Source organism: Nicotiana tabacum, chromosome 8 (assembly GCF_000715075.1).
Source record: "Nicotiana tabacum cultivar K326 chromosome 8, ASM71507v2, whole genome shotgun sequence".
Taxonomy (NCBI): Eukaryota; Viridiplantae; Streptophyta; class Magnoliopsida; order Solanales; family Solanaceae; genus Nicotiana; species Nicotiana tabacum.
Genome location: NC_134087.1, coordinates 12,919,536 through 12,991,624, shown reverse-complemented (window position 1 = coordinate 12,991,624; position 72,089 = coordinate 12,919,536). Strand labels below are relative to the sequence as shown.

Genomic DNA, 72,089 nt, shown 5'->3' with positions numbered 1-72,089 from the left:
TCCCATGACTAAGATTTCTCGGATACCCATGTCTGCAGCTAGCCTTAACCCCAAAATGCAAGCTTCATATTCAGCCATATTATTGGTGCAATAAAATCGCAATTGAGCCGTAACAGGATAGTGACGCCCTGTTTCAGAAATGATTACAGCTCCTATTCCGACTCCTTTCATGTTGGCGGCTCCATCAAAGAAAAGTTTCCAGCCAGGTTTTTCGATTTGTTCCACCTCGTCGATATGCATTGTTTCTTCATCAGGAAAATAAGTCTTCAACGGCTCATATTCCTCATCGACCGGGTTTTCGGCTAAATGATCGGCCAGTGCTTGAGCCTTCATTGCAGTTCTAGTCACATAGATGATGTCGAATTCCGTGAGCAATATCTGCCACTTTGCAAGTCTTCCCGTTGGCATAGGCTTTTGAAAAATGTATTTCAAGGGATCCAAACGAGAAATGAGGTAAGTAGTGTAGGATGACAAATAGTGTTTCAATTTTTGAGCTACCCATGTTAGGGCGCAACATGTCTTTTCCAGATGAGTATACTTAACCTCATAAGCTGTGAACTTCTTGCTAAGGTAGTAGATGGCCTGTTCTTTTCTGCCAGTGAGGTCATGCTGCCCCAATACACAACCAAATGAATTTTCCAAAACCGTCAAGTAAAGAATCAAAGGTCTTCCTGGCTCTGGCGGGACCAACACGGGTGGGTTTGATAAGTACCCTTTTATTTTATCGAACGCTTCCTGACACTCATCGGTCCATTTGACTGCAGCATCCTTTTTTAACAATTTGAAAATTGGCTCGCAGGTTGTTGTGAGCTGAGCAATAAACCTGCTGATATAATTTAACCTTCCCAACAAACTCATTACTTCAGTTTTGTTTCTTGGGGGTGGCAGTTCTTGGATGGCTTTGATCTTTGACGGATCTAGCTCAATGCCTCGTCGACTGACTATGAATCCCAGCAACTTTCCGGATGGAACTCCAAATGCGCACTTGGCAGGGTTAAGCTTGAGGTTGTACCTGCGAAGTCTTAAGAAGAACTTCCTCAAATCCTCAACGTGGTCGGCCTGATGCTTTGATTTTATGATCACATCGTCCACGTATACCTCAATCTCCTTGTGTATCATATCATGAAACACTGTGGTCATTGCTCTCATATAGGTTGCTCCGGCGTTTTTTAAACCGAATGGCATTACCCGGTAGCAATAAGTTCCCCATGGTGTGATGAATGCCGTCTTTTCTACATCTTCTTCATCCATTAGAATTTGATGATATCCGGCATAACAATCCACGAAAGACCCTATATCATGCTTGGCACAATTGTCGATCAAAATATGGATATTGGGTAATGGGAAATTATCCTTTGGACTTGCTTTGTTGAGATTGCGATAGTCGACGCATACTCTAATTTTGCCGTCTTTCTTTGGTACAGGAACGATATTAGCCAACCAAACAGGATATCGAGTGACTCGAATGACCTTTGCTTCCAATTGTTTGGTGATTTCTTCCTTAATTCTCATACTCATCTCAGGCTTGAATTTTCTCAGCCTCTGCTTGACAGGAGGCACTGTTGGATCGGTGGGCAATTTGTGGACCACTAAATCAGTGCTCAAGCCCGGCATGTCGTCATACGACCAGGCAAAAACATCTTTGAATTCTATGAGTGCTTTAATTAACTCCTCTCGGATCTTTGGCTCCAGATGGACACTTATTTTAGTTTCTCGGATATTACTCGTGTCCCCTATATTGATGTCCTCGGTATCACTCAAGTTAGGTTTGATTTTTTCCTCAAAGTGAATTAACTCTTTACTAATCTCTTCAAAAACCGCATCTTCATCATATTCTAATTCATAATCACAATATATTTCTTGAATTATTATTTCGGAACCAGATTGATTTTTAAGACTGGGCTGAGGATTCCTCATGCATGCCATATCACTAGAGCCAGCGTAAAAGGAACTGTATAGGAAAGAAGAAAAAGAAAAGAAAACTATCAGGAACGATAATAAAAAGGAAACTGCTTTTTATTGGATGATGAAAAATAACAAGGTTTGCACACTTCAACCAAACTGTAAGATAAACTTTGGGATTACAACCTTGAAATAACCCAAACAAACTGAAAGAAAATCAAAATAAACTACCAAGACTCCTTTCGAATTGGGAGAGGAGTGGCTTTCCAATTATTGAGCTTTGTTTCTGGTCCAACGAATTGAACTTCTGCGTTGCTACACCCTTCTCCGCCTTCCAACATATTCACATCACTAAACAATTTCTCGAACCTTTCAATTAATTCTTCCTCAGGATTGACCTGGGATTTAGGAATTGTTGTTATCGGGCGATTTTTAGCACCGGTCTTGACAAAAGACTTCGACAGCTGTGGTACTGGTTTTGGAAGAAACCATGCTTGGTGTTTCAACTTCCTGGCCCTTATCACGTCATTGGCGGTAGGTGTGAACCCTAAACCGAATGTTCCCCAGTTCTCGGGGAGAGATACTGGTTGTACAATTCCTTGCAGAGATAAGCCCAGACCTTTGCCGGGTATAAAGCCATTCTTCAGCATTTCATAAGCTACCATGACTGATGCAGAGGATATCTTTGGATTCGAAAGGTGTTTCCCCTCTGGAATTTTCTCTACCGACACCGTGTCGGACACTTGGTATACCCATGGTCCTTGGTCAATTTCTGTTCTCTCGACCGGTACAATGGTGTTGTTGTGAGCATTTAAACTTTCTTCTCCATACACGACTACTTCTTGATGATCCCATTCAAACTTGACAGCCTGATGTAGTGTTGATGGGACTGCTTTAGCAGCATGGATCCATGGTCGACCCAACAACAAGTTGTAAGAAACAGTCATGTCCAACACTTGAAATTCCATGGTGAATTCAACTGGCCCTATAGTTAGTTCCAATACTATGTCGCCAAATGAATCTCTGCTTCCACCGTCAAATCCTCGTACGCAGATACTATTCTTTTGGATCCTCTCCTCTTTAATTTTAATTTGTTTAAAGTGGAGAGAGGGCATATGTTTGCACTGGACCCATTGTCAACCAATACCCGGGTTACTACGGAGTTTTCACATTTCACGGTGAGGTAAAGAGCTCTATTATGCTCGGTACCTTCCGCAGGCAATTCATCATCGGCAAATGTAATTCTGTTTGTCTCAAAGATTCTGTTGGCTATTTTTCCCAAATGATTTACAGAGATCTTTTCAGGAACATGAGCTTCATTCAGGATTTTCATCAACGCCAGACGGTGTTCCTCTGAATGGATCAGTAAGGACAATAATGAAATTTGAGCGGGGGTCTTCTTTAATTGATCCACCACAGAATAATCATGGAGTTTCATTTTTCTTAAAAACTCCTCCGCCTCTTCTTCCGTCACAGCTCTCTTTGTTGGCATTGGTTTGTTTTTAGTTTTTCTCAGCTCTTCGGGAGTAAAACATCTTCCCGAACGAGTCAAGCCTTGTACCTCACACACTTCTTCCTTGATTTCTTTGCCTTTGTACATTATGGTCACCCGTTCATAGTTCCATGGGATGGCTTTGTTGTTGATGATTGGCAGCTGAATTACAGGTGCAATAATAACTCGATATGTACGTGCTCCTTCCACAATTACGACGGGTTTGTTAGCAACCCCTGGTACTATCACCTTTGTCCTCTCTTGTTTTGCGGCAACTTTGTTCGATGATCCCTCATCGACTATCATAGACGGTTCACCACCATTCTTGTTATGCTTAGACACCGGCTTTTCCTCCATTAACTGCTTATCTGGCTTGGTTTCATGAGACTTGATCATCATGACAGTTTGTGACGGCTTCTTTGTCTCCCCATTAGCTTGTATGATTTCTATCATGTTAGCCTCTTGATGGGCTGGCATTGGATTTCTATTGATATTTGGAGCTTCGGGGTTTTGAACCTCGATTTTATTAGTATCAATCAGCTCTTGTATTGCATTTTTCAAATGCCAACATTTCTCTGTATCATGGCCTGGTGCACCGGAGCAATATTCACAGCTAATGGTGTAATCCAGATTCTTTGGAGGAGGATTGGGTAGTTTGGATTGTATTGGTCTCAGCATGTCTAGCTGTCTCAGCCTGTGGAACAGACTAGTGTAAGACTCTCCCAATGGAGTGTAAGTTTTCTTTTTCTGTTCCCTTTCTCCCCTGAATGCTGGCCTAGGCCTGAAACCTGGTCCGGGATAGGCTCGTGGGTAAGTATTTGGTGTGACAGGAGCACGCCAATTGGTGTGAACAGGTGGCTGATTGTATGCTTGAGCATGGTTAATGGCAAAATGAGGCTCTGAAGAGTGATAGTAGTGTTGGGATGAATCATGGTGGTAAGCTGATTGGCGAGGTCGTTGTTGATTATAGTAAAGCGGTGAACCTCTGGGTCCCGGCCAAATTCCTGAATCAACTACGGTTGCCTCCTCCCTCTTCTTTCTTCCGATTCCTCCTACCCCGCCTTGAATAGCTTGAGTAGTTGCCTTAATTGCTGAATAGCTCATGATTTTATTTGTCTTGAGGCCTTCTTCCACCATACCTCCTATCTTCACTACCTCGTTGAATGATTTTCCAACTGCTGAAACCAAGTGGGCATAGTAAGTTGGTTCCAAGGCTTGGAGGAAGTAGTCTACCATTTCGCTCTCCTTCATAGGAGGATCTACTCTTGCTGCCTGTTCTCTCCACCGAAAACCATACTCTCTGAAACTTTCATTGTGTTTCTTCTCAAATTTGGTCAAAGATAATCGATCTGGGATGATTTCCAGATTGTATTGGAAATGGTATGCGAATGCCTGTGCCAGGTCATCCCAGGTGTACCATCTTCCATGGTCCTGGCGTGTATACCACTCCAAAGCTGATCCACTTAGACTTTGACTGAAGTAAGCCATCAATAATTCATCCTTTCCCCCAGCTCCTCGCATCTTGCTACAGAAACCCCTTAAGTGGGCTACTGGGTCGCCGTGCCCGCTGTATAGGTCAAATTTGGGCATCTTGAAGCCAACTGGCAATTGTACATTAGGGAATAAGCATAAATCTTTGTATGCTACACTGACTTGCCCACCTAATCCCCGCATGTCTCGGAACGACTGTTCTAGACTTTTGACCTTCCTGAACATCTCTTCTTGTTCAGCATTTTTGGCTGGCTTGTCAATTTCGGTTGGGAGATCAAATCGAGGAGCAGTTGAATTGATTTCGGAGGCTTTGAAGGTGGGCTCCGGGGGGTAATATTGGTTGTCTTGGGCCTGAAATGTCGGCTCACTAGGAGATTTGTGAAATGTAGCAGGGGGAGGTGCTACGAAAACAGGAGTCATAGGTGGAGGAAGGTACGGAACTGGTTTTGGAGGTGGAGACTGTGGTGTCTGAGAGGTGGTGCCTCGGTAGTGCTGATAAATGGGGAAACTTGGGGATAATTCAGTGGTGATATTATCCTGAGTTTGGATCATTGATGGAGCAGGGTTATTTGGGTAAGATGGGGGTAACTGTCCTGTAGACCAAGCTTGGTACATTTCAGCCATTTGCTGCTTGAGCTTAAGCATCTCTTCTTTCATTTTCCCGACATCCATCTCTTCTATCTCCATACCTGTGTCAACATCTGGGATAGACATACTTTCGGGTATTGGTCCTTTTGATCTTGTGTGATAGTGATAATATGCCAGTATACTCTTTAGAAAAACTAACTGGTTGAATTCTGAAAATGAACAAACTTGTTAGTTTCGAGAGTTTAACACATATATAATCACACGTTGAGATGCAATGCTCCTAGACAAATAATCCCTTTCTATTATGCATTCGCTCGGTTGCTTGTATCGTCCCAGCTTTTGAAATTTTTTTTATTGTTATTCACTTTTATTTATTACAGATATCTTTATCGTGGTGGTCGACTCTTAGAGATTGCCTATGTATTATGTCAAACATAAATCAGACCTTGCGTAGTTCGGACCAAAGTTAATCATGTTTATTTATTACACAAAGATGGAATTACATTCGAAAACTTTAAGAAAATAGCTTGAAACACACACACTTAAATCAGAATAAAAGATACAATTTATAACATCTCACAAAATGCCCCACTTTCCACTTTTGTTCTCTAATATTGGATTATCTGCTCAATGTGGGGCTTGACCTGGATGGCCTCCCAGCGTACGATACATCCTTTCCAACTCTATTGCTAGATGACGAGCAAAAGTGGGCGCATGCTCTGTAAACCTTTCATAATCCATTCCTTGGCAGTTTACATAACTTTGAGATGTGAAGACTGCCAAGTCGTGGACTTGTGCCCTGAAACCTTGGAGATGTTGGTCTTGGTCCTGCAATTGCTGCTGACGAGTGGTGGCTATGTCTCTGACACGGTTTTCACGATCTAAAGCTGATTCTAATAGAGCTCGGAGTCTGGCCTGCTCTATTCTTGCTTGTGATCTTTCCCTATCGAGGTCTGCTTGTTGGTATTCTCTGTTGCATCTTCTTGCCTCTTCTAGTTGTGCACGAAGCTGGTCTTCTGATCGCATCCAATAGTCTTTTTCCTTCTTGAATTGAGCCTAGTCTTTTTCGGATTGCCTATCCTGGCGTTCCTTGTTAGATCTGGCTTCTTCATTTAATTGTTGGATCCTTTCTTTTGCTTTGCTCAATGCCCTTTCGTTTTCTGCAAGAATAGAGTCAAAATCTTGCATTTTTTCGAAGAGATTGGCGATGGTTTTTTGATCTTTCCAGCTTCTCTTTGGCGTTTCAGAGATTCTTTTCATTTTTTGGAATCGAGCATGAAGATTTTCATTCTCACAAGCTAGACTCTTTTTCTCGCCTTTGGCTTCTTGTTCTTGCAAATCTTTCTCCAAACTGAGGCTTCTTAGATTTTCTTTTAGGGCATGGATAGTGGCTTTGTACCCTTTTTCTTTTTCTCCCCAGATTAACCGTTCTCGGATTTTATTATTGAAATTTTGAACATGGGGTTTTTTTGTTGGCCTTTTTAGCTCAGGTTCCGGTACATCATCCACGCGGGACCGCTTTTCGAACCACCTTGCATATCCAGGATTTATCTCACCCTTGGTAGCGTCTAGGACTTGAGTATCACTTTTCAAGTATCGGCACCCATTCCACATCTGCTGAAGTAGAGCTTCGGGAATAGTGGCTTCTGGGTGTAATTCGATTACTTGCATACTCAAATCTTCCTCATCAGGAACTATTTGATATCTCCCTAGTTGTCTTAGGACTCTTAGTGGTGCATATGGCTGAATGCTTCTCAATCCCAATAGTAGTAGATAACTATTTGAGGTTGACATATGTATTACTTCTCTCATCGGGAGCCATCCCAGAGTCCATTCAATTTGATTTGCCGTTAAAGCCTTTAGATGAGATACCCATGCTTCTATCCCTTCTGGAGCTTGGTAATTTTTTGTTCTTTCCTCATAGCTCTCGATGCAATTAGCTCTGTTCGACCCATACTGTATGATCTTGGGTTGTTGTTGGAGATGTTCAATCACCCACATTTGCAACAAAATTTTGCATCCTTCGAAAACCTTCGCCCCTGATTTGCATAAAGTCAAAGCCCGATAAATATCTGACAGAACGATGGGGACAAGGGTGTGATTTTCTTTAGTGGTGAGGATTTGCACAATTTTTGCGGTGCGAATATCAATTGTTCGCTCTTTATTTGGGAAGACCATGACTCCTAGAAAAGCCACCATGAAAGCAAATCGTCGGTGTATCTGCCAAGTGTCTTTGTTTTGCTTATTAGTAAGGCCTTTCTCATGAATTTCGAACCCATCTGACTTTCCAAATCTGGAATACAAAAAGTTGAAGGAACAACATCCATTGGTGACATTGATTTTCCTGATTTGACTGCTGATGTTCAGAAGACCGAAGAATCGATGTATTGAAGGAGCCTTTGTGAATATCAAACTTTGATTTCTTAAACTTCCGTCAAAACCAACATAGCCAGCTACCTCCTCTAATGTAGGAGTAAGCTCAAAGTCAGAGAAACGAAAAACATTGTGTACAGGGTCCCAGAAAGTTACTAATGCCGTAATCAGATCATCCCGAGGCTTAACTTTCATAATGTCCGTGAGATTTCCCAAATGCTTGACGACCCATTTTTGACCGTCTTCGCCTAAATCATACCACCACATTTGAAGCTGACATAAAAATTCCTCCGTACTTGTGGATGAGGGGCTTTGTGTAGTGCTCATTTTGTATCTGAAATTTAATTTTAATAAAGTCAAGATTTATACTAAAATCATTTTCGAAATTTTTTCTTTTATTTTTTAAAAAAATTAAAACTATATTTTTCGAAAATTTTAAGGCAACTCATTTTATTCCTTGCTTCTTACCATGATTTTATTTAAACTGGTCAACAAGCATGTTCGAGGCAAATGAATGCACAAGTAGCAAGTAGGATGCATCATGATAGTCTTTTAATTTTTGGGTTCGCCTGTCCTAGACAGACCCAACCCCTGTGTTGAGTCTCCAAGGGCAAATGCATATGATGCAAATATTCGTTCCTACTAGGGATCCGGTATATGGCTGAGTTATTCTAAGTGTAAAACCTTAGGTTGATTGTTCTAAACCTGGCTTACCCAAACGGACAGTTTGAGCCGAAGCGGGGGCAACGTACCGGGAGCACGAAAGTCTGCCCGGCCTAGTTACTTGTCCCAACTCCGTCTTATTTGGTATGACTTTAACAGAAAGGTGGGTCACGCGCACGTGTACACCATAAATTCAGAAGACTCAACACATAAAAGAATAATCGACAAAACTGAAAAATTAATATAACAATACTAAACACATAAACAGACACTTAAAACATCTGAAAATAGAATAAAAGAAAAAAAAGGAAAAATACCTTAGATAGAACAAATAACAGACGGACTTGAATCGACTCGAATTTGAACTTCTTTTGAGGTCAAACGGACCTTAATCGAGTGTTCTCAACTGAGAACACTTCGACTAAGGTCAGTTAAACACCCAAAACCTCTTAAAATTCGGACAGAAGCCCGTTTTGGTTTTTCTAGGGTTCTGTTTGTTTCGATTTGGGGTTCGAGTGTTTCTGGCCAGATTCGAACCAAACCAACGGTGATTTGGTGACGAGGGAGGTCATAGACATGTCTGGTATGGATTTGGGATTGGTTGGGGTAGATCTAGTTCCTGCTCGAATCTTCGATTGAAGATTCGAGAAGTTGGAGGTTGATTCGAGACAAGCAGTCAACAGATCCGTAATGAGGGTGGTCAGGGGGTGCCTTGGTGTGGATTTGGGACTGGTTGGGGTGGGTTTCAAGTTTGCTCGAATCTTCGATTGAAGATTCGAGAAGCTGGAGTCTGATTCGAGCAAAACGATTAAGGGATTTGTGGAGAGGATGGTTAGGAGGTTCAGGGGTGTTATTTTGGTGGCCGGCGGCGTCGTTGCCGCCGGGTTTCAGGCGAAGGAATGTCATGGCGGTTAGGGTTTTGGGGAAGGGCTTCGTCTTTGAGAGACGATGATGAACAGGGGTTTGGACTGAGGGGCTGGGTAGGAGGTTTCATTTATATAGTGGGAGGGTGGTTTGATCTTGGCCGTTCGATCAAGAGAGATCGAGGGTCCAGATCAGTTCACTTAACTCAAACGGTGTCGTTTGGAGTAGTACTGGGGCGGTCCGGGTATTGGAGTGACGGGTCGGGTTTGGTCAAAGCTTTGGGACCGTTTGATCGGCTAAGATCAACGGTCCAGATTGAAACGTGTCCAAACGACATCGTTTGGTTCTGGTGGGGGTGGACCAGGTATGGTAGACAGGTCTGGGCTGGTTTGGCGTGGGTTTGGACAGATTTTGTTTGGGCTTGAGTATCTTCTGGCCCAAATTTTGATTTCCTCTTTTTTATTAACTCTTTTTCTTTTCTTTTCTTTTCTTTTCTTTTTTCAAAATTAAACTTAAAGATCCTAAATTAAATTATAGAAGACCTAAGTTAACTTAAAAATATTAATTAACTTTAAATAACACCCATCACAAACAATTAAACACTTAAAAAGAAAATCACACAATTTGACCAAAATACAAATAATATGTTATTTTTTGTGAATTTTTATTTTTGTAAAACAAACTTGCTTAATTAAATCTTAAATTATAAAATTAAATCCTAAATGCACATGCAACACATATGTTTTGCATTTTTTCTCATTTAAAATAGAAAATAGACAAAATACACCTAAATTACAAACAACGCAAAAACCATTTTATTTTGGTTTTTTTTTTGGGAGTAGTTCTCATAGAGCAAAAAAGTCACGTGCTCACACAAATAACCATATCAAATTGTAATGGCGTCTACCCTCTTTTAATATATTTGCTACTTCAGGAGCAAATCGAGGTATGCATGTAATATAGAGAAATTTTCTCTAACTTTTCTTCATTGTAACCATCGCAAGCCTTTATTATTACTTCTAGTGATCATAGGCATACACTACTTCTGATGGTTAACAAAATTTAGTTACAATGAGATATACAAAACATAAACCACTCCTGGTAGTTGTATATTTCTTGCAAACTCAGCTGGAGTTTAAGTGGATCTAACAATATTATCTACTTTGTAATCCTTTATTAAGAGAATTAGGATGAAAACAAATATAAGCAAAAGGCTAAAATTACTTTACACAAATCTGGCCATTACAGACATAAGTGATATCTATGTCACTATTGTCAAGAAGAAAAGTTTACCAACTCAAGGATATAATCTGCCTTATGATGCTCAGAATAAACAAAAGCTAACCACGGACGCAAGAGCGTCACCTTACATCGGAGATGAACATTGAAATAGAAATTAAATTCGAAGTATGTACTCAAAATGGCAGAGTCTTGGGCTGATAACGTGTTATAAAATAAAGACTGTAAAGTAAAGATAAGTATAGAGAGAAACTGATATATTATTCAACTTCAAACTGATGTACATAATGAACTCAAATCTCCTTTATTTATAGAAGAAATGAAGTTGTTGTGTAGGCTGCTACTGTACCATATATAGATAATCTCTTATCGAGGGACAATCGATGATAACTTAAGCAGTTAAATCGTACTGGTTTCTGAGTGTCGCACCTCCTTTTCGCCGCGCCCGCGGGGCGCGTGGGGAGTTTTCTCCAATTGAAGGACAGTCGAAACGGGATTTGTTTATTTGTTTTAGAGTCGCCACCTGGGAATTTTAAGGCGTCCCAAGTCACCAATTATAATCCCTGAATCGAGGAGAATATGACTCTGTTTATTATTCTGCGAACCAGAAATCCTAAGTAAGGAATTCTGTTAATCCGGAAGAAGGTGTTAGGCATTTCCGGATTCCGTGGTTCTAGCACGGTCGCTTAACTGTTTTTATTATTGGCTTAATTACCTTGATTTTATTAAATACATTGATGTTACATGTTTTTACTACCGCTTATTGATGACCCTTCTTTGAATCGAATTACGCGTACGTATATTCGTGTTAAAAAAAATTGCGGACTTGTGTCACGCGTACGTGTACACAATAACTTTTTATAATATATTTATTAAGCAATCATTTTTCGAAATTGTGTTGGATCAAGAATATTTGTTTTTCTTGAATAATGAACCGTACATCTCGGGTTTTTATGAAATTGATTTAACGCCTTTTGGAAAAATCCTTTTATTAAATATTCGTTCGAAATTGCGCGTACGCATAATCCGAATTTTTGCTTTTAAAAATATAATCAGGGTACGCGAACGTATCCCTAATTGTGCAAAATATTCGTAATGATATTAGGAATTTTCCACAAATTGTTTATTATATCTATACATTTTTATGTGAAAATCATGATAAATTCCCATTTAAGGTGCCCTTAAATTCTTTGAAAAGAATTTACAATTTATTAAATGTTGACCGTTGATTATATTTTCCGAATATAAGTTATATTCATTTCAACTATTCAATTTCAAAGGACAGAATACAAATATGATTAATATTATTTAAAAAAAACAAATATGACATATATATATATATATATATATCAAAGAATAAATTGCATATAAAACTGAAAATGAATGATTCATAAAGGAAGGAAATATTTTCCAAATTTGTTTTTTCATGATTTACTTAATGCAAATTCTATTTCTAATTACCATTGATATCAAGTGTTGCAATTGATACTTATACATCTCGTTTCATTCTCATATAATCGCTTTTAATCTAATAAGCCTAATTATTTGATCAATTTGTCTTATGAAGGTATATAGGTATCGAGTTTATAAGAAAGGAATTATTATACAAGTTAATTCAATAAAATTACCTTACATGCAACTTAACTGTATATCGTAAACATTCATAACATTTTAACATTGTAACAAGCTACATCATATCACCTTTCGCCAACGTTTATACACACATCTATTATCTTATAAAAATATACCAACAACACCATCTTAACCTTATTTAACAATAAATATCACTACTGTAATTTTCTTGGCACTTCTACATCACTTCTTGCTTAACTAACAACAAAATTAAATAATGACCAACATTCATGCCATATTCCCTACTTTGACAATTTAATATGATTAAACTAATGAGATAATGAACTAATATTATTACAAATCTTTATACGAACTTTCAAAGTAAGACAATTAGCTCATAGCTATCAAATTGAATTCACTACTAATTAACTAACATAAAACAAAAATGAAATTTAAATTGATGAACTTGGACAAATAGAAAACAGAATTTCAATTCAAACTTCATTGATGAGTCATGTTGAATCTCTTTCCAACTTAAAATTTAAAAGACATGTACCTGGTATTGGAAAACAAGAGAAGATGAAGCTGAGAAGCAGCAACAGTAGTAACAATGTAGCACAACAACGACAGTCCAGCAACACAAGAATAGACCAGTAACAGTAGGAATAGTAGTAAACCAGGAGACTATAAACGACTCCAAGTATAGAGAAGAAGTAAAAGGCAGGAAGGTTCTGACTATTTCAGATCTTAAGCGAGGCAATGAAACAGTAACTATTCTTTTCAACTTCAAAACTCTCCAAAATGAATTCTGTCCCTGTATATTCAGTGTATCCGGAATGTATATCGGGTGTATACTTCTCACTCCGCCCCCTCTTTTTTTTTTTCTTCTCTCTATCTAGTTTTTCCTCTCTTTTTTTTCACCCTTCTTCCTAAATTTTCTCTTCTATTTATAGCAAAATTTTCGAAATTTTCAGATTTATTTTTTTATTATTTTATTATTTTTTTAATTAAAAGAAATCCCACTTACAAATTGCTTTTATTTTTTTAGAAAAAGAAATCCCACCTTTATTTACTTTTATTTTTAAAATTCCAACTTTAATTACTTTATCTTATTTAAAATCCCACTTTTTATTTTTTTTTAAAAGAGAATCTCACTTTATTTAACTTTTCTTTAAAAAACAAACCACTATCTTTTCTTTTTCTTTTAAAAATGCTACTTTCAATTACTTTAAATTTTTTTAAATTTTCAGATACCTTTATATTTATTTTTTAATTCCAACCTTCTTTTACTTTTAATTTTTTTTTAAAACTTTTTATTTTTTTTTTATTTTTTTAAATTTTCTACATTCTTTTACTTTTTTTTTAAAAAAACATTCCCGAAATTATTATATATGTTTTTTTTAAAAAATAAAAATAAAAAAATAAAAAAATAAAATAAAATATTTTCGGATTTTTTTTATATATAAAAAAAACAAAAAATAAAACTATTAATAGTGATAATTCACCTTTTATTTTTTATTTTTTTGGTTTTGTTTTGTGTTGGACAAAAATGAAGATGGGGTGTTGGGTTAATGGAGCGGACCGGGTCGACCCGGTTTGAAACGGACCGGGTCATGGGGAAAGTTGGGCAAATATTTGGGCCTGTGGTTTGAAATTGAAGAAGTGGCCCAATCCGATTTTTCTTTGTATTTTTGTTCTCTTTTCTTCTTTTATTTTTCTAAAACTAAATTATAAAAGTACTTAAATTATTATTAAGAACTAAATTAAGTTATAAAAGCGCAAATTAACTTCCAATAACAATTAACGCACAATTAAGTAATAATTAAGCATAAAATTGTTCATTTGGACATTAAATGCTAAAAATGCAAAAGATGCCTATTTTTGTATTTTTTTATTAATTTAACAAATAAACATGTATAGACAAACATACAAATAGTTACACAAAATATCACAAAAATTGCACACCAAGAAAAATTATTTTATTTTTTGAATTTTTTGGGAGTAATTCTCATATAGGGCAAAAATCACGTGCTTACAACAGGGATAATCTTCTACCGGTGGTAATGTTTGTCTATAATGGAATACCGGAAGGATATGCTTATTGTACTAGGTATGGATAATCTTCTACTGTGGGTAATGTTTATCCATAACGGAGTATCGAAAATATAAGCTTCGTCAGGAGACTTATTTCTAATAGAATTTTAAATAGATAAACATATTTACGGCGGAGTCCCATATGAATAAACTGATGGATTGCGTATAAGTGTTCGTAACACGCAGCGGAAGACAATAACAATCCTAGGCAGATCTTTTCGTGTTTAAAATTTATTTACATGTCAATAGATCAGATCTAAGACGTACCTGGTGAAGAAAGTCTTGTTTCAAATTCTTCGATAGTGTGAAGACTCTATGTGTATCCACACCGAGATTGATCCTTGCTATCAACTCTTTGAACAATGAAACACGCAAACAAATTGAACGAAGAATATTGTGTTGAAATTTTTCTCAAAAATCTCAACTCAAATTAGAAGAACAAGAAACACTTTTATTGTAATTGTATTTTCTCTCTTGGCTTTGTAGTGCACTCTCACTTTCACAAAATGGATTTTCTTCTCAAGAAAAATTATGCGGCAAATTTTCTTCATCACCCTTTATATAGGGTCACCTACAAACTTTTTTCCTATTTGGTTGAGGTAATGATTTACTTAGGATAAAAATTTATTCCAAAATAAACTTCATGAATTTTTTATGAAAAAATCGAAAACCCATTCTCAATAGGTAATGTGGCCGCCGAATCTTAAAGACTTTCCATAAAGTCCAATTTCAATTTCCTATTGAAAATAGGACGATATGAAACCCATGGAATGGGTTTGAAGTTGTCAGACACGTCCTTTATGGACGTTTATGTAAAGTCCATTTCCAAATTGGATTACTCTTCCCACAAGTCCTTTTATGCACTTTTATCTCCAATTCCAAGTTGCTATGAACAAATTAATATTATATATATAACCTTTATACAAATCAATATTAATTGATATTATATATATCACATATATTTCAATCAAGAAAAATGATTTAATTTTCTCTTCCAACTAGAAAACTTTAATTTGTTTACAATATTAATTATATCCTATGTGCTAGCAAAGAATATAATAATATTTCATTTGGACTAATATTTTAATTTATTTGACTAATTAAATTCTTTAATTTAATTATCAAACACCAAAATAATTAATCCTTTAGCAAAGATCAAGACACTCGTTAGTGTGCGACCCCATAGGTTCAATACTAAACGGTAGTAAATTGACCACATCAATATACTAATCAAGGGTGGCGTCTAACAACACTCCTTAACGACCGGATAACATAAAGTATACAATTTACTCTCAAGAACCAGTAGAAGAATAATGTAGTAATTCTTTCTGTCCTTATAGCTCTGGATCACCCTAGGATATGGTTCCACTGTCAAATCCTAATAGGCGACCAACTATGTGTTCATGTCAAATATAATCGACCATTGAATGACCTAAAAACTCTTTTCTTCTTTCATTCAATTGCCCCGACCAAGGTCTTAATTTGGTCGTTTATAATTCATGACAACATGGAGCTTAAACTCATTACCAAGAGTTAACAGATTCCATCTTGATCAATCACTAATTTTACAAGCATTTAATCATGCCCAATATCCTTTCAACTATCGCCCTAGGGCCATAGGTGTCTGGTATCAAAGCACAATAAATAACTTGTCAATTACTATGACGATCTCAGGTCAAAGGAAACTGTTACATCACATTCTTCAAGAGAATATCGTATTGACAGTTTATGATAATTCTAACCATTAGGAATTATCCAATGAGTCTGTTAAATGATCATATCTCTATATGCATCATCTATCTATGTAATTTAGTTAATGAGATCAACTCATCTTTATCTCATAAAGACGATCACATAAATATTGATCTAATCGGATCACTAATGTCCAAGTTAATAATCTTACGATCAAGAACAAATTTAGATTAAATTGTAAGAGACTTTGCTCTCATTATCATGATCTCTATCACGATGACAAATCTCAAAATTTAATCAAGGACCTTATCAAATTAATCAAATAATTAATAATAATGATAAAAGAATATCAAATGCCATATATTTTATATCAAATAACGTTCACAAAAATATGTTCAAATCATCAAATATGATATTGGATCTAGGGCATATCTAATGTACTCCTAACATAAACCTATTCAAAAAACTTATTTACAACGGTGTACTGGATGAACATTCATAATATACATATTTGTAACACTATTAACATTTTTGAGACAAAAGGGATAAAATTGAAGTTGTGGAGCGACAATACATTGTATTTGTCTATGTTTTGTTTTCTTCCTTTGCCGTTAAGACTTGGAAACTGTCACTAGCCCCAGGGCTGTTTGCAACTGACACGTGTCTTCCTATGAACACCTGTGTTGATATCCTAGGAATGTAGTTCTGTTGTTGCGGTCTCTACTCTCCACATCTCCTTAAAAAATCGAAGTTCAAAATTTCTAATTTCGACTTTCGATTGAGAAAAGCTCGTCCGTTTGGGATTCTTTACCCTAAATACCATATCAGGTTAGTTTCTCTTTTTGTATGCTTGGATAAAGAAATATGAGTATCATGCTAAACAAATTTATCTTTCATGTTGTTACGTTTCCCTTTTGATGCGGTTGGTATGGATGAAAAATACTTTTGTGTGGAAAACTTTTACCTTTAGTAGATCATTTTTATTATTACTACTATCATTTTCCAAGTTTTGGGTTGTAGGTGACACATAGTAATTGTATAAGCTAGAGGGTAGGCTACGATGATATTGCTTTGATAGTATTATCTTGAAGTATTAAAAATGGATAATTATGCCTAGCAAGTGATACGGAGTAAGGGTGGAACTATTTGTAAAAGGAAAATGACTACCCTCATGCTCAGGAGATGAAAGTAGCAGAAATGAGGATGCTGAGATGAATCTGTGGGCATACTAGGAAAGAGATGATTAGGAATGAAGACATTTGGGACAAGGTGGAAATGGCCTCCGTGGTGGACAAGATGCGGGAGCGAGGGTGAGATGGTTCATGCATTTGACGAGGAGATGCACACATGCCCTAATGACTAGGTGTGACAGGTTGGCCATGGTGGAGCTGAAGCAGAGATAGAGGTAGATCGAAGAAGTATTGGGGGTGATTAGGAAGGACATGACACATCTTCAGCTTGCCAAAAATATGACCCTTGATAAGAGGGTCGGAGATCGAGGATTAAGGTAGTAGGTTAGTAAGTAGTCGAGCGTAATTCTTTTTCGTAGCTGTATTTTCTATACCTGTAGTACTAGGTATTTTCTATTCTTAGATTTCTAATATTACCGGTTGTTTCTTTTGCTTTGGTTTTTTCTTCTTCTAGCTGTAGTTACTGCTTCTCTTTGCCTGAATTCTCCTTTGTCGTATTTCCTTATCTAAACTGCTGCGATTATGCTTTTTTTTTTCCAGCCGAGTGTCTATCAGAAACAACATCTCTACCTTCACAAGGTAGGGGCAAGGTTTGCGTACACTATCTCCTCAGACCCCGCTTGCGTGAATATTCTGGGTATGTTGTTGTTATTGAAAATGACTATATTGGTGCAGAACATTTTCCTTGTAGAAATATTTCCACAATTCAGAGTATCAAACATTGGACATATCTCATACCAAGACACCCTTTGTCTATCCGTAGCATCACCTGATATCTTTTTGTCTGCGGTAACAATATAACAGACCAACCGTCTGTGAATCGAGTAATCTGCGTAGGAACTACTATTGTTAGATGACAAAGTTAAACTTCTACAACTTAAACCCATGGATTGTTAACATGTTGAAATAGTGCAGTTGTCAGATATCCTAACAAGAACTGAATTGGGAACGAGAAAAAGATGACGCGCAAATTAAAGTGTCAGCTGCTTGTGCTGGCAGTCCTACTGCTAATAGCGATTAGCCCAAGTTTACAGACTCGACTAAGAAATGAAATCAAGGTGAAAACGTCCATTTTCCGATCACCAAAATTTGTGTTGGAACCAGGATCAGTCTGTAACAAATTTTACTACAACATAGCTTTCCCAAAAGGCCATATTGCTATCAAAAGTTTTAATGCTGAAGTAGTTGATGAGGCACTGAATCCTGTCCCTCTTCATGAAACATATCTCCACCACTGGCTTGTTGTAAGATATTATCAACGAAAAGGTGCGAAGGTAACAAAGTACCATGGCGATCTGAGGTTCCAAAAATCGGATTTTATTATAGCGAGTAACTCAGGGATGTGCGAAGGGGATCTGTATCAATATTTTGGCCTCGGGTCTGAAACTCGTAGAACAGAAACATATGTTCCAGACCCTTATGGGATAGAAGTTGGTAACCTAGGAGAAGTACCTCCTGGATATGAGGAGAGATGGTTGCTTAATGTGCATGCGATTGATACACGAGGTTCTGAAGATAGGCTAGGATGCACAGAATGCAGGTGTGATCTTTATAATGTTACAAAGGATGAGTATAACCGGGATATAGGACCAGATTATATTGGAGGCTTGAGATGTTGTTATGATGAAACAAGATGCAGAGTTGAAAAAGGGTTTCAGGGTCATAAGAGAAGCTTGTACCTGAAGTACACGATCAAATATGTTGATTGGGATGCCTCTTTTATTCCTGTTAAAATTTATATACTTGATGTTACTGATACATGGAGAAAGCCAGAATCAACAGGACTTATGTCAAGACATCACTGTCAGGTGATGAACATTTCCGATTTGTGTGTCATTTTCAGTCAATCAATCAACTGTGCCTCAATCCCAAGATAGTTGGGGTCGATGATATGATCATCTTTATAATATCTGTGGAGCATTTCTGGTGGTTTCTGTTAGAAAGTGTCTTCAGCATGAAAGGAAAAACAGAGTTCTATTATTTGAACTTTGGTAGATAAGAATCGAAGGATACCAGGAAAGATTCATGTGGACCTTCGCATTTATGCAATTATGTTCATGTATTATTGAGTTTTCGGGATTATCCAATATGAATGTAGAAATGCTGGTAATCTGAGTTATAAAGTTACATAGTTGCTTTTGTTCCGTGTTCCCCAAGTATTTGCGGCTGATAATTTTGTTGAACTTTTCTGATACAGATTGAGTATGATGTTGAGTCATGTGCTAGTGCTGTTGCTAATGCTGGATGCGTGCATAAGAAAAAGATAAGTGTGACTTTGCCGAATGGTGGAGATGTTATTTATGGAGTTGCTCATCAGCATTTCAGTGGGACTGGTTCAACTCTCCATGGCGAGGTACTTTGAGATGTTAGAATTTGTTTCTTTGGTCCTGTCAGCTTAGGATCTAGTTTCTTGCACGACTCTCCGCATTTCTACTTGATTCACGTTAGATAAATTCTTTCTCAATGATGCATGTAAATTTGATGGACTCTATCTAAGCATGCTTCACAACGTCAACAGTTCCTGCTTCAAATGTATTTAGGTGATAAAAATAATTCAATAACTCTGCTTGTTTATGTTACAGAACAAGTTTGTCAAACTTTTGAGGTGATGATTTTGTTGACTGCAATTGTTATCTAAAACCTCGAGATGGTAAAACCATTGCTTGCTTTCCTCTTAAATGGCTGGGGAAATTGTATGACTATTTTCATTGATCTGTAGTAACTTTTTACGGAAATTATGCAGCACTGTTTCCTCCCTACTTCCGCTAAGTATGGTATATATGCTTACTGATGTTTCACAATATTGTTTTAGTACTACAGTTAGCGAAGAAGGCTAAAGATAATGATGTGTCACATATCTTTTTTGAGTTTGTCTTGATGTTCTTGTGATTGTTTCAGTACTGCAAAGGAAAGCATGTGCGAATGATAACTTCTTTTTTGTTCTCTGCTCAATTTGCTTAGGATGAACGGGTTATATGCTCGTCGCTTCCAATCTACGGGGAAGGAAAGGAACCAGGAAATGAAGCTGGTTATATTGTTGGGATGTCCACTTGTTATCCGAAGCCTGGCTCTGTCAAGATATCTAAGGGAGAAACTCTTACTTTTGTATCAAAGTATAGCAGTGCCCAAAGGCATACAGGAGTTATGGGCCTCTTCTATATTTTGGTTGCTGAACCGCCGCATAAGCCGCGTTCTATTCTGCATTCTACAGACAGTGTAAGATCTTCGTTCATGTTAATTACATCCAAAAGTAACAATTTATTTTTCTGACATTCATTTTATTCTCAAGTTTCATAGATCCTAAACTTACGTTCCTTGCTTCTGCAGACTGGTGAAATTGTAATATTGCATAATGCTGTTCGGGCCATAGCAGGGTTTGGAATTGCAGCAGTCGTTGCTGCAGCTGTAACTTTTCAACGTCAAAGCGGAAGAGAGGAAGGATATGAATCTTATCCTAATGTAAGGTTCTTTCAGTCCGATTTCCAGTGACGGGTATATTATGTCGACTCAAGTTGGTCCTTGGTCCTGATGCAAAACTTTTAGGCAGTTTAACTGAAGGTGTTTTAGGTGTTTTTGTGTCTTAGTTTGCTAGCTACCTGTAGCATAGCATATGTCTTTATATCTGATAGCGAGTTTGTTTCATAATGTATTGAGTTTCAACATTTTCCAAAGCTAATTTAGTCGTATCTGCCTTTGAGAAAAAGCCTGAATCAGGCGTTTGATGGCTGTGTATGATAAGACACTATCCGTGGGAAGGATCTGATCAATAACTAAATGCAGATGGGAGAGTTTCTCGTCTGTTGATACCCTGTAACTCACCTATATGCAGGGGCGGATTTTGGGGGAACCCTTTTCGCCCACGGTACATATAAGGTAAAATTCGGTTTGTACCTCTATGTATTATATTTTGAATTCCCTTGATATAGTCCAAAATCATAGTTTAGTGGTCAAGGGAGTTCAAAATCTTTGTTAGGTTAATGGTTCAGTTTTCATTGGCCACAATCTCTTTTAATTATTTAACTTTTTTTTTTTTTGAATTCCCTTAGCGAAAATCCTGCATCCGATATGGTTGCATGTACATATGCTAATGATTGTTGCAACAAAAAAAGGTGTTTGTTAATTATTTTCTCAACTGTATTTGGACATGATCAACACAAATGAACATGATAATTTGACTCTCATTTGCAGAATATAACAAGCCTCTAGTGAATAATGGAAGTGCACTAGGGAGACCTTCAAGGTGAAAACTCAAATCAGGAATTAATATTGCTGCTCGTATAGTCATACTGATAAAAGATCTTTAATTACTCCAACTACTTTGTGTTGATGATTAAATCTTAGAACCACTTTTTCCTCTATAGGCTAATGCCCATCCGTGTGTGATTTAGTGGTTAGTAAATAAAATATTATAAGTCACTGGGGAGACCGACACTGACAATTTTTAAATGATTCTTGCTTATTGTATTGTATTGTTAGTTTATGCAGTGTTTGTTGGTTTTTACTTAAATTTTATTGTATCGTATTGTTAAATCCGTCGTTATGTAACAATAAAATATGCCAATTTATGGAATATCCGATTTGGTGTGGTCGTTGTATAGGTCAAAATTTGATCAAAGGAATTCTACTTAAGGGAGAGCGACCAAGAGTCAACCAAGCCAAGTCACGTAGAGGAAGTGATATATTAGCGAATGATTCAGCTACGGTCGAGGTCGAGCACTCAGTTCGGCTCGAACGGCTAGTTCGACACTTACACATTTCAGAGGAATACTCTAGAGGATATTCCAAGAATTTGGGTACTCCGGTTAAGGACCGCTGGGTAAGGGAAGTGTGTGAGCACGTGATTTTTGCCTCATACGAATTACTCCAAAATAATTCCCAAAATTTGGTTTTGGCTTTGATTATTTGTTATTTTTAGGAATTGTTGCGTGATTTTTCTGATTGTTTGCATATGTTTGTGTGCATGTTTAGTTTTTATCAATGCATTAAAAATACAAAAAATATAACATTTGCATTTAAGATTTGATTTTTACATTTTTGGAATTAATTAATAATTAGGTGTTTTACAAAAATGAAAATTCGCAAAAAAAAAATATTTTGTATTTTGGTCAAATTGTGTGATTTTCTTTTAATTTAGTATTGCATTGTTTGTAATAATTCAGAACATAGAGATTGTTAAAAACATAAACTTAAGGGTAATATTGGGGATTGTTTAATAAAAAGGGTATTAACCTAATTGAGAAGCTTCTCAATAGTGGTAGGGTTAGAAATACACTAGCTAGTTTAAGTGGACAATTAAGAAATAAAAAGCTGAAAATGATAATGGGAATTGCACTAATTGATTAATTTAGAGAAAATAAGTTAGTGAGAATAATTAAAATAAAGGAAGGGACACTAGTAATGGGGATGACATTAATTGAGTGCCTATAAGAGGGGAATTCTGAAGGAGATAGAGAGGGAGAACATTAAAAGAGGGTAGAAGACTAGGAAATTCGGAGAGAAAAAGAAAAGAGGGGGCGGAGAGAGAGGTATGCACTCGATATACACTTCGGATAAACTGGATATACAGGGGCAGAGAGCTAAGAAAACTTGGAAGAGATTCTGAGAGAGGGAGACAAGAAAACATTCTGAAAATACTAGAAAAAAAAACTGGAATTTACTGTTTCATTGATTTCTATTTTCTGGTTTTCAATTTCGAATTGGCTGAAACCATCTTCCATATATTGTTTCATTGAACTATCTGGGGTTAATAGCTGGATTAAAACTAGGACTGTTTTGTTGCTGCTGGTGATTGCTGTTATTTTTACTTCTGATCTCACCCCCTTTTGACTTTCATTTCCAGGTATTCCTTCATACCCTTTGCTAACAAATGAAGTGCCACAAGTTGGAACTAGATTGAATTTGTATACAGATTTGGTTGTTCGAATTGGAATTTGAATAAGAGTCTTGTTTGAATGTTAAATTCTATTAGCTTCTGCTGTTTATACTTTTGTTTTCTTGTTATGATTCATGTGTTAAGTTGTCCAACTGTGCTCAAGGTATAGATTGTATACAACAATAGCTTCTGCTGAAATTTTGGCTATGTATGTATAGATTGCCTGGTCTTAACTGTAACCAATTGATGTTTCAATAAGTTTATGCCTTAGTTTAAAAGGGGATTATTGTTGATTGATATATATAAAGTTCTTATTCATGCCCCGACTCGTTTTTTTCCCTCCTCAACGGTTAAAAAGATTATGAGAGATCACTGGTAGGTATGGCTTCAGGGATTCGATCCTGAAGTCCTTGCTTGCAGCCGGTGTTGCCAAAATATTCAGGCCCTTCCGCTAATAAAATGGTTTAATAAAGCCTTGTTGTTTGGAAGGGACTTCTCAAGTACTTTAGTGTTAAATAATTAGGGTCTTAAAAAATGGAAATTTGAGGCAAGCCATAGTTAGACACTTAGTAACAAATGGCTCTTGTGTTAATTTCATAATGTAGAGGTAAAATAATAAATATTCCTAGAGAAACCTTTAGGGTCGTTTAAAATATTATCGTGATTGTGGACATGTTCTCGTGACATAATTACGAATTTTCAAAAATAAATTAAGGTTCGCGTCCGCGCGACTTTGACTAAGTTTTTTTTTCTTAAATAAATTAAGTGTTGTGAATTGTGTACACGTACGCGTGACATGACTCTTGACACGCCAAACCACACTAGTATACGTATGCGTAACTCGATAATTCTTTAAGTACGAGTAAATCACGTAATTAAAAGCGGTAAAGGTAAAAATGCATGTAGTTTCTAAACACATAATTAAATAATTTAAGCCAAGTATAAATGGTTAAGCGGTCGTGCTAGAACCACGGAATTCGGGAGTGCCTAACACCTTCTCCCGGGTTAACAGATTTCCTTACCCGAATTTCTGGTTCGCAGGCTACAATACAGAGTCAATCTTTTCCTCGATTTGGGATTCGAACCGGTGACTTGGGACACCATAAATTATCCCAAGTGGCGACTCTGAATCTTTAAATAAACGAATCTCATTTCGAATAATGTCACTTTAATTGGAAAAACTCCCTTATATACCTTCGGGTGTAGGAAAAAGGAGGTGTGAAAAATACTAGAATGTTTAAAAAAAATATTAAAAAGATCAACACTAGAAGCCTGGAAGGGATAAATATTACCTTAGATCCATTTGAAAGAGAAGAGGTTCCATCCTCCCAGGCTCTTCGCCAAAAAAAGGGATAATTCTCAGGTTCCTCACATTTTATTTTGGAGTTCAACTTTATCATATGTATGAAGTTTAATCTTGTTCAAGAATGGTGATTCTTTTTCATTATGTATTCTTCGTCATCATTTGATATTATTGAAGCCATCTTCCTTCGCAACTGTAATCAAATTCTACGTTCAGCTATGCTTGTTTATTTTTGTCTCCTATCTCATATCTAGAATAAATTACCTCTGGCTAGGATTTACCCCATATCTTCTTATTTAATTAATTTGATAAAAAGGCTTGAAACTTTTTGGTCAAAAAATTTGGCGCCATTTGTGGGGATTTTCTAGCCAAAGTTTTAGTTTCCCCTAGATCTAAACTCAGTCCTAGTTCTACTTCCCGTTCGTTGTAACTTCATCCTTTTGCCTGTGTGCTTGTGGTGCGGCCTATGTTTCCGTATCTTCACGCACTCGGGACTGGATCGGATTGGGACTTGAACTTGAAAATCCCAACGGGCGAAGTAAGGCATCAGCCCACAAGGTGCCCAGATTCGACTAACGCGGAAGCTAAGTACGAGGCTGAGATTGGATCTGAAGCTAGCACTCTCAGTTCGTTGCCAATCAGATCGAAAGGACTATCCAGACACAAGTAGCGGAGACGGCAAAAACACTAAGCCAAAGACCCACAAGATGCCATTCGAGTTCGGTGAATATTAGCTCAACCAATGCGAGCAGCTACGAAACATAGCCAAAGAAGGGAACATGGTCGCTCCCTTCCACTCGTTAATCAATCAGTCGAGGGAACAAACGCCATCAAAATAGCACACCAAGAAAACGCTCTGCGCCATATCATTCTGCATGCAACGGTTGAGCGAAACCCCCCTAATAAGGTCGTACTCAACGCCATAAAGGAAAAGTCTGTATAGATTGGGACTGGGTCACCAGCCCGGAAAACATATGAATCTCTCCAACATGCAGACAGAACACAAGTGCATGAAACTCACCCACGTACTCGCCAAAGTCACTGTGCGACGACACAACTAGCCAAAATTCAATCTCGTACATACATTGAGACATCCCGAAGCTTGAGCGAGACATTCATCGTCCGGCCTATCAAATACCTCTCCAAGCCAAGCGATGGACTAGATAGACTTGGGACTCCTCGAGCGTATGTACGGACCGCACAACAACATAGTATTCTCCAATAAATGAGTAAGCAAAGCAACATACGGAATTCTTACGCAACTCCACCAAGTTTACACAAGTCTAAATTCGACCTCGATCGAATTAGCAAGACAAATTCGACCTCGCTCGAATCAATAAGTCTAAATTTGACCTCGCTCGAATTAGCAAGACAAATTCGACCTCGCTTGAATCAACAAGTCTAAATTCGACCTCGCTCGAACAAATTCGACCTAGCTCGAATGAACAAGTCTAAATTCGACCTCGCTCAAATTACCAAGTCTAAATTCGACCTCGCTCGAATTATCAAGCTACATTCAAACCCGCTCGAAGTAACTACCGAAAGTCAGGGACTTATTGCAAGAAGATCCTAGAAATTTGAAAAGAAAAGAGAAGGAAAGGCCAAAGACGTACAACCAAGAACAAATCAACTATTCCATTCAAAGGAAAAATATCATCTTACAAAGGGCCAAAAGGGGGGCCCACCCAACTAACTAAGTACAGAAAAACTAAATACAGGAGGAAAAATTAAGTACAAAAGCTTCACTCAACATTATCCTCATCCACGCCGTCATCTCTCCCCCCACTTGGCTCAGCGGGTTTACCTCCACCGCCACCTTCTCCATCAGAATGTTCATTATCAAAGGTAAGCCCGTCTTCGGCCTCATCTTCTCCACTGGCCTCCGGTGTCGCAGGGTCATAGCCGCAGGCAAGCCGGGCCTCACGCGCTTTAACACGAGCTTCTTCGAAAGCGGCTTCAGGAACACTCCCCACTGCCAACAAGCCCTTATATATATCCTGCTGAGCCTCAGCGTGGATTTATATCTCGTACAAAGGGCGAGGAACGGCAACAGAGGCGGACGCATGAGGAGTCAGAGCCAACAACCGTGCCCTCTCAGCCTCGAGAGCAGCAATTTGATCACCCTGGCTCGAGACATCTCTCTCAAGCCCGCCAATTCGCTCATCAAGCCGCGATTCCCTCAAAGTGGTCGTTTCCATCTCAATTGCATGTTCAGACCTGAGAACGCAGATATAATCTTCCAGTGCTGCAGCCGTCGCCAAGGCCACTACTCGGGCTCCCTCAGCCTTTTCCAACTCGGGCTCCCTCACCCCTTTCCAACTCGGTCACCTTCTCCACCAATTCAACACTTAGACCGGTGACTCTAGTGGCACTCTACTCAAGTTCTGCCCACAGGGCCACCACTTTCATCTGAAGATCATCACACTCAGCCGCAACACCCTTGCCCACCTCGAGCTCTTCTTCTTTATCCCTAAGAAGCCCCTCGAGTTTGTTGCATCTGCCAATAGACCGCATCAGGTCCTCGTCCTTCTGCTCCCACTCCTCCCTAAGGGACTGAAGATTGTCGCCCGCCCTGAGTTGTGTATGCATCTTGCGGCACTTGGCACGATATCGGTGGTATTTTGAAACCATTTTCTAAAAAGCGGTAGCTCGCCTATCCTCGCGGCAGATACTCTCAGTATCCAAAATGAAAGTCTGAAGAAAGAAGAGAGAACAGAAAGAGAAAGTCAGCAAGAGTGGAGGACGTAAAACAAAGAAAGCAATAAACTCACCCTCAAAGCCATTCCGGCTACGCCCCGTGATAGGCCAACATAGCTAATCTCCTAATGAAGGGCCCTGCTTTCAGTAGCAAAACAAAGAAGGGGAATTTGGGCACCAAACTCACTGTGTCCTCCAACAAATCGCAATCTGGAGAAATCTCGATCACGTGGGAGGAATTATCTGTTCTCGCCTCCACCTGAGTGAACCCCGCCTCAAACATGCTTATGTACTCAGGGTCAATATCTGAATCGGATTTATGGTCATCTATAATCACGTCCTTTTCCCTCTTACTGGTCGAAGAAGGAGCACGGGCCTGTTGTGAAGTCGATAGACCACTCAGAATGATCGCAGCGGCCTCCGAGCCACTCCCTTACCACGATAAACTCCCCCACGCCAGAAACAGGCACCACCTCTATGCCCAAGGGGGATACGGTCTCCTCATCTAAACTAGCATCAATAACGGCTCAAACACTGCCAACATGGAATCTCCCCTCGAAGGCCCCTCGATCTTGGGTACCCCATCAGCCTTTATTCTTCGCCTTTTTAATGGGGCTTCTTCGCTATCGCCCTGAGACGATTCGTCTACCAAATGAACTGCGGGAATCAGAGCTTCCGCCTGATGAACAACCTCACGACAGCCGAGTCCGGGAGGGGCAGTAGTCTATAAAGAAGAAGCGGCCTAAACGCTCTCACTTGTAGCCGCAATCGATGCAGGTCCAATCGAAACACTCGACCGACGAAAAGCAGGTATAGGAGCCCTCGCCCTCCTCGTGACCCGCTGACTTTCCAGTGGGAGAAGCTTAAACCAAAGAGGAAATATGGGGGAGGAAAATACAGAACAAATGGCAAAGAGACCAAGGGCAAGACGAGATGACTCACCAACAGAAGGTCTACGCCCGAATCTCTCGTGGAACAACGACCATTCGCGAATCTCCATCGTATGGGGCAAAACCTGGCTCACCCATACGTGAATATCAGTGACTAGCGGAGGAGGTGCCTTCTTGGCTGCAAAATAGAGAAAGGGAAAAAGAAGAACAATCAGATCACTAGAAGGGGACAACGAGAAGCCGTTTTAAAAAAATAAAATAAAATAAAAATTTACGTGCATAATTCCACTCCTCAGGAAATCCGTTAGGATTTGACACTTACGTGCTCCATCCTCACAAAGAAGAAGTTCTCCCAAAAGTGACTATTGGTCTTATCATCCATCTTTACCACCAAGCCCTTGGTCCTGCAGTGAGGAAGATGTATCATAGTACCCTTGTAAAAACTAGGTACGAAGAGGTGAAGCAAATGACGGAGAGAAATCCCCCGGCTGGCCAGTTCCGCATACTTGGTGAGCATGAGGAAGAGCTTGTATATATACGGAAAGAGCTGACCCGGGCATACCCCATAATTGCGACAGAAGTCCTCCGCTAGAGAAGAAAGGGGAAGTGTATAACCAATGACAAACGGGTACGTATAAAACGCGTCGTACCCCGGGCGATGTATCTGCACGATGTTGTTACCCGTAGGAACGAGTTCAACATGGTCAGGAATCCTCCACTTAGCCTTAAGCGCCGCAAGCGCCGCAACATCAATTACAGAAATGATGGGCTCGGGATCTGCGTCAGGTAAGTTCTTGAAATCAATCCTGGCTTTCCCCGAGCGTGGAATTATCTCATCCACAGTGGGAAAATTCTCATCCTCTACAATGGTTGTCCCTTCTTCATGGGAGAGCATATCTATTTCCGACGCAACAGTACCGGTGTCAGAAGGTGCACTAGCCATGTTTTCTTTGGTTATGTAGATGATAAGTGCTAAGGTGGAGGGGGTAACAACGACAAGAAACTTCAAAAAAAAAGAGACGGAGACATAAGAATCTGAATAAGGAAGAAACAAAAGCCTGGAGTTTCTCGAATAATTTATAGGAAACACAGTAACCCAAACGAGAAGTCCTCTTCTCTATTTATAAGAATACAAGCACCTTGAGCGGGAAAACCAAATGCCGCCACATCAACTCCAAAACAGAAGAGGCACAGGAAATGACATAACGCATGGGAACGTGCGCCATAATGACGCATGACAATTTGATGTCATTTCAAACGGACGTAACGGTCAAGTATGGATCTCGAAGCATCACATCATCATCTCGCTATGAAGGGCTCGCCCCTCGACACAGATGTTCAGATTTCTCAACTCGCAAACTGGCGTAGTCCACCCATCAAGCTCGTCCAAAGATGACCCCGACATGCAGAGGGACTAACTGTATAGGTCAAAATCTGATCAAAGGAATTCTACTTCAGGGAGAGCGACCAGGAGTCAACCAAGCCGAAGTCACGTACAGGAAGTGATATATCAGCGAATGATTTAGCTACGATCGAGGTCGAGCACTCAGTTCGGCTCGAACGACTAATCCGACACTTAGACATTTTAGAGAAATACTCTAGAGGATATTTTAAGAACTTGGGTACTCTGGTTAAGGACCGCTAGTTAAGGGAAGTATTTTGTATAAATATCATGAGAGGGAATAACAGAAAAGGGGGCTGAGGGGAACACATACATACACATACATCCCTCTAAAAAAGAAGAGGTTCCATCCTTCCAGGCTCTTCGCCAAAAAGAGGGATAATTCTCAAGTTCCTCACATTTTATTTTGGAGTTCAACTTTATCAGATGTATGAAGGTTAATCTTGTTCAAGAATGGTGATTCATTTCCTTTATGTATTCTTCGTCATCATTTGATATTATTAAAGCCATCTTCTTTTTCTTACATTATGGAATCCAATCGCAACTGTAATCAAATTCTACATTCAGCTATGCTTATTTATTCTTGTCTCCTATCTCAGATCTAGAATAAATTACCTCTGGCTAGGATTTACCCCATATCTTTTTATTTAATTAGTTTGATAAAAAAGCTTGAAACTTTTTGGTCAAACAGTCGCGTCATTACCTTTTTTCCCTTCTCCTCTTGATCTTCCTTATTATTAAATAATCATATTTTATCTTTTACCGTATCTTTTTATGTAATAATTCTACCTCGTACTTTACTTTTTCTTTATTATATTGCAAGTTTATTTTCCATACTGTAGGTGCATGACATCATGAAACTGGACAAACATACAATCTATCCAAACATTGTATATTTCAAAACGATAGTGTACAGTACAATACGATACGATACATTATGAAACGATATATAACAAACTATCCTAACAAGTAGTAAGGGGTTGTTTGGTTCAATTGTGGGATGGAAAAGAATATCTCATGGTTGGATTATCTCATAGGATTAGTTATTTCACTATAATTAATACTATCATTTTATATAAAATATATCTATGAAACACTAATAGTCAATAATTAAATATGGGATAAATATAATTACAAATTCTATTATGGGATTAGTATTCCTAAGAGCCCGTTTGGACATACAAATTTTTTCCTTTTTTCCAAAATATTTTTTGAAAACAATGTTTGGTTATCAAAATCTTCTCAATTTTTCCAATTTCACTTGAAAATGCATTTTCAAATATGAAAAACTGGTTCTTACAAGTTTTTCAATTGAAAATGAGAATTTACTAGTTTTTAATTTTACAAATTTACCCCATATTTTTAAAATTTATAAAATAGCCCCATCAATTATTAACCTACATGTTTGATAACAATGGTAATAGCAGTGGGAAACAGATTATGTTAGAAAATGCGATATTGATTTTGCATCTTTTGTGTATTGCAATAAAGCAGAGTATGATAACAGTTAAACAATAACATGTTTGATTGTTTATTTCAAGTAAGATAATTAAATTGGGGTAGTTTTGATTTTTTTTACAAATTGTGGGGTATAAATCATGTTTTATGATTTTGAAAAAAAAGACATCTAATATTTTGTAAAAATTATAACCAAACATAACTTCATCTTCAATTCAAATTTTAGTAAAATTCTAATGTTTTTTTTTTTTTTGGAATTCATGTCCAAACGCCTACTTAAACTGCAAAGGCCAAAAGTATTAGGCAATTTTTTTAATGTCCCCGTTTGGCACGGGCAAGTTGGTTGGAAAATCACAATTTAAAAAGAAAATTGACAATAAGAGCTCAAATAATTAGGACCGAGTTGTTGCGACCATATCGTCTTTATTACACCTAAAGCGTTTATCACGTGGTACGCCATATGCAACCCTGCCATTGGTCCACAGTTGCTGCGTTTTCTTCACGACTCCAGACTTTGTAACAAAGCTAAATTTAATGCTAGTCGATGTAACTGGGCATTTCAACTTTTCTTGGCGATCTTCTCTTTTTGTGGAAAAGAGAAAATAAAGCTAGTTTTTAATCGATAAAGGGATGGTTGTTACATGTTATTTTAGAAGGTATCGTATTATACGGTATTATGTAATGAATATAACATTTGGATTGATTGCATCGTTTGTCGTCGTTTTATGATGTCACGCACCGATAATATTAAGAATAAACTTGCAACATTATTAAGAAAAAATAGGATATAGAGTAGAATTATTGTATTAAAAAGTAGGATAAATAATAAAATATGGTTATTTAATAATAAGGAAGGGCAAAATGAGAGAAAAAAGCAAGGTAACACCACACCACACCAAATCTTTGTTCCATAAAGTAACACTTTTCGAAGTTATGTAACGACGGATTTTGATGATACGATTTAATAAACTTTAAATAACAATAAAAACAAATATTGTATCTAAAGTAACAATACGATACAATACATCCTCCCAACAAGCTGTTATGAGTCAAGCTAATTCTTCATAATTCATATGGTTCAAAGACAAATTGTTCATGAGAAGAAGGGTAACGGGTGTAATAGAAAATTATTTCTTATCTTTAATTGTTATGATAAATATCACATTATGATGGATGTCTACTCTTCTTCCATGATCTTCATCTCAAATGCTTAATGACATATTCAATGGCATATTTTGTATGTTCAATGACATATTCCGTGACATATTTTCTTCACTTTTTATGTCTATATAAAGGCCTTGTAATAGATAGAAAAATACACACAATTGAAGAAGAAATAAGAATCTCTCTTCCTCTCTTTCTCTCTATATCTCTTAGTTTGTTTTTGCTTGTTCTATATTGTTATTGTGGGTTATATTTTATAACACGCTATCAGCACGAGGCTCTACCATCTCAAGAAGATCTTTGAGAAAATTAAGGTATATTTTTTCTCAAATTTGTATTTTTTAAATTATGTTTGATATTATGAAAAGAAAGTTCGTTGACCTTGAAATTTCGGGCAAGAACTATATGACATGGGTATTGGATGCTGAAATCCATTTAGATGCAATGGGTCTTGGAGACGCCATTAAAGATAAAGATAAAGCATCTACCCAAGACTGTGCTAAGGCCTTGATTTTCTTGCGCCACCATCTTGATGAAGGGTTAAAAATTGAATATCTCACAGTGAAAGATCCACTTGTTTTGTGGAATAGTTTAAAGGAAAGATATGACAACTTAAAGTTGGTCACTCTTCCACAAGCACGATATGATTGGGCTCATCTTAGGCTCCAAGACTTTAAGTCTGTTTCTGAATATAATTCTGCTATGTTTAGAATTACTTCTAAATTGAAACTCTGTGGAGATAATATCAGTGACTATGATATGCTTGAAAAAACGTTTAAAACGTTTCATGCCTCCAATATGGTCTTGCAACAGCAGTACCGAGAGAAAGGCTTTACAAAGTACTCTTAGTTGATTTCTCTTCTACTTGTGGCTGAACGAAACAATGAATTGCTTATGAGAAATCACGAAAATCGACCCACTAGGTCTATACCATTGCCTAAAGAGGATGAGATATATTCCCATTATGCTAATCATGGAAAAGGTTGTAGTCATATTCGTGGTCGTGGCCATATCCAAGGAAGAAAATTTCATGGTGTTAATCATCCTCCACCGAAAAATAACTTCCAAAAATGGAAAGGGAAAGATGAGAAGCGAAACACAGAGGGTTCAGAAACTAAATGCTATCATTGCGGTGGAAAAGGGCATTGGGCAAAAATTTATCGCGTACCAAAACATTTGATTGAACTTTATCAAGCATCTCTGAAGAATAAAGGCCCTAAAGCCAATCTTGTCTATGACAATGAATTTGACATCACCCACTTGGATGTGGCAGATTGTTTTGAGCACCCTAATGAAAAAATAAACCACTTGATCGGTGATGGATATGTGGTTAGAGATGATTGAGCAATTTAATTTTTATGCTTTCCTACTCGCAGTATGTAATGAATAAACATCTCGTAATTTTTATTGCACTTTATAATTCTTCTTATGTAGTTCTTGAGAATATTTTTATTTCCGAAATTTTATAAATTTTACAAACAAAGAGTAATATCCTATTAATTAGTATTCTAGTCTCACTGATCTTTTAACAATTTTAACTTTCCTTTACGTTACTTTAATTCTCTTTAAGAAAAGGTTTACAAGCACCCTGGAACAACTTTTAATTTTTTTTTATGAGTATGTTCTTTTCTTACACGGATCAATTATTTTTCATACAATGTGTAGGAAAATGCAAATAATTTATACATGTAAATAAATTTGTTGTAGTTGTATTAGTCATATGTGTACTTGTATTATTTTTTGTGTAATTATTTGTATAATAATTAGAATTTGCCAGAAAATGCATTAAAGGCTGATATTGAATTATTGGTTTAACTTTATTTCTTTTCCATTTTTCTCTAAAAATACTAATATTTATTCATATACTTCTTTTGTATGTCAAACTACGGGAAGCAAATATGGATATCTTTCAAAGCAAACTTGGATCAAAGTTCAATTGTAAAAATATTTGCTTAATTGATTCATGTACGACACATACAATATTCAAAGAGAAGAAATATTTCTCTCATTTAAGTATGTGTAAGGAAGATATTACTACAATTTCTGGTAGTAGTAATCTAATTGAAGGCTCTAGAAGAGCTACTATAACTCTGCATATGGGAACAATAATTATCATAGAGAATGCAATGTTCTCCTCCAAGTCCAAGAGGAACTTGTTGAGTTTTAAAGATATCCGCAGAAATGGATTTCATATTGAGACAATAGATGAGAATAATATGGAATATTTCATCGTTACCAAGAATGTCTCTGGCCAGATAAGAATTATTGAGAAGTTCCCATCTTTATCTTGTGGCCTGTGTTGGACAAAAATTAGTGCAATTGAGGCACATTCTACCTCAAACCAAAAGGTTATTGCTTCCAATACTTTTGTACTTTGGCATGATCGATTGGGCCATCCTGGATCAGTTATGATGAGACGAATCATAGAAAACTCAAATGGGCATCCATTAAAGAATTTGAAAATTCTTTTAAATAATGAATTTTCTTGCACTTCTTGTTATCAAGGCAAGTTAATTATAAGACCATCACCAACAAAGGTTGGGATTGAGTTCCCTGCATTTTTAGAACGTATACAAGGGGACATTTGTGGACCTATTCACCCACCTAGTGGGTCGTTTAGATATTTTATGGTCTTAATAGATGCATATTCTAGATGGTCTCATGTATGCCTATTGTCATCTCGCAACCTCGCGTTTGCAAAATTAATGGCACAAATATTCCGATTACGGGCACAATTTCCCGATAATCCAATTAAGTCTATTAGACTTGAAAATGCTGCTGAGTTTTTATCCCAATCATTTAATGATTATTGCTTATCAATTGGGATAAAAGTGGAACATCCTGTAGCTCATGTTCACACTCAAAATGGCCTTGTAGAGTCTTTAATTAAACGTCCACAATTGATAGCAAAACCGTTACTCATGAAAACGAAGTTGCCCACTTCTGTTTGGGGTCACGCCATTTTGCATGCAGCAATTCTAATTCGTCTTAGACCGATAAATTATCACAAATATTCCCCGTTGCAATTAGTTTTGGGTCATGAACCTAATATATCTCATCTAAGAATTTTTGGATGCGTTGTATATGTGCATGTAGCACCCCCATATTGCACCAAGATGGATCCCCAAAGAAGGTTAGGAATATATGTTGGGTTTGAATCGCCCTCAATTATTCTTTACCTTGAAACATTAACGGGAGATTTGTTCACTGCTAGTTTTGCAGATTGTCGATTTGATGAAGCATTTTCCCCAAAATTAGGGGGAGAAATTAATGAAACCAAACGTAACATTTTGTGGAAAAATACATCATTGTCTCATCTTGATCCACGTGCCTCTATTTGTGACACAGAGGTGCAAAAGATTATCCATTTGCAGAAAATAGCAAATCAAATGCTAGATGCATTTACGGATCTGAAAAGGATAACAAAATCACATATCCCTGCAGAGAATGTTCCAATCCGTATTGATGTCCCTATTGGACAATCTTCTAGTGTCATAGCTAATGAGTCAAAAGCACGCCTAAAACGTGGCAGACCATTAGGTTCTAAGGATCGAAATCCTAGAAAAAGGAAAACAAATGATCAAGATGACACTACGAAAGAGTCTCATAATGAAATTCACGATTTAACCAATCCTGAGATTCATGAGGAAATCAATGAGCCTAAGACTCAAGAAAATAAGGAACTATCAATAAATCCAATCGATATTGAGACAAATTTGAATCGAATAGTGGTGGATTACATCTTTGCATATAATGTTGCATCTAGCATTATGCAAGAAAGTGAGGATCTTGAACCTCAATCTATTGGAGAATGTCGACAAAGACTTGATTGGCCAAAATGGCAAGAAGCAATCCAATTAGAGTTAAGTTCACTTGCAAAACGTCAAGTTTTGGGCCTATAGTCCAAACACCTAATGGTGTTAAGCCTGTTGGCTATAAATGGGTCTTTGTACGCAAAAGGAATGAGAAAAATGAGGTACAAAGATATAAGGCACGCCTTGTTGCACAAGAATTTTCACAAAGGCCTGGTGTCGATTATGAAGAGACATATTCTCCTGTTATGGATGCTATAACATTCCGTTATTTCATTAGTTTTGCTGTCCATGAAAAGCTTGACATGCATTTAATGGATGTAGTTACAGCCTACCTTTACGGCTCACTTGATAATAAGATATACATGAAAATTCCCGAGGGATTTAAAATGCCTAACGCACAGAATTCAAAGTCCCGGGAAATAGTTTCAATCAAATTGCAAAGATCTTTGTATGGTCTAAAGCAATCAGGAAGAATGTGGTATAACCGTCTTAGTGAGTATTTATTAAATGAGGGTTATATAAATGATGCCATTTGTCCATGTGTTTTTATAAAGAAAACAACACCGGAATTTGTTGTACTTGCCGTATATGTCGATGACATAAACATTATTGGAACTCCTACAGAACTCCAAAAGGCAATTGATTATTTAAAGAAGGAATTCGAGATGAAAGATCTCGGAAAGAGAAAATTATGTCTCGGTTTGCAAATTGAACATTTGACAAATGAGATTTTTGTTCATCAATTTGCATACATTAAAAAGGTATTGAAACGGTTTTACATGGATGGAGCACATCCATTAAATACTCCGATGATTGTTCGATCACTTGATATGGATAAGGACCCGTTTCGACCTCAAGAAAAGAATTAAGAGCTTCTTGGTCCTGAAGTACCATATCTTAGTGCAATTGGTGCACTAATGTATCTTGCTAACACTACAAGGCCTGACATAACTTTTTCGGTTAATTTCTTAGCAAGATATAGCTATGCTTCTACAAGGAGACACTGGAATGGGATCAAACACATATTGCGGTATCTAAAAGGGACTACCGATATGGGATTATTTTATGGCAATGATTGCAATGCCGATCTTGTTGGTTATGCCGATGTTGGGTATTTATCTGACCCGCATAAGGCTCGATCCCAAACAGGTTATGTGTTTACATGTGGCGGCACTGCCATATCTTGGCGATCGGCTAAACAATCAATCGTGACTACTTCTTCTAATCATGCTGAGATAATTGCTATTCATGAAGTAAGTCGAGAATGTATTTGGTTGAGGTCTATAATACATCTTATCCGAGATAAATGTGGTTTGAAGTGTGAAAAACTACCCACAATTTTGTATGAAGACAATGCAGCATGCATAGCCCAATTGAAGGGAGGATTTATAAAAGGAGATAGGACAAAGTACATTTCACCAAAGTAATTTTTTACACATGATCTTCAAAAGAATGGTGATATCAATGTGCAACAGATTCGTTCAAATGATAATATGGCTGATTTGTTCACCAAATCTCTACCAACATCAACTTTCAAAAAATTGGTGCACAAAATTGGGATGCGAAGACTCAAGGATGTAAGTTGATGCTCTCATCAGGGGGAGTTAATACGCGTTGTACTCTTTTTTCCTTACAAGGTTTTGTCCCACTGGGTTTTTCTTGCAAGGTTTTTAACGAGGCAACTAAAAGGCGTATTTCTAAACATGTGTGCTCTTTTTCCTTCACTAGAATTTTTTTTTTCATAGGGTTTTTGCCTAGTAAGGTTTTAACGAGGCACATTATCTTTGGACATCCAAGGGGGAGTGTTATGATAAATATCACATTATGGTGGATGTCTACTCTTCTTCCATGATCTTCATCTCAAATGCTTAATGACATATTCAATGACATATTTTGTATGTTCAATGACATATTCCATGACATATTTTCTTCACTTTTTATGCCTGTATAAAGGCCTTGTAATAGATAGGAAAATACACACAATTGAAGAAGAAATAAGAATCTCTCTTCCTCTTTTTCTCTCTATATCTCTTAGTTTGTTTTTGCTTGTTCTATATTGTTATTTTGGGTTATATTTTATAACATTAATAATATTTTAGTTCTCCTAACGTTTTAATTTTCCAATGTAGTGTCGATGGTTTGCTATAATCGGTACAGTATATTTTGCTAATTCCAAATGAATAATATACTTCCATAAAACTTTATAATTCCCCCCCTTTTTTTTTTCATGTTAGGAGTTTTATAGTTGAGAAATTCGAAGTCTTCTTTTGGATCCTAATATGAGATAAAATGCAAATACAATTTTTTGGAATATAGATAACACCAAGATGCAATATGGGTAAAACATTTTTTATTTTTATAATTTTTTTTGGTAAGAAAAATTTGAAACTGAGCTCGTGAATTATGGCATGAAAAGGAAAGCAATTTAGGGCTGTTCATAAAAATCCGAAAATTCGAACCAAACCGAAAATCAAACCGACCAAAAAAACCGATACTTTTTGGTTTGGTTTTGGTTTTGAAATTTAAAAATCGATCAAATTTGGTTTGCTTTTGGTTTTAATTAAAAAAATCCGAACCAAACCGAATATAGAAGTAACTATTTTAAATTTATTATTACACCTATATATATATATACTTTTATACAAAGTTTTAAATTTTTTATAGTAAATATTAATCGTTTGCACTTTTAGTACAATTCTTTACCTTTGCATTCTAGTTTAATTGGTAGTTTTCTTTTGTTAAGTGTAAGAATCTATTTCATATTAAAAATAATATATTTTTAATTTAGTCCTTAGATTATTTATCACTATTTGATTCAATTATCATTAATATATCTTGGTAAATAATAGATTTCTCAAAGGGCAATTAATTTGATAGTGTTACGTTGAAAATGTGGTTGCCGAAATGTGTGTTTGGTAGTGTATGTCTTATATTTAAGAAAAAAACAAAAAAATGACATAAACCGAATCGAGAAAAAACCGACTTAATTAATTTGGTTTGGTTTTAATATTTGAAAAACCGATTTACTTGGTATGGTTTCTTTTTAGAAAAAAATCGATCCAAACCGAACCATAAATACCCATGCATAAAGAAAACTCCATATTTTCTCGCATATGTATGAAACATATCCCTTTCCACACTCTTTGAGTCTTTGGAAAAATTAAAATTGACCATTTATGCATCCGTGTGAACTAGGCCATTTGATTTTTTTCCTTTTTTGTTTGACTTGAAGGAAAAAAAAAAATACTATATATTTTAATCTTAAATTAGTTAGCACACATAAAATATTTACGTCAATCCAATAAATATAAAACATATACAATTTTTAAAATTTAACTATATTTAGATTATATATATTTTTAGTTTGATTTATTCATTCTTAAAGTTAATTATTTAATAGAAAAATAACATTGTGTAGCCATTGTAAAAATAATAGCTGAAAATGTATGAAATTTGTATATATACATATAAATATTCTGTATGTTATATATAAAAATTAAATTTTATATATTTTTTCGGCTATTTGATATAAGTAATTTTTGGCGCGGGCTAAAAGTGATAATAACCCTAATTTAATTAGGAATAAACACGTGATGCACAAATTTGTGACCTTTTTATACATAAGAAAGAAAGTTCAAATTTGACCCGAAAATTAACTACAAAGCAAACCGGGTCAATTAATCGGATCTCTCTCAAAGAAGATCCTCCACAAATATTCTCTTCTTCTCCCCTCTTCTAATAACACCCATTTCCTTTTGCTCACTGTAAGCAATCCTTCTCTTCAAATTAGCGTTCTTTTCCCTATTAGATCTATAAAAAAAGATCCATAAAACAAAAATCAATCTTTTTGCATATGCTGTAAAGAAACCCAGAACCAATATTTGGGCATGTCAGTGGCTGGAAAGGCCGCCGTAGAGCATGTGAATTTTCCGGGAATGGGTACAAAAGACCGGCCCGGATGTTGCAACCCGGTGAAGAAGTCCGGCCCGGTTTCAATGGACCATGTTTTATCAGCACTAGGTGAGACCAAAGAAGAAAGGGAGTCAAGAATCAGAAGTTTGTTCAGTTTTTTCGATTCGGACAATGCGGGCTACTTGGATTATGTAAAAATCGAAAAGGGTTTGTCTGCTATGCAAATTCCAGCTGAGTATAAGTTTGCTAAAGAATTGTTGAAAGCATGTGATGCTAATAAGGATGGACGGGTAGATTATCAGGAGTTTAGAAAATATATGGATGATAAAGAAATGGAACTGTATGGGATTTTTCAGGCTATTGATGTGGAGCATAATGGTTGTATCTTGCCTGAAGAACTGTGGGATGCTCTTGTTAAAGCTGGTACTTTACTGTCAATTCTTTTTAAGCCCTTTAAGTTCCTGTTTCATAGATTAATATTCCCTCTGTTTCAATTTATTTGTCTTACTTTGCATTTTAGTTTGTTTAAAAAAGAATGCCACTTCCTATAATTAGTAACTCTTTAATTCCAGTATGGACTATGACATGTTTAAGATCACAAGTTTCAAAGGGCATTTTGGTGCACTATACACATCTTTAGTTTAAGACCACAATATTCAAAAAATTTCTTACTAACACATAAAATGAAACGGAGGGAGCAGTTATGATGTCGTTTTTTTGTTCATTGGGAGGATAAGTGGTGTGGATGTAGAACTGTCTGTTGTGGTTCATAAAAGGAATACAAAAATCTATCTTCTGAGAATTTGTATTGTTGAGGTCTTAGAACTAGTGTGATAAGTCCTGATTGTTTGATCAGATTCATTTTTGGAAAGCTTTTGAACCTTGAATGGCTTTGCTGCGCAAGTTGAAGTTAAGTGATCAGCTGCCAAGCTGGACTTATTGGAAGTTTGTGGAATATCAATGTGCAGTATTCTGATACCTCTTGTTGGGTCCAGAGATACCCTCAGGAAAATTAACCACAGTTAGTTAATGAGAATAAACAAATGAATGAATCCGAGATTTTATGTGGAAAATCCTTCTCAAACCATGCACTTATTACACCAATACCAATATGTATGTCTCAAGTATCACAATGTTGTCGAGAGATTTTACCACCCAAAAGAGGAAGCTTTCCTCGTGTACCTAATGCACCAAGCTTCCTTTCACCTAGCTCTTATGTAGAACTTTCTCTTGTTGCAGTACTCGAGCTTCTCCGCTAAGAAGCCTACTCTCAGCATTTTCTCTGCGAAGTTTACGGCACATCCGAACACGTCTCCCAAGTCCCATTAGTTGCACCACTGTATAGAGTTCACTCATTGAGAAGATATGTCAAGTCGTCATAGAGGGATCTCAAGTCTTCTATCAGTCGTAACCTCACAAATGATTAGCCATATAGGGATTATATCTTTCTTGTCCACCTCAGTGCTGTCAAATGCTTGCTAGAATCGCGCTTAAGCTCTGAAGCTAGGTGCAATACAGTCTGAGCCTTTTGCTTAGCCGGCGCTTTAGTGCAACTAAAAGGCACTAAGGGCACCGCACACGCCTCATTACTAATGGGCCTAGTCCTGAAGAGGCGACACTAACTGATAAATATTTCACTTCGTAGTAAATTTTTCAAATTCCTTCTTGTTATTTATGTGTATAATTATTACTCTTGAGTTACATATATATTTTTTGTTTCATTTTATTTTTCCTTATCAATTTTTTTTTCTTATTCACTATAGCCGGCGCTTTATTTGCGCTTTACGCTTAAATCCCCGAAAACCCCCCGTTCGTTTTTTGCTTTTCGCCTTTGAAAACACTGGTCCACCTTACACTTTATTCTTAAATTTTCAAAACAGATACAGTGAACAGTGTCTGTGCATGAATAGTTGTCTGTAAGTATGAATAGTGACATTAGGCATTGATATACGTATATGTGAACAGAACTTATATTTGTTTATGCTTGGATGTATCAATGATGCTCACATGCTTCAATCCCTATACGCAATTGTCTTCTCACTTTGATACTAGTTGAGACCGGGAAAATAAAAAATTTCATGATAAACTTGCATCTCAAAGTAATTTATATTATCAATAAGTTCTTCATCTCTTAAAGTTTCCCTGATCTGGATATTCAAGTATTTTTTGGATGATTCTGGGCCTTGGAGATTGTGGTTCCCTTCTTGGCATTTTGCTGAATTTGGTTCTGAAATTGGTGGCTGAACTCTTGAGAGTCTCTTTACCAGGAGGGAAGCATTTTTTGGATTTTTTCATTTTGAATAACTCTAGGAAGCTGATCCCCTAGTCTGTTTGGCGTTTCTCAGTTTATTTATTTGTATTTTGATGAATAAAATACTTTAATCACAACAGTATGAGGGCCCCATAATGGTGCTACCATAGCTTTACAAATTACATGTCTATGAAGTTTTAGAATTTAATAAATTCAATAAGCCGTTTACATCGCCTTGATTACACACACACAACAAAAAAAGGTGTTTAAGCAACTATGGTTAAAAATCTGCATGACAATCAAGAAGTGACTTCATAAAAAACAATCAACAAGTGATTTTCCCTCATAGTACCTCCTAGTTTATTCCTTCCATAAGGACCACATAATGCATAGGAGAGTTGTTTCCCTAAGTTGTTCTCGTGCACCATATTTGAGTTTCGACTTTGTGTATGGTTGCAATCAGAGGCCGTTGCAATCTATTTTCCTCCATATTGAATCTCATTATTCATTTCCAGTAGATGCGATTTGTGAAGTAATAAGTTCCTCCCCTTATAGCATTTTCTTTAACTGATATCATCTATTTCTCTTGCAAGATGGTATTTAGAGCCTTTAGTTTTGGAAAAAAGTATCTTGGTGACGTATATGAGGGTAAGTTATCTGCATAACATCAAGCAGATTATGGGTATGACTGACTCGTCATACCTTATCACTTGATTATCAGTATAATCCTTGTTATCCCTTTTTTTTTGTGCGGGATAAGGAGCCGTTCTTAGCTGACTTGTCATTGTGATACACTTGAACACAGTTGAAACAAGGTAAAACGAGCACATCTGTGTAAAATCACTCCATAGCAAAATGATGCATTATGTTATTTTAGTTGTTTTTTGTTGCGAATGAGCAAGATGTTAATGTTTAACTGCTTGCAAGAATAATAGCAGTATTATTATGACGCATTGAGGTGCTCACTTCTCTAAGCTCAGATGGCTTTTGATTTTTCGTCGAGTCAGCTACTACTGTTTCGCCACTGTTAGTTTGATTTAGATGATGCTCTTGCACTTTCTTTTGTGGTGCCTGTGACTAAATTAATTTTTCTACTTGCTAATTTGGATTCAGATATGGCCATTTATGGAATAGTTCTCGAGGATATTTTTACAATTCTTAGATTTGGAAATATATGCAGAATAGATTGTCAATGCATATACTGAATTACATTGTGTAGTTGATAAGTTGGCCACTTGACGATGATATGATGCAATAATTCATATTTTTATGAGCTATATGATGTTTAAGATGGCCATGATGTTTCCCTACAAGTTACTCATAGTTGAGGAGACCTGTTCTGTACAATGAAATTAGTTCATTCAACTCTTTCTTTCCCTCCCATGCTCTAGACAAAGAATTAGGCTTAGATGAGCTTGAGATGGCAGTTATGTAATGAAGCTGGGGGGGGGGGGGCAGCATAATCAGGTCAAGATATGGTGTTTGACTAGTTTTCTGGTTTGTTTATTGACACTTCTGTAAGCATCAGGCAAATCAATTGTGTATGGATTGGTTTTTGAAATAATGAACAAAACAACACAACTATAGGCCTTGCTCCATACCCATTGGCTTCATTTGGGCCTGTTTCACTCTAATACTCAATAATTTTCTCTTAAAATAAGTGTTCTCAAATATTAGAGATTCTCTAGCTTTCATGCTTATCCCGAACTGAGTCACAAATCTCTAAACTAACTCAATGACATTTGATAAACATGGGACTATTGTCTGTGTACCAATAAGGTTTGAACCAAATTGCAACTGGTTGTTGTGCTTAAATTAATTTTGTTTCTTGAAAAGCTTTTTGGTTGTTTTTTTTTCCTTGCAAAAACAAGTTTTTTTTATCAAAACCATACACGGTGTTTAATTTTTAAAAACTTTTTCAAAGCAAATGGCGCTTCTATTCGAGCTTAATTGGTCCTGAATTTGCAGGGTAGAACAAAGTGTTATCCTTGTATGAGCTTCCCGATTAATTTTAAGAAATTGAGAGATTTCCTGTGCAAGAAATTTGGTAAGGTGCCTGACAATTAAGTCCTTCAAATGGTGCTTCCTGTCATAATTCTTTGTCTTTTTTTGTCCATTTTTCTAACAGATTCAGAAAATTTGTTTTATTTTTGTTAGCTTTCTGTATGACGTTGTTGATACTTTGTCCTGTAACTAATGTTACTGATTGGCCTTGGTAAATTTTCTGACACAGCTTACGGCTTTTCAGTATATTTTGGCTTCCCTGTCATGTATTAAGTTACCCTGCTCTGCTGGTCTATTTTTCTGTCTGCGGGACAAGTATCTTTTTTCAGTTTCATGCTTCCTCAATAAATGGGTGGCCCGGTAAAGGGTTTGCATTACAAATTGGTTCATCCATTTAATATCCACATGCTAATATCTCCTCTGCTATTCCTCAGTTATTTTGCTATGTGATTCCCATCTTTCAGAATCTATTTTTTTCTGGCTAGAAGAGTTCTCCATGCTCATTTCCATTTCTTTAGTTGTCTTCCTCTTATAAGCTAGGGCAGTTTCTTTCTTGCAGGAATAGAATTGGATGATGATGAACTTGCACGTTTTGTGGAGCATGTGGATAAAGATAATAATGGAATTATCACTTTTGAGGAATGGAGGGATTTTCTTCTACTCTATCCGCACGAGGCCACAATTGAGAATATTTACCAATACTTGGAGAGGGTATGTCTTGTTGATATTGGGGAGCAGGCAGTCATTCCGGAAGGCATCAGTAAGCATGTTCATGCATCCAAATACCTGATCGCAGGGGGAGTTGCAGGAGCTGCTTCTCGTACTGCCACAGCACCTCTTGATCGCCTTAAGGTCATTTTACAAGTGCAGACTACCCGTGCTTCAATTGGTCCTGCAGTCAAAAGCATATGGAAGGAAGGTCGTTTATTGGGTTTTTTCCGTGGCAATGGGTTAAATGTGATGAAGGTAGCACCTGAAAGTGCAATCAAGTTTTACGCTTACGAAACCTTGAAAAATGTTATTGGTCATGCCAAGGGTCAAGACCAAAGAGATATAGGAACTTCTGGTCGTCTTGTGGCTGGTGGAATGGCAGGTGCAGTAGCACAAACTGCTATCTATCCCATGGATCTTGTTAAAACTCGATTACAGACTCATGCATGTGAGGGTGGAAAGGTTCCTAATCTACGAAAACTATCAAAAGATATTTGGGTACAGGAGGGACCTCGGGCATTTTATAGAGGATTGGTTCCATCTTTACTTGGAATCATCCCTTATGCAGGCATTGATTTGGCTGCCTATGAGACTTTAAAGGATTTGTCAAAGATTTACATTCTTCATGATAGTGGTACAGCTCTTTAACTTGTTTCTTTTCAATTGCTACTACCTATTTTCTCCAATACAATGAAAAGTAATTTTTCTAAGAACTGCACATGGATGCAGAAGCCGGCCCTCTTGTGCAGTTGGGTTGTGGGACAATATCAGGAGCCCTTGGAGCAACATGTGTTTATCCTTTGCAGGTTGTTCGGACCAGGTAAATCTGCATTTAGATTCTTGGTGTGCAACAACTGTGATTTTTTTCTTTTTTTCCCCTTCTATTTGGACGGTGTAGCTCTCGGTTTATCATGTGATGGCCGTTCCTTTTTACTCTTAATCTGTATTCTTGCTAGAATGCAAGCTGATGCTGCATACGAAGGCATGTCTGATGTGTTCCGCAAAACACTTCAGCGTGAAGGTTTCAGGGGCTTCTACAAAGGACTTTTCCCAAATCTTCTAAAAGTTGTACCTGCAGCAAGCATAACGTATCTCGTGTATGAATCGATGAAAAAGAGTTTAGATCTTGATTAGCTGGTACAGAGCCGGCGACACATTGAGGTTCAAGATGCTAATGCTGCTGATGATGATGATAAATAAAATTATTTAGCTCATTGGTGATATGATTTTCAGAATCATACACTTGATTTTTGCCTCCCCATTGGATATCGACGGGGATTATAGTTATAGAGTTTCTTCTTCAGATTCAACTGACACATGACTACGTTGGCAATTGAGAATAGTCCTTCTTTACAATGTATGCCTGAGCTATTGGAAATGTCCTTTCTACACTTTTCTAAGTAAATGCAAAATGAATACAGTGAGATGTAGACCTTGAAATTTTTTGCTGTATGGATGATAGATGGGAGTGAGGTTAAGCTCATTGTGCTCTCTGCCCTTCTTTAGGTAGGCTTTTAGGTGCAAATGAAATTATTGTGATATGACAAAGAATTCCAATAGGTTGGGACTGCAAAGAGGTTCTCTTATGCTCTAAAGTGGCTAAACACAGCAATAATAAATGTACTATAAGTTAAATAAAGAACCTTTTAATATTTTGCCAATTTGCTGACCTTTTTTTAATAAGTATTCTCAAATATGTAGTTGTCATGTTACAAATTCAAGAAACATTAATCTCAAAAAGAGCTTAAGAAATGTAAAAATAGCACGGGATAGCCAGTTTTCGGACCGCTCATTCAAAAATAGCTAGCGTTTGTAAAGTCATTGTAAGATAACCATTATTTTGCTGCAATACGGAAAGTTCTAGCATAATATAGTGGAGATCGGTGCACCTGTGTATGAACTTCCAGCATATTATGCTGGAACTCCAACACGTGGAAACAACATAATATACTGGAGATTGGAGTACTTGTGTATAAACTTCTAGCATATTATGCTGGACCGGTATATTATACTGGAACTCCAGTATATTATGCTGGAAGTCTAGTATAGTTATGCTGGAACTCCAGTATAATATACTGGAGTACTTTTTGGATTTTAAACACGTTCAGATTTATCTTTACATGAAAAGTGGCTAAATTTCGATTACTATGACTATTTTTTAATGATCATTTGTAAATTTGGCTATTTTTGAATTTCTCCCTTCAGAAATAGAGTAACATATACCACTGAAGTGATCAGTCTTCAAGCCCCATTATTATACTTTGACTTTTTTTTTTTTTTTTTTTTGATTTTGACTCATTTCTAGTGTTCTTTAAGTGAACAAATAATCACTATTTCTCTTATTTGCTTGTTTAAATCGTACAACCATATCCTTAGACTTGAAATAATATTCTAGTTCTACAAACACGCGCAATTAAAGCATTAGCGCTGGCAAAGAGGAAACGTTTTCTTTTGTTAGGACAACGTGTTTTGTTATAAACTATTTCTAAACTACAGACATGGTATTATAAAAAAAAAAAAAGAGTATTACATAGAAAAGTAGAGACATAATTCTTATTGACGTGAGATGATTTACAATGGAATAGAACCCTTTTTTTTATAGGGGAAAATTGACTTAGCCACAAACTAAAATCTCTCTAAATTACAGACATTCACCATAAATAAATTATTACTGTATTTATAACACTCCCCCTTGAATATCTATTCACCAGATAATGTGCCTCATTAAAACCTTAACTAAAATAAAATCAGTGGAAAAAAAATTTATAGTAAAGGAAAAAGAGTGCACATGTTTAGAAATAACCCTTTTGGTTGTCTCGTTAAAAACCTTGCAAGGAAAACCCAGTGGGACAAAACCTTGTAAGGAAAAAGGAGTACAACGCATATTAATTCCCCTTGATGAGAGCATCAATTCACATCTTTAAGCCTTTGCATTCCAATCTTGTGCACCATCTTCAAAAAATCGTTGGTAGATATTTGATAAACAAATCATCCATATTAACTTGAATAAATATGTTGCACTTTGAAATCATCATTCTTAATAGATTTGTAACGTCTTCCTAAAATGCCATGGAATAGCCTTTTCAATATCTTCATGGAGGTAAAAATTCTCGCTACCATATTATCATGCTTATAGTTATAGCAAGATACATATGTGCACAAATTGTACTTAGGATATGAGACTTCTGAACCAAGAAAAGTATGTGCTTTAAGCGATTTGAATCCTTCAGGGATTGTCATATAAGTCATTTAAATAGACTTTAGATGCATAACAAGTTTTCATGTCATGCTAGATATATAAGATAGATAAAAGTGATTGCACACATCATTGACTTTATGCTTTCAAGTGTTTGAACTACATAGCCAAAACTACATGTCTTTCATATGAAACCAATTCTATTCGAATTTTGTCTCTTCCATTTGGCTAATATTTCTATGGCTGTATTCGACAGACTTAAGATCCCCATCTATACTTAACGCTATCATAGATGTCGTCCGGTTCCAATATTTTTTCATAATGACATAACATAGAGATCTTTTCCTTCATATTTTCAGGTATCTGAACCTCTCCAAATTTTTTATGAAGTGCTATGTCATGTGATCTTCTAGATCACTTATCTACTTAATATGATCATTTTGATCATTTGCTCATCTTCTTTATCAAGAATTTATTTTGAAATCGATTTGTCTGTACGTTTTAAGTGTACCATAGACTTTGCTGTTCTAGGACTTATTCTAATATGAGCATTTGCAGTGCGAATACAGTTACTTTATTTTGGTCAGCAAATGCGTCTGGCATGCTTTGCAACATATTGCAGATAAATTATCTTTTTATGAACTTCAAGTTCATATTATCTTATTTGAGGATCTAGATGTACACATGATAATTCATTCCACATAACTTTTTCTCAACTGTTTATCCTATCTCCCCCTCATATTAGAAAAACTAACTTGCTTACTCAATTTTGTAAACCCACCTTTATGTGTTATGGTATTAATCAAAATATATACCGCATATTAATAATAAGATGAAATTATTTGGTTCCTGATCTAGAACCACTTATGAGGGAGAATTTAATATACTTTCGAGTATAATATATATTAAACTGATATAGATAACTTTGTTCTCGTAAGAAATAATTTAGTTATTTAGTGGAGGCACTCAATAGATCATTTTGCTAACCCAACTGTGATGTAAATCAACTTATCAAGATGAACTGCCGTGAATAGAAAATCTAAAAATTATGCTCGAAATTTAATCATTGAACAACTTACCTCACAAATACCAGGTTGCAGGTTAATAATAATTTCACATGTGACCATGTCATAGATGTATTTTATGTGGTATACATGCCAGGTGAATGAACCCATATTCGCCTTTGATATTTCCAGCATTCATGAGAATTAAACTCAATTTTAGTTGGTCTACTAATTAATGATAATAAGCAACATTAGAGAATTCATAAAGAACTTTCTAGTTATTTAATATTTACCCATATGAATTCTCTTTTATTTTTGCACATCATACTTAAATTAATATTTATGTCAAATGGATAAATTATCAATATTGATAAACTTCAGGTTTACACCATGATGTGTGCAATTATAAATAAACTCCAAGTTTATTATGATATGAGTTTTTATATTAATAAACTTCTATTTTATTATGGAATTCTTTTATTTATGTAGTACAAACTAGAGAATAAAGCAGGTAGTTGTTAAAAAAAAATAATGCCCCGCAAAAAGTTGTAGTAATAAAAAATATTAAATCTTTCCTTTATTTTTAGTCTCAATATAACCAACCGCCCTCGCGAATACTTTAGAAACTCAATAAGTTTCTTTGAAACTTACTGCGACACAATACTTTATTCATAATCAATTTTATTTCTTCAAAATAGTGATAGTTGGCTCTTCCATAGCTCTCAATTAATTTTGTACTACCACATATTCATCAACATCTATATGGTGAATATCTCTCTCAAGGAGAAAGTTATACCATTGTGGTCAAAATCATTATAGGTAAGATATGTTGCTTCTATTATTTTTGCCCTGTAATAATAATTACATTGCCATAATATTTTGGCATAATCACAATAGGTACGTGATCAATGACCATTCATGCCATAATAATGAAATTATTTTCTTATTTCATCTCAAACCTCTTTCTAGAGATTAATGTGGTATATCCACTACTACTAGCACATTCATATTCTTTCAAGAATAATATCTATTCATAAATCAAATATTGTCACATTCATATTATGAATGAACCATAATCATCTATATATGTTTTACAAAATCTCATGTCAAATAGATGACAAACATTACTTTCACAAAGTGAAGGATTATTTTGAGAATCTTTATTATTCACATTACCGCAATGATGACGATTATAATTTCGTCTATTGCCACGTCCACATCTATTGATACCTCCACGGTAATAATTTTGTCTTCTTTTAGACTTATTACATATTGCTACCACATTCTCTCAAGGGAACGAGTATGAAACAAATTTAATGGGGCGAGTTTTCACTTCTTGTGCTCATAATCATACATGAATTTGATCATGACAAGACATAGAAATTTTACCACTTCGGGTGATTATAATTTCTCACAAGCTCTATTAGAGTTATAATCAAAATTTATTGTCTTTGCTTATATTTAAAATCAAATTATAGAATTTCAAGAATTTAAAAGAGAAAAAATGAAAAATAAGATAAAATACTTACCTTAAATCCAGAATTTATTTATGAAGGAATTTCAAAGATCAATTGATAGTTATTATACTCAATATTATGTACAATTGAGCACCATGCACTTATCCCAAAGTCTGGTGACCAAAGTAGGTGCCTCTACTCAATTGGTTAGAGTTTCGTGATGATGACATGTTATAAAACAATGAAAGAAGAAGAAGATTATTAGAGAGAAAAGTAGAGAGATAATTCTTATTGATTTGAGATGATTTTCAATGGAATAGAACCCCTCTATTTATAGGGAAAAAGTGACTTAGCCACAAAGTAGCAAACCCTAAAGTCTCTCTAAATTATAGAGATTCACCATAAATAAAATATTATTTATAACACCTAGAATTAAATTATTTTAGTTTTTCAAACATTGAAAACTATTCGAAGTTTTTTCATTGTTCGAAAAAAAAAAATTCTAAATTTTTTCCAAGAACTTGAACTTTTCTTACTTAAGCTCTTCTTCAAAAATTTGAAGGAAATCCTAATAGATAATGACAGCCGTTGCTCATACATCGTGCCTAAACTAGCACACTTGTGCTTTTGTTTTTGCAATTTGGATTGGACTGGACTAGCATATGCTTTTATTCTTTTTGTATATTTACTCGCTGATATATTTATGGAGAAGATTTACATTTAGAGATTTTAGGTTCAATGCAACATCGAAATTTGTCATAAATTATAATCTATATAATAAAAGCATAAAAAATAGAAACATCGTAAAAATTTTGCACAATATCACTGTAAACCAACTCTCGACAAGTCACAACATTCTAAAGTTCTAAAAAGAAATCCTTTAAAGCTTGACATTGTTGTATGGACGTTGATACCCAATTTTTCCCATAATATTTTTAAAAACTATGCCTGGGCATCAATTAGTATTTTTCATACAATATTTGCACTTTAAAGTAATTTAATTAATTTATCCCAACATTTTATTTATAAAACAATCACTGATTTCATAATATTTTGTGGCTTAATTTTATTATTTGCATTTTTACTAAGTTTCAATTGTTGCACAAATAGCCACTTTTGTATTTTTAGGTTGCAATTATAATTACTTTGTAATTGCAGCCCATGCATGCATTATTACATTACTTTACCAGAAAATAGCCTTTTATATTTTTAAAATATTAAGTAATTATTTTAAAATATTTATAGGCATGAAAATCATTTTTTGTAATTTATTAACTATTTTTAGAAATTATTTTTTATCAATTAAAGAGGTATTTAACAAATAACCTTTTCTATTTTGGACCTAGCCTAATTAAATGCCCAAATTCAACCCCACACCAGCCCAAATCTACCCAGGCCCAAATCCATCTGCCCCTAACCCAATTTAAGCCTACCCGACCCAAAACCCCATCAAATCGTGGCCGTTGATCCTTTAGATCAACGATCCACATTAAGACCTTCCTTTTTTAATCCCAATGACCCCCAAACCCTAGTCATTTGCCTACACCCATCGCCCCTGAAAGCCTCTCCTCTCTAATTCTCTCTGAGACCAAACTTAACCCTATCTGCCGCCACCCAAAATCAGCCCTAATCCCCTTGATTCATACTCGATCTATGGCTTCCCATGGCTATACGAGGCCTCTACTTGTCTCCTATTTCCCCTAATTGCTCAATTGTGTGGTTTTATGGAAGAACCTCAAAGAGATCTGGTCCAGATCTCGTTTAAAACTCTTAAAGAGTCTATCTATGGTCTGTGAGTGATTTCTATCAAAGTTTCACGGCTCAAATCTTTGATTCAAAAGGCCAGATTCTCTTTACCCTTTCTCTTTTCTTCAAAACTTAGCATTTGGACTTGAATCCGTCCAAATCCTTGTAGATCTAGAGCGATTTGAGTTCGTCATTACTTTTTCCTTAAGGCTCCTTCATTTCTTTACTAATTAATCGATTTTTTGAAAATTTTGTTATATTAGGGTTTGTTTTTCTTGTTGTTTGTTGGTCAAACCTCTGGGTATCTGAAGTATTTTCAAACTTCCATGGCTATTCTTTTAGTTTTTTTTACTTATCTACTACTAACCAGTTTTTTAAGCACTACGCTACTTCAAGTTTCGATTTCTATAATTTCTGTTGTTCGAATCTCTATGTGTTGACATGCTTTCAAGTTTTCCATGACTGTTTTCTTTCTTTAAGTGTTTTTGAATTAGGGTTTTTAAAATTATTTTCCGTCTAATTTCTCTGTGTTCCTAAAAGTTTTACTCGACCTATCTTATTTATGGGAACTGATATATTCTTTCCAGAATTGTTGAGTGATTTGCTTTGTTAAAAGATTCGTGTGCATGATTCTTGATTATTTCCGTGTTTATGACCTTAATTAGTCGTTCTAACCTTATTTGATTGCCATATATTTATCGATTCTTTACATGATTCTTTCCTTAATTAAACACTTGATTATTTTATTCGGAAGTTCTTTATTTGGTTTGATTTGAACTCCTTTCCTTAATAAGACCTCTGATTTTTTACTTCTTTACTCAGTCTGATTTGAACCTCTTGCCTTAACTAGTTCCTGTCATTACCGTTGGCTAATTGCCCTTAATTAAGGGGAAGACTATGCTAAACCTCTTTGCATGATTGATTCTGAGATCCCTTAATTGCTGATTATTGATTACTTTAGCATATTTGCTCTACTCTTGAACTACTATATAAACTCTCTTATTTAACTTCTTACACACGAACATTAGTTGACCACTACTCTTACACTCTAAAAAGCTCTCTTCTCTTTCTGTTACTTGTGATCTTCATTAGTGAAAATCTATTCACTTTTAACGGTACTCTCTATACTGTTTAACAAAAACCTTTTCAAAATTATGCACTTTCACTTACTCTTAGATTATTAAGTCCTGCTCCTCTGGTATGTGTACTGCTTAGAGATCCTTGAGATCTCTCTGAACTCTGGCATATCAGGGCTGGCTTTTCCACACTGCACATAATCAGTCTTTATTTGAGAAAGTCTGGGTGTGAGCACTACCCGGGATCCTTGAGGTCCTTAGGGAACTCTGACACACCTGGACACAAATGTGGCAATGAATCTTGGGCATTTGAGACTAGTGAAGGCCTGGTACACCAGGATTTGCTTTGTGCCTACTTCAGGTTCCCTATAGCTTAATTTATATTCTATTTATGTAATTTTTATTCAATTATCGGTTTGTAATAATTAGTTGTAAACAGATATTGGGGTGACTAGTGAAAATGGAGGGTGGCTGTATGGCATTGTGGGTAAAATCGTGTAGAAAACATGTTTCTATGTCTTACATTTGTGTAAATCTACGTTAGAAATCATGTTCTAGGATTACTATATCTATTTGTAATCAAACCATGCCAAACTTGTGCACTAGACATCCTCATTTAGGGCATGCACGTTTATCGCTTCAACATACTGCATATCATGTACCCTTACTCCAACTTTTGATTTGTGCATAAGTACTATCGCATAGAGATCCTGCTATTAGGTCAATAATCCCGTTTTAAAAAGAAAAATAGTCATCCCATGTATGCATTAGATACCATGCTTTATGAACTTTTGTTTGCATTTTTCATTGAACTTGTCCATTTCGACTAAATAAATAGTTGGCTATAAAAAGGTTTAAACAACCTCACACACAAGCATCATGTCTTAAAACATAAACAAAACACCTGTTATAATCTGTGTCATCTAACATAGCATGTTTGTAGTTTACACAATTTCTTAAACTGTTAATCATCTCTTGTAATTGTGATTGCAGACAGTCCCCCGCCTAGGCAAGCCTTAAGTTATCAGTATCTATGTATACATAAACTAGAAACTGTGTTTGATTGTGTTAAACTTCTTAAGCTTAACAAGCTATAAAACCAGTAGAAAAACTGGTTAGGATTCTGCCACTTCTATCACGACCCGGATTTCCCACCCTCGGAAGTCGTGATGGCGCCTACTCGTAAAAGCTAGGCAAGCCATGAACTTAGAAATCATTAACCCTTTTATTTTAAAACTTCTTACCAATTATATTAACAAGAGAATAAACAGTTAAATAACAGCAGAATATGAAATTTAGTGGAAGTCTTAAATAAATAGAAAATCAAAAAGTCTCAAAGACCATCACATGCCTCTAACCAGAACCTGGTGTCACAACATCCACAGACTACTAAGAGTACTAAATACAACCGTTTGAAAGAAATATAACACTGTTTGTCTCGAATACATGAGATAACAAAATATAAAATAAGATAGAGGAGACGCCAGGCCTGCGGACGCCTACAAGGCTACCTCGGTGTCTCGATGGACTGAAGGCTGGCTCCCGAGCTACTGTTGCTGACCAAAGGCTGCTCCGGTATTTGCACAGAGTACAGAGTGTAGTATCAGCACAACCGACCCCATGTGGTGGTAAGTGCTTGGCCTAACCCCGGCGAGGTAGTGCCGAAGCTAGGACCAGACTCCAGATAAAACCTGTGCAGTTATATAATATACAACGAAAAAATAAATAGGAAAAAATAGTTAAAAGGGAGGGGGTACATGCTCGGGGAAACGTATCAACCTATCAGAAACCGAACAGATATGAGAAAGAACAATACAATATCTACAACAAGGTAATAATACTATTGTTGTGGCGCGCAACCCGATCCCTTATCATTTAATACTGTTGCGGCGTGCAACCCAATCCAATCCACATATATAGCTGTTGCGGCGTGCAACCCGATCCAATATAATAGCTGTTGCGGTGTGCAACCCGATCCAATATAATAATTGTTGCGGCGTGCAACCCGATCCAATATAATAATTATTGCGGCGTGCAACCCAATCCAATATAATAATTGTTGTGGCATGCAACCCGATCCAATATAATAATTATTGTGGCGTGCAACCCGATCCAATATAATAATTGTTGTGGCGTGCAACCCGATCCAATATAATAATTTTTGCGGCGTACAATCCGTTCCAAATATACAACTTACAATGATCATAACAACGGTCCCGACAAGGGATCAAAATAAACTAAACTTCCCAGCAAGGGAACTCAACCGTACAAGTGTATATGTCCCGACAAGGGAGAATCAGCTATAACCAATCTCAACTCAGCTCCTAATCATCTCAATTATCACCACTTCTAAATCATAAGTAGCTTCCACGAAAAATCAACTAAGTCCTTGCTCAATGCCACGAATTTACTCACTATTGCAACCATAGTATCATTCAAGAAAAACAACAAGTATCAATTTAATACCCACAGTCATGCTCGACACCAACATATAGATACTCGTCACCATGCCTATACGTCGTACTCAACAAGAAACAAGTAGCAAATATGACTCAACTCCTAATCCCTCAAGCTAAGGTTAGACCGAACACTTACCTCAAACTTCCACGGCCAACTCAATCCTCAATTACTGCTTTTCCTCTCGAATTTGGCTCGAAATTGATTGTATCTATACATAAATGACTTCATAACATCAATAAATGCTAAACAATTCGAATCCAATGCCCAATTATAGCTTTCCAATCATTCTTCCCAAAAACCGAAAAATTGACCCCGGGCCCGCTTGGTCAAAACATGAGGTTCAAACCAAAATCAAATTACCCATTCACCCACGAACCCAAATATATAATTATTTCTAGAATTCGACACCAAAACGAGGTCTAAATCGCAATTAATCAGAAAGCCCTAACTCTATCTAAATCCCTAATTTTCTACTCTTAATCACATGTTTTAGGCCTAGAATTCTAATAGATGTTGATGAAAATGGAAGAAAACAAGTTAAAGATTACTTACCCAAGTGATTATGGTGAAGGATTGTTTCAAAAATTGCCTAAGAGCTTTGGAGAAGAAGAGGTTTTGTGAAATTTTAAGAAATCCCGAAAGTGTTCTGTTTTTGGCTTTTAAAAAAAATCACTGGGAGATTTTACTCTACGCGATTGCGACAGACCCCTCGCGTTCGCGATGGGTCAGGCTTGTTAGGCCTTTGCTTTCGCGTTAACGGGCTCGCGATCGCGAAGCTTTAGCTTCTCGGGCCCTCGCGTTCGCGTGGCCAGGAACGCATTCGCGAAGGTATAGCCCCCTGCTGCCTCGCATTTGCGACTTGCTCTACGCGTTCGCGTAAAAGGAAATTCCTTCAGCAACAATTTACTCATCGTGTTCGCGAAAGCCATCCCACGAACGTGAATAAGGAAATACCAGAACAGCTGAACTACTTTTTCTACAATTTTTCTTAAGTTAAAAACCTCCCAAAACACATCTGAAACACACCTGAGTCCTCGGGTATCCTAACCAAACATAGGTACTAACTCAACAACATCATACGGACTTATCCGTGCGATCGAATCACCAAAATAACCTCAAAAACAATGAATCAAACCTCAAAATCAAGAACTTTTTCTCAAACTTCATCAAGTTTCAAATTTAGTAATTCAAGTCCGAATCACGTCAAATGACGTCCGTTTTAACCAAATTTCACAGGAATGACTTAACGCCATATATAAGACCTGTACCGGGCGTCGGAACCAAAATACGGGCCCGATACCATCACTTTCTAATTAGATTTCATTTCAAATTTCCTTAAACATTTTCAGAAAACAAATTTTCTTAAAAATTCATTTCTCGGGCTTGGGACCTCGGAATTCGATTCCGGGCATGCGCCCAAGTCCCTTATTTTTCTATGGACCTTCCGGGACCGTCGATTCACGGGTCCGGGTCCATTTACCCAAAATATTGACCAAAGTCAAATTTGCTCATTTTATAATCAAAACTTAGCATTTTTCACAGATTTTCATATTTAAGCTTTATAGCTATGTGCCTGGACTGCGCACGCATAACGAGGTGACTCTAAATGAGGTTTTCAAGGCCTCGGAGACACAGAAATCAATTAAGAGCAAGTGATGACCCTTTGGGTCGTCACATTCTCCACCTCTAAAATAACCGTTCGTCCTCGAACGGATAGAAGAATGAAATACCTGAGTTGGGGAAAAGATGGGGATAATGGCTCCGCATATCAGACTCGGACTCCCATGCCTCAGGAGGCTGACCTCTCCACTGAACACGAACAAAAGGGAAACTCTTGGATCTCAGTTGGCGAACCTGCCGGTCTAGAATAGCTACCGGCTCTTCCTCATAAGACAAGTCCTTGCCCAACTAGACAGTGCTGAAATCTAACACGTGGGATGGATCGCCGTGATATTTCCGGAGCATGGACACATGAAACACTGGATGCATGGCTGATAAGCTCGGCGACAATACAAGTTTATAAGCCACCTCTCCCACTCTATCAAGAATCTCAAACGGACCAATGAACCTAGGGCTAAGCTTTCCCTTCTTCCTAAATCTCATCATGCCCTTCATAGGCGACACTCGGAGCAATACCCGCTCACCCACCATAAAAGTCACATCTCGAACCTTGCGATCTACATAACTCTTTTGCCTAGACTGGGCTGTACGAAGCCTATCCTGAATGATCCTGACCTTATCCAAGGCCTCTTGAACCAAATTTGTTCCCAACAACCGAGCCTTCCCCGGCTCAAACCATCCAACCGGAGATCGACACCGCCTACCATATAAAGCCTCATAAGGAGCCATCTGGATACTCGACTGGTATCTGTTTTTGTAGGCAAACTCTGCTAAAGGCAAGAACTGATCCCACGAATCTCCAAAGTTAGTGACACAAGCTCGGAGCATATTCTCCAAAATCTGAATAGTCCGTCCGTTTGGGGATGAAACAAATAAAAATGATTGAAGTTTTTCTATTTGGAATCGTGTTAGGTCTAATTCCTATTACTTTGGCTGGATTATTCGTAACTGCATATTTGCAATATAGGCAAATGTTGTGCTCAACTCAATCTGCGTGCCCAACTCTCGCTGAACTGCTACCCAGAAACGCGAGGTAAACTGCGTACCTCAGTCCGAAATGATAGACGTGGGCACACCATGAAGGCAAACAATCTCCCGAATATAGATCTCACCTAACCTTTCAAAAGAATAGGAGACTGCCACAGGAATGAAATGTGCTGACTTGGTTAGCCTATCAACAATGACCTATACTGCATCCAACTTCTTCCGAGTCTACATGAGTCCAACAATGAAATCCATAGTGATCCGCTCCCACTTCCACTCGGGAAGCTCAATCCTCTAAAACGACCCCCAGGTCTCTGATGCTCTAAAAGAAAGTTAAAAGAAGAAAAATTAAAGTTCTAAATTATCCTAAGCTATTTCTTCTACGATGTTCGCCACAGCCTCCAATTACATTCACTTCGGGGCATACCCCTAAAATAAAATATATACAAATTTCTCGGGGCATTCCCCGGATAAAGTTAACTACGAAAATGACCTCTTGCCTCAAAATTAACAAAAGTCCTAAAGTTTGTTTACCCAAGTGTGGTCGGCCTAAACATGCTCCTAGTGGACTAAGTAATAAAAGTAAAATAAATAAAACTAAAGAAATAAAAAAAATTAATTTCATACTCATTCCCCTTTTTAGCTTCTCTAACAGTTAAATCCTGTTTGCCTGTTACTAAAAACCCCTAATTGGCTAGTAGAAAATCCAAATGGACAAAAAAAACACAACGACTCTTTGTTACTCATCTTAAGACCTACAAATTAACTAGCTATGACGAACATGACATACAATCAGGTCTGTCAACTTTTACTGATTTCATATGATAGAAATTTTCTTTATTAATTCTCTCTTATTCCCTTTCTCTATAATTCTATATGTGGTCATCTCTTTTTTAGTACTATATCAAGTAGACTGGCCAACATTTCCTCACCTGACTTCAACTAGAAACTCGTCCAACAAAATCAGAGAGCAGTCTGGATAAACTTAAATTATATTCTATCCTCAAATTAATTATATGTTCCAACAAAATGAAGGCATGTCAAAACATTTTAATAGAGCTTAAACACATAAGAGATCTAAACAAAATAACTAGAGGCGTGACCAGCGCCTACAGATTCATGCATCTTTTCTCAAGGAAACCAACAAGAATGAACTAAGAAGTTGAAAATGGAATCTGGAGTCAGAACAATCAATAACATAAGCTTCCTCCATTTTTTTAACTATGAAACATATAACAACAACATCGCAAATAACAGAGGGGAGAAGAAAGATGAACCTAAAATAATCTTTTAACTAACGAAAATTCTAGCAACTACACAGATGAAGTTCACCGTAGCTATGACCGTATCTCGAAATTTAGATAAAAATTCGAGCAGAACCAGGATCGGAACTACGAGCCTAACCTCGAACGGCGAATTTAGGATCTCTCGCCAACTCCATATAAGCATAAGTCAATCGATTCCTTGATTCAATTGAATGAGAATTCCTGTATGTTTTCTCCTCTATGTGTGTCTACGTCTGTTTTTAAGCTGGGGATTATGGTTTTTGAGGGTCTTAAGGTTTTGGTGTTATGATTTTGTGAAGAAGATTGGGTAACGGTTATGGTGTTTTGGGGTGTTGTTGATTATGAAAAAGAAGGGAGCTCTAGGGTTTTGATAGTGTATCTTGGTTGAAGAAGAAAGATGGCTCATCCCTTTTGTATGTCTTGTGTGTATTAGTTTTAAGTTCCCTTAGGTCTAAGTTTTCTGGGGTGCTCTCAGATCAGGGGAACACAGCTGATCCCTAGTCTCTTAGGCCTAGGGATTAATTAAAGGGTAGGGGTGTTGGACTAAGGGTTAATTTTGGGGCAACAGGGATTTGGGCTCAAAGGCTAATCCAAAATTGGGTCATTTTCTTGTCCACAATTGAGCTAAAATTGTCTTGAATTAACTAACAATTAGACTTTTTAGAAGATCTGGATTTCATTAACTAAGGGCCTAAGTTTTCCTTATTTAAAATAGTATAAAGCATAAAAAATATAAGACTACTCCCAATAAACTATTAAAGATAAACCATAAATGAAACTGTTTTCTTTTTGGTATTTTTCAAGGTTAAAAATGACTACAAAACATTAATGAAACTATTTTTTTGTAATTTTTATTTTCTTGTAATAAATTAAAGCAAAAGATTAAAAATTAGTTGAAATAACTATATTAGGCCTAAATTAAATATTTACATGCTAAAATATAAGAAATCTTGGGGAGGGTCAAAAATCACATGTCTACAGCACCAAGCCCAATACGGGAAGCATCACAATAAACTGTATAAGGCCCTGAACCTGTGGGAAAAACCAACACCGATGCCGTAGTCAGAGCTGTCTTGAGCTTCTGAAAGCTTGCCTCACAATCATCCGACCATCTGAACTGGGCACCCTTCTGGGTCAACCGGTCATCGGGGCTGCGATAGATGAGAACCCCTCCACGAACCGACAATAGTAGCCTACCAATCCCAGGAAACTGCAAATCTCTGTAGCTGATGCTGGTCTAGGCCAATTCTTGACTGCCTCAATCTTCTTCGGATCAACCTGAATACCCTTTGCTAATACAACATGACCCAGGAATGCAACTGAACTCAACCAGAACTCACACTTCGAGAACTTAGCATATAACTGACTATCCCTCAAGGTCTGAAAAACCACTCTAAGATGTTGCTCGTGCTCCTCCCGGCTGCGGGAATATATCAAAATATCATCAATGAAGACTATCACAAATGAGTCCAAATAAGGCCTGAACACTCGGTTCATCAAATCCATAAAAGTTGTTGGGGTATTTGTCAACCCGAATGACATCAACCAAGAACTCGTAATGCCCATACCGAGTGCGGAAAGCTGTCTTAGGGACATCGGATGCCCTAATCCTCAACTGATGGTAGCCAGATCTCAAGTCAATCTTTGAAAATACCTTGGCACCCTGAAGCTGATCAAACAAGTCATCAATCCTCGGCAATGGATATTTATTCTTGATTGTAACCTTGTTCAACTGCCGGTAATCAATGCACATCCTCATCGAACCATCCTTCTTCTTAACAAACAACACCGGCGCACCCCAAGGCGAAACACTGGGCCTAATGAAACCCTTCTCAAGTAAGTCTTGCAATTGCTCCTTCAACTCTTTCAACTCCGGCAGGGCCATGTGATACGACGAGATAGAAATGGGCTGAGTGCCCGGAGCCAAATCAATGCAGAAGTCAATATCCCTGTCGGGTGGAATCCACGACAGGTCTGAAGGGAAAACCCCAGGAAACTCACGAACCACGGGTACAGAATCAATAGAGGGAACCTCAGCACTAGAATCACGAACATAATCCAAATAGGCCAAATACCCCTTCTCGACCATACGCCGAGCCTTCATATAAGAGATAACACTACGGGTAGAATGACCAAGAGTCCCTCTCCACTCTAAACGAGGCATACCCGGTAAAGCTAAGGTCACAGTCTTGGCATGGCAATCCAAGATTGCGTGGTAAGTTGATAACCAGTCCATCCCTAATATAACATCGAAGGCGACCATGTCTAAAAGCAACAAATCTACACGAGTCTTGAGACCCCCAATCACCACAATACAAGAATGATGGACTCGATCAACCACGATAGAATTACCCACCGGCATATACACCTAAATAGGAATACTTAATGAATCACTAGGCATGACAAGATACGATGCAAAATAAGATAACACATATGAGTATGTAGACCCTAGATCAAATAACACTGAAGCATCTCTATCACAAAACAATACCTGTGATAAATGCATCTGAACCCTCAGCCTCGGGCCTGGCTGGAAGGGTATAACATCGGGGCTGGGCCCCACCACCCTGAACTACCTCTCTAGGATGGCCTGCAGCTGGCTGGCCTCCACCTCTGGTGGCCTGAGCTCCAACTCTAAATCCTCTACCTCTACCTCTAGCACCTCTACCCCTGCCCCTAGCTGGCTGGGCGGTCTGTGCAACATCTAGTGCTTGAATCATAGCACGGGGACCCTGCTGCTGCGACTGAGTACCCACCAACCTCGGATAAGACCTCCGGATATAACCATATTCACCACGCTCATAACGTCCACCTGAATACTGTAGCTGAGAAAACTGAGACTGACCTTGGCGACATGAATGACCACCCCAAAAACTCTGGAGCGGCAGTGCACGAATAAGAGCTGGTGGTGCACTGTAGGGCTGCTGATCAGAATACTGCATGCGAGAACTATGACCACCTGAAGCACCGTGAGAAACCTGAAGAGCTGACTGAAAGGGCCTAGGAGGATGAACTCTACCATATGAATCTCTGCCTCCAGACAAGGCACCACTGAATCTACCTGAATGTCTGGGCCTCTTATCTGACCCCTAACCACCTCTCTGCGACAGGACCATCTCAACTCTGTAGGCCACATTGACCGCCTCCTAAAAAGTGATCTCACTCCCCGCCTCCTTGGCCATCTGAAGATGAATCGGCTGAATAAGACCGTCAATAAACCTCCTCACCCTCTCTCTCTCTCTGTAGAAAGTATGATAAGAGCGGAGCTAAGTCGATGAATCTGGTCTCATACTGGGTGACCGTCATGGAACCCTACTGGAGGCACTCAAACCACCTCCGAAAGGCCTCTCTCTAAGTAATGGGGAGAAACTTCTCCAGAACAACACTATAAACTGCTGCCAAGTCAAAGTTGGCGACCCGGCTGGCCTCGCTAAGCAATAATCCCTCCACCAAGTCTTGGCAGATTTAGACAAGCGAAATGTAGCAAAATCGACCCCATTAGTCTCAACAATACCCATGTTCTTGAGAGCCTCGTGGCAACTGTCTAGATAATCCTGGGGATCCTTAGTAGATGCGCCGCTAAATGTAGAAGTGAAGAGCTTGGTGAACCTATCCAGGCTCCACAAAGCATCGGTAGACATGGCTGCTCGATCGTCGATCTGAGCTACTATACCTGGCTGAACTGCTCCAACTGGCTGAACTGTTGGAATCTAAATCTGGGGAGCCACCTGCTCCGGAGTGTGAGTAGCAGGAGTCTGAGCCCCTCCTCCAGCCTGATACACGACTGGTTCCACAGGAAGCAAACCCGCTCATGTGACACTCTCCATGAGGCCCACCAATCAGACTAGAGCGTCCTGAAGAACTGCGGTAGCAATAAACCCTTTTGGGACCTGAGCTGGGCCCACCGGAACTGCTGGGGCTGAAACCTCCTCGTCAAAGTCAACCTGAGGCTCCGCCAGTGGTGCTACTGCTCGGGGCTAAGCTCTGCCCCTACCTCAGCCTCTAGCACGGCCTCGGCCTCGCCCTCTGCCCCTCGTGGGAGCTGCTGCTGGGGGCTCGGGCTACTAAACGGTAGATGAGGAAGCGCGTGTTCTCGCCATCTATGAAAGAACAGAGTAGAAATTCAATTAGCATTTGAGAAACAAAACCGCACGACACGAAAGAACAAATGTGAAGTTTTTCTAACTCTATAGCCTCCAGAGGATAAATACAGACATCTCCGTACCGATCTCTCAGACTTTACTGAGCTTGTCCGTGAGTTGTGAGACCTATATAACCTAGAGCTCTGATACCAATTTGTCACGACCCGGATTTTCCACCCTCGAGAGTCGTGATGGCGCCTACTCGTAGAAGCTAGGCAAGCTATGAACTTAGAAATCATTAACTCTTTTATTTTAAAACTTCTTACCAATTATATTAACAAGAGTGGAATATGAAATTTAATGGAAGTCCTAAATAAATAGAAAATCAAAATGTCTCAAAGACCATCACGTGCCTCTAACCAGAACCTGGTGTCTCAACATCCACAAACTACTAAGAGTACTAAATACAACCGTTTGAAAGAAATATAACAATGTTTGTCTCGAATACATGAGATAACAAAATATAAAATAAGATAGAAGAGACGCTGGGCTTGCGGATTCCTGTAAGGCTACCTCGGTGTCTCGGTGGACTAAAGGCTGGCTCCCAAGCTACTGCTGCTGACCAAAGGTTGTTCTGGTATCTGCACAAAGTGTAGAGTGTAGTATCAGCATATCCGACCTCATGTGGTAAGTGCCTGGCCTAACCCCGACGAGGTAGTGATGAGGCTAGGACCAGACTCCAGATAAAATTGTGCAGTTATATGATATACAACAGAAAGTAAAGCAGGAATAAACAAGTAAGGATGGGAGGGGGAAACATGCTTCGGGGAATAGCAGGTAAAACAAAATATTCCCCAATTTGCTCGTATCTAGTCACAAATTACTTAATTACATCAATAAATGCTAAATGAATCAATTTGAATGCATGCGGCGTGCAACCCGATCCATATATATATATATATATATATAACTGTTGCGGCATGCAACCCGATCCAATATAATAATTGTTGCAGCGTGCAACCCGATCCAATATAATAATTGTTGCGGCGTGCAACCCGATCCAATATAATAATTGTTGTGGCGTGCAACCCGATCCAATATAATAATTTTTGCGGCGTACAATCCGTTCCAAATATACAACTTACAATGATCATAACAACGGTCCCGACAAGGGATCAAAATAAACTAAACTGCCCCGGCAAGGGAACTCAATCGTACAAGTGTATACGTCCCGACAAGGGAGAATCAGCTATAACCAATCTCAACTCAACTCCTAATCATCTCAATTATCACCACTTCTAAATCATAAGTAGCTTCCACGAAAAATCAACTAAGTCCTTGCTCAATGCCACGAATTTACTCACTATTGCAACCATAGTATCATTCAAGAAAAACAACAAGTATCAATTTAAGACCCACGGTCATGCTCGACACCAACGTATAGATACTCGTCACCATGCCTATACGTCGTACTCAACAAGAAACAAGTAGCAAATATGACTCAACTCCTAATCCCTCAAGCTAAGGTTAGACCAAACACTTACCTCAAACTTCCACGGCCAACTCAATCCTCAATTACCGCTTTTCCTCTCGAATTTGGCTCCAAATCGATTGTATCGATACATAACGACTTCATAACATCAATAAATGCTAAACAATTCGAATCCAATGCCCAATTATAGCTTCCCAATCATTCTTTCCAAAAACCGAAAAATTGACCCCGGGCCTGCTTGGTCAAAATACGATGTTCGGACCAAAATCGAATTACCCATTCACCCACGAGCCCACATATATAATCATTTCCAGAATTTGACCCCAAAATGAGGTATAAATCACAATTAATCAAAAATCCCTAACTCTACCCAAATCAATCATTTTCTACCCTTAATCACATGTTTTAGGCCTAGAAATCTAATAGATGTTGATGAAAATGGAAGAAAACAATTTAAAGATTACTTACCCAAGAGATTATGGTGAAAGATTGCTTCAAAAATCGCCTAAGATCTTTGGAGAAGAAGAGGTTTTGTGAAATTTTAAGAAATCCCGAAAGTGTTCTGTTTTTGGCTTTTAAAAAAAATCACTGGGCGATTTTACTCTACACGATCGCGACAGACCCCTCACGTTCGCGATGGGTTAGGCTTGTTAGGCCTTCGCGTTCGTGTTAACAGGCTTGCAATTGCAAAGCTTTAGCTTCTCGAGCCCTCACGTTCGCGTCCACCCGGCCGCGTTCGCGTAAGGTAACTACCCCTCCCCCTGCCCAGGCCATTTGGCCTTCGCGTTCGCGTGGCCAGGAACGCATTCGAGAAAGTATAGCCCCCCGCTACCTCGCATTCACGATCTGGTCTACTCATTCGCGTAGAAGGAAATTCCTTCAGCAACAATTTACTCATCGAGTTCGCGAGGACCATCCTGCGAACGCGAAGAAGGAAATACCAGAACACCTGAACAACTTTTTCTGCAATTTTTCTTAAGTTCAAAACCTCCCGAAACACATCTGAAACACACCTGAGTCCTCGGGGATCCTAACCAAACATAGGTACTAACTCAACAACATCATACGAACTTATTCGTGCGATCGAATCGCCAAAGTAACCTCAAAAACAATGAATCAAACTTCAAAATCAAGAATTTTTTCTCAAACTTCATCAAGTTTTAAATTTAGCAATTCTAGTCCGAATCACGTCCGTTTTTAACCAAATTTCACAGGAATGATTTAAACCATATATAAGACCTATACCAGGCGCCGTAACCAAAATATAGACCCGATACCATCGCTTTCTAATCAGATTTCATTTCAAATTTCCTTAAACATTTTCAGAAAATAATTTTTCTTAAAAATTCATTTCTCGGGCTTGGGACCTCGGAATTCGATTCCGGGCATGCGCCCAAGTCTCATATTTTTCTACGGGACCTCCAGGACCGTCGAATCACGGATCCGAGTCTGCTTACCCAAAATATTGACCGAAGACAAATTTTCTCATTTTATAATCAAACTTAGCATTTTTCACAAATTTTCATATTTAAGGTTTCCAGCTACGCGCCCGGATTGTGCACGCATAATGAGGTGACTCTAAATGAGGGTTTCAAGGCCTCGGTGACACAGAAATCAATTATCATGTTCTTAGGATTTCTGAACTTCTTTTAAAAAATCTTTGTTTTAGACATACTATTTGATTGCCTATATACATGCGGAGGTGTCACGACCCCAATTCGCCCTTCGTGAACTATCGCGACGGCACCTAGTCTCTACGACTAGGTAAGCCTAACAAGTGCGGAAAAAGGGAAAACAGTAGATAAAACAATAAAGACTGCAGAATAAACAAAATGAAGGTTTAAAATGCCGCTCGGCATATACAAATATAAACTTTCAACTGAACAAATTTTCCCAAACCTCGGAAACCCATGAATCACAAGCTACGAATATAATGAAAATGCTCTAACTCCGGAATGTCTACATCAACAAAAAAGATAGAAGGGATATCACTACAAGATAGAATAGAAAGGGACTCCTCGGTCTGCAGATACGGCAGATATACCTCGAAGTCTCTAAAGCAGTCGCCTCGCCTCAAGGGTGATAGGACTGAGTCAAAGTACCTGGATCTGCACATGAAAAACATGCGCAGAAAGGGCATGAGTACACCACAGCGGTACTCAGTAAGTGCCAAGTCTAACCTCGGTCGGGTAGTGACGAGGAAGGTCAGGGCCCTACTGAGGTTAAATAAAAATATAAAGTTCGACAGTGTAGAACAGAACAACATAAATAAGTACAACAGTAAAAGTAACATAAGATATAAAGGACATCAACATCTACTACAGAGGCAAGGTAAACATAGAAAAAAAATACAACTCAGCACAAATATAACAACCGAGGATCTCCCAAGATACCGTCCTATAGTCCTAATTATACATATCCAGTGGATCTCCCGGGATACCGTCCCGTAGTCCAACACATAGTGCGCGGGGATCTATCGGAATCCTGATCCGTAGTCCCAAAAGTAAATACCTAGTACTGGGGGAATCTACCGGGTGCAGTCCTGTAGTTCCATATAACTGTGCAGGGGGATCTACCGGAATCCCACATCCGTAGTCCCAAATAAACAGACAAGAGGGAGCTACCGAAATCCCACATCCATAGTCCCAAATGTAAATACACAGCAACAACAGGAAAATATTCAGCATTGTCAATTTCAGATTAAGGCAAAACAAATAATTCTAACCTAGCATGCTGCATAGAATTCAGGTAAAGCAGTTTGAGCAAATAAAGCAAATAAATCACTTAGGCATGCTTTCCTAAGCTAACAACATGCTTAAAGTGCAAGTAATATAAACATGAAAGGAAACATACTAGTACTTAATGAAAACCGGATTTTCAACAATTAGTACAAGTACGCACTCGTCACCTCACGTATAAGGCATCTCAATTAACAATAATACCAAATCCTAAGTGGAAGGTCCCCCACACAAGGTTAGGCAAGCCACTTACCTCGAACCAGCTCAAAAATCAACTAGAGACCATGTTATTGCCATGAGTACTCGACTCCAAATGGTCCAAATCTATTCAATTCAATTGCACAATGTAAATAACACTTCAAGTGACTGATTCTACAATGAAATTCTAAGCTAATACGTGAAATTAGGTAAAATAACCAAAACGCCCCTCGGGACCACATCTCAGAATCAGGTAAACTTTACATTTCTAGAATCCTCACACTCTCGAGAGTTCAGTCATACCAAAAGTACCAAAATCGAACCTCATATGGTCCCTCAAATCATCACTCAAAGGTCTCTAATTAATCAAGCCCTAACCCCCAAATTATCACTGATTTTCCTTAAATTTTCATGCTTAAAATGATAAAAATCACTCCAATAACGCGTTTAGGGACCAAAGACCTTACCTCAATGAATTCCTTTGAAAATGCTCCCCAAGGCTTCTTACCATTTGAAAAGAGGTGAAAATAGCTAAATTTCGCGAAGGCAAGCATTTATATGTTTCTGCCCAGCTAATCCGCTTCTACGGCTCTGGGATCGCATTTGCGGTCCCGCTTTTGCGAGGATATGGTCGCATCTGCGACATTTAACTTAAAGCCCAACTTCCGCACCTGCGATTAACCTTACGTAGATGTGGTGCCGCTTCTGCGGTGAAGCTCCCACTTCTGCAGTCCCTGCTGGCTTCTCCCTTTTCCGCTTCTGCGATGACAATGCCGCTTCTGTGGCTACGCACCTGCGGGACCCAACCATAGGTGCGGTTATGATAGAAGACCAGTAGCTGAAGCTGCTCAAACAACTTCCAAGTCTTCCGACAACCTTACAAAACCATCCTGAGGCTCCGGGACCTCAACCAAAGACACCAACAAGTCTAATACCATTGTCCAAACTTATACTAATCCTTAAATACCTAAAACAACATCGAAACGATGAATAAACTGCGGATTCAAGCCTAAGAACTCCAAAACTCTAAAAATACGCTTTCGATCAAAAAGTCTATCAAACCTCGTGTGAATAACCTAAAATTTTGCACACACGTCACATTCAATACTACAGAGCTATTACAACTTCCAGAATTCCATTCCGACCCTCGGATCAAAATCTCACTATCGAACTAGAAACTTCAAAAATTCGACTTTCGGCATTTCAAGCCTAAATTAGCTACGGATCTCCAAAACACAATCTGATCATGCCCCTAACTCTGAAATCACACAACGGAGCTAACAGAACTGACAAAATTTCATTCCAAGGCCATCTTCACACTGCTCTGACTACGGTCAAATTTCCAAAACTTAAGTTCTCATTTAGGGACAAAGTGTCCCAAACCTCTCCGAAACTCAAAACTGAACATCCCGGCAAATCAAAATAGCCAAAATAAACATGAGGAAAGCAGTTAATAGGGGATCAAGGCATAAATTCTTAAAACGACCGACCGGGTCGTTACATCCTCCCATACTTAAACATTCGTTCATCCTCAAACAAGTATAGAGACATACCTGAAGTAGTGAAAAGATGAGGGTAACGGCTGCGCATATCCTGCTCGGTCTCCCAGGTCGCCTCCTCGACCGGCTGACCCCGCAACCGAACCTTCACTGATGCAATGTTCTTTGACCTCAGCATTCGAACCTACCTGTTCAATATCACCATTGGCTCCTCAACCTAAGATAGATCTTTGTCCAACTGGACTGAACTGAAATCCAACACGTGCGATGGATCACCGTGATACCTCCGAAGCATCGAAACATGAAATACCGGATGAACCGCTACCAAGCTGGGAGGTAAGGCAAGCTCATAAGCAACCTCCCCAACACACTGCAATATCTCAAAAGGGAAAATAAACCTTGGACTCAACTTCCCCTTCTTCCTAAATCTCATAACGCCCTTCATAGGTGAAACCCGAAGCAGAACCCGTTCTCCAACCATATAGGAAACATCACGAACCTTCCGGTCCACGTAACTCTTCTGTCTAGACTGGGCTATACGGAGTCTATCCTGAATCATCTTTAACTTCTTCAAAGCATCCTGAACCAAGTCTGTGCCTAATAATCTAGCCTCACTCGGCTCAAACTAACCCACCGGGGATCTACACCGCCTACCATATAAAGCCTCATACGGTGCCATTTAAAAGCTGGACTGATAGCTATTATTATAGGCAAACTCCGCCAATGGCAAGAACTGATCCCAAAACCCTCCAAACTCAATCACACACGCAAGGAGCATATTGTCAAGAATCTGAATAGTGTGCACGGACTGTCCGTCCGTCTGAGGGTTAAATGATGTACTCAACTCCACCCGAGTACCCAACTCATGCTGAACGACCCTCTAGAACCGTGATGTGAACTGTCTGAAATGATGGAAACTGGAATACCATATATACAAACAATCTCCCGAATATAAATCTCCGCCAACCGCTCCGAAGAATAAGTAGTACATACAAGAATAAAGTGCCGAACTTAGTCAGCCGATCCACAGTCACCTAAATAGCATCAAACTTTCTCAAAGTCCGTGGGAGCCCAACTAAAAAGTCCATGGTGATCCGCTTCCACTTCCACTCCAGGATCTCTATCTACTGAAGCAACCCACCTGGTCTCTGGTGCTTATACTTCACCTGCTGATAGTTAAGGCACCGAGCTACAAATCCAACTATATCTTTCTTCATCCGCCTCCACCAATATTGTTGTCTCAAATCCTGATACATTTTCGCGGCACCCGGATGAATAGAATACCGCGAACTATGGGCCTCCTCTAGAATCAACTTCCGAAGCCCATCAATATCGGGTACATAGATCCGACCCTACATCCTCAATACCCCGTCATCACCAATAGTCACATCTCTAGCATAACCATACTGAACCTTGTCCTTGAGGACAAGCAAATGAGGTTCATCATACTGCGCTCCCTGATACGATCAAATAAAGAAGACCAAGAAACCACGCAAGCTAGAACCCGATTGGGATCCGAAAGATCCAATCTCACAAACTAACTGGCTAAGGCCTGAACATCGATCGCCATAGGCCTCTCCGATGCTGGTAAATAAGCCAAACTCCACAATATCTCTGCCCGACGGCTCAAGGCATCGGCCACCACATTGGCCTTGCCCCGGTGGTACAAAATAGTGATATCATAGTCCTTTAGCAACTCTAGCCACCTCCTCTAGTGCAAGTTTAGATCATTTTGCTTGAACATGTGCTACAAGCTCCGATGATCGGTATAAATCTCACAAGGAACCTCGTACAAATAATGACACCAGATCTTCAGGGCGTGAACAATGGCAGCTAGCTCAAGGTCGTGGACATGGTAATTCTTCTCATGTACCTTCAACTATCTGGACGCATAGGCAATCACCCTACCATCTTGCATCAACACCGCTCCGAGGGCAATCCTCGAGGCATCACAATAGACCATATAAGATCCCGAACCTGAAGGCAATATCACAACTAGGGCTATAGTCAAAGTTGTCTTGAGCTTTTGAAAGCTCGCCTCACACTCTTCCGTCCACTGGAACAGAGCACCCTTCTGGTTATAGGGGTTGCAATCGATGAAAACCCCTTCACAAAATGAAGCAAGTAACCCGCCAAGCCAAGAAAACTACGGATCTCTATAGCTGAGAATGGTCTGGGACAACTCTGCACTGCCTTTACTTTCTTCGATTCCACCTGAATACCCTTACTCTATACCACGTGGCTTAAGAATGCCGCGGAATCCAACCAAAACTCACATTTCGAGAACTTAGCATATAACTTCTTTTCTCTCAAGGTCTGAAGCACTGTCCTCAAGTGTTGCTCATGATTTTCCAGACTCCGGGAATACTCCAGAATATCATCAATAAAGGCAATGACGAACGAGTCAAGATATGGCCGGAACACACTCTGCATCATGTATAAAGGCTTCTAGGGCATTGGTCAGCCCAAATGACATAACAAGAAACTCGTAATGACCATACCGAGTCCTAAAAGCAGTCTTCGGATATCTGGCTGCTGAATCTTCAACTGATAGTAACCTGAGCACAAATCAATCTTAGAAAACACCTGTGCACCCTGAAATTGGTCAAACA

At 37.9% G+C, this 72,089-nt stretch overlaps 2 protein-coding genes across 7 annotated transcripts; both read left to right on the top strand.

The window, feature by feature from the left end:
• Positions 1-16,544: 16,544 nt before the first annotated feature.
• Positions 16,545-20,831, top strand: LOC107802436 (uncharacterized). Of its 6 annotated transcripts, XM_075218985.1 has the most exons (6): positions 16,546-16,798; positions 17,150-17,477; positions 17,701-17,797; positions 18,076-18,968; positions 19,358-20,376; positions 20,488-20,831. In XM_075218985.1, exons 4-5 carry the CDS (start codon positions 18,120-18,122, stop codon positions 19,520-19,522), a joined length of 1,014 nt encoding a protein of 337 aa, XP_075075086.1. In that variant the 5' UTR covers positions 16,546-16,798; positions 17,150-17,477; positions 17,701-17,797; positions 18,076-18,119; the 3' UTR covers positions 19,523-20,376; positions 20,488-20,831. The 6 variants fall into 6 exon arrangements, with proteins under 6 accessions (XP_075075087.1, XP_075075086.1, XP_075075085.1 ...); XM_075218984.1 differs by lacking the exon at positions 17,150-17,477; XM_075218983.1 differs by having other exon boundaries at positions 17,701-18,968.
• An 18,572-nt stretch (positions 20,832-39,403) lies between these two features.
• On the top strand, positions 39,404-46,210 carry LOC107802427 (calcium-dependent mitochondrial ATP-magnesium/phosphate carrier protein 2-like). The gene is made up of 4 exons (XM_016625939.2): positions 39,404-40,096; positions 44,488-45,273; positions 45,369-45,459; positions 45,596-46,210. The coding sequence occupies exons 1-4, from the start codon at positions 39,649-39,651 to the stop codon at positions 45,771-45,773; spliced, it is 1,503 nt and encodes a 500-aa protein (XP_016481425.1). The 5' UTR covers positions 39,404-39,648; the 3' UTR covers positions 45,774-46,210.
• Positions 46,211-72,089: the final 25,879 nt, after the last annotated feature.

Bases quoted from the DNA above. Each gene is read 5' to 3' on its own strand.
- LOC107802427 (XM_016625939.2), top strand. From the start codon at position 39,649: ATGTCAGTGGCTGGAAAGGCCGCCGTAGAGCATGTGAATTTTCCGGGA. The intron at 45,274-45,368 runs GTACAGCTCTTT...ACATGGATGCAG, and splicing joins TTACATTCTTCATGATAGTG to AAGCCGGCCCTCTTGTGCAG. The intron at 45,460-45,595 runs GTAAATCTGCAT...TATTCTTGCTAG, and splicing joins TTGCAGGTTGTTCGGACCAG to AATGCAAGCTGATGCTGCAT.
- LOC107802436 (XM_075218984.1), top strand. From the start codon at position 18,120: ATGACGCGCAAATTAAAGTGTCAGCTGCTTGTGCTGGCAGTCCTACTG. The intron at 18,969-19,357 runs GTGATGAACATT...TTTCTGATACAG, and splicing joins TGTCAAGACATCACTGTCAG to ATTGAGTATGATGTTGAGTC.